Raw genomic sequence first — 69,840 nt, 5'->3', positions numbered from 1 at the left:
CTTGTTACTTGGGAGAACAGACCAACCTCCACCTCACTACAACCTCCTTTCAGGTAGTTGTCGAGAATGATAAGGCCACCCCGAACCTTCTCTTCTCCAGACAGTTCTCTTGGACTCCCTTCTCTTCTATGGCCCTATCCCATGGGATTCCTCTGAATTTTGAAGTGGCTGAAGTTAGATACTAGTGGCTCATTCTCATTAGAAAAGTGACACAAGATCAAGTCCTACTGATAAGGTAGTAAAACCTAAACCAAAGTATTGATATGTTTCAAAAAGCTACAATAAAATACACATTTTTTCCGTCACAATAACATTAATAGCTATTAGACTATTACACTAATAGTAGGGTAGTTATGTTCACCAGTTTTGCAAAATAAAACAGCTAAAACTTCTGTCAGGGAGAATCTAGTTATTCAGGGAGTTTATTACTGCCCCTTTTACATCTTTTTAAACAATAAATATCCTCTTTATGAGCCTCTCCACATCAACGATTCTAACACTACTGAAAGCTACTTAATTCTTTCTGTTCTGAAGAAGCAACCATAGAATTAAACTGTAAAGACCTAACTTTGCTGCAGAGCTAAGAAATTCAAACAAAGGGAAAGCCCCGAGCTACTTCAGTAGTTCACAAATTTATTTTCCATCTGTTGCATATTACATATGCAACTTGTATTGCAACAAAGAAAGTATATTTTTAATTGTGCTCTTTCTGGTGAGCATTGCCCTTTTGCTGGCTCAGGCACACAAGTAGTGGCTGATGTTAAAGTTCATGTTATTGAAAGAAAACAGCTAAGAGCTATATAGAAAGAGCAACTAAAAGGGATGGATACAGCAGCTCTGTCAAATGGAAAGCGCTTTAGGTTGCAACATATCTTTGTTAACAAAGTAGTGACAGGTATGAGAGAGGAAGTAGTAACCTGTTTTTCTTCAACTTCTTGAATGTCTCATGTTAGCCAGTAGTAGCATTACCCTTTTCTAAAAACAACTGTACTTACACTATTTATATTTTAAAGACTTTAATTATGTTGAATCTTAACCAGGCTGAAAACCTAGTGACTGAAGACTGGACCAAAATCTATTTAATTCAGGAGTGTCTTCCAACTTTTAATCTGGCACTTCTGTCCTTGAACTCTCTCTCATATGATTCATAAACTTTATAAAATAAAACTAGGAAGAAAGATACCTGTTGAAACAGTAACTGATTTTGCACAAGTCTTGCAGTCATGTCATTTTTGCCTCTTCTTTGTCTTTGAAAAACAATTAAGAAACCTCTAAGCTTATTTAATACACACTAAGGAAACAGATGCACAACTATAACATCTCTGTAGAGAACCACAATCAATGCCAATGGAAAATTCTATAAACACAGATATAGTGTGTTGCATTTCAAAAGCAGCTCACTGCCTTTTTATACTGGAATTAATATTGACCTGTGATGTTATTCCCTTTTGTCCTAATCTTGTTGCCTGCTTTTCAACCTAAGCTCCATACACATCTGTAAGAGATGCTGTATGGCACCGTAGGCAGTTAAGAGGCTTTTCCTCTGGATTGGTGTATTATTCCCCCTCATCCCCTTACCACAGTGATGCAATTCCTCCATCCAAAGGCTCTATGACAGTCCTCTGTAACACACCCAGTTTCCTCCCCTCATTTAATCCACTCCCACACTTCTGAGCTGCTAGATGGAAGAGAGACAGCACATGATGAAGCCTCTTCCTCAGCAGGGTCATGAGTATCTCCTCTACTCAACAACCACCTCAGACAACTGCCTGAGACTTTCACACCCTGTAAAATATAACTTAAATTAGCTGATGCTTTCCAAAATTATTAGATGGAAGGACTTAAAAATAAACAAGTGCCATGACCATTATGCAGAAAAAGATTAAACAAATCAGTGTTTTTACTGACTATGTGCAGAACCACATAAAGAGCTTTGGCTGCATTACCCCATTGGATGCATTTGCACAATTTACTGGTAATGCAATTATTGTTGGAATTTTATAGCATTTACTATCCAAAGTTTGTTCCATTTGGTTCGTTTACAAGAGGTAGTTTATACTGCTCGCACAACATACAGATAAGATATATTCTCTCTAAAGGACAGTACGCTAACATTATTTAAAAAAAAAATCCCAACATATTTAATGTAATTTAACATTTTAATTAAGGTTGCTAACATCTTTCAAAAACATACTGCTTGGCAAGATTAAACATGAGAGGAAAAGTAACTTTAAAAAAAAATAATAATGTAGCATTGGTATCTAATAAAACAATTGTTTTCAAACATAAAAAATTTCATCTCTTGATAACTGACTTTAGAGTTTATATTCTGAAATTCAGGATTACATAAACTTTTTGGCACACACTACCCTATTTAGTGTTCCAAAGAAACATAAAGCTCCATGATTTTGTGACTACAAAAGATGTGATGAAAACCTGAAGTACTTGCTTTTTACAACAAACGCTATACAGAGTAGGAGAGAAAGACAGGCAAGTCAAAGCAGTTTGTCTTATAAATTACCCTTTGCTACCAATGACAACTGATAGTAGCTACTTCCACAGATGTAAAGGAGAATGGATTTTTTTTTTAAACACCCACTTAAGAGTTTAATGCATAAAAAAAAAACAAACCCTCATCAAGTTGAGCAGTACTCTAAATAAAAAAAGTAACCAGAAAAATGGACGTGAATATCTTCATAATTTGGGTCAGAAATGTTCCTCCATTATAGACTCAATTTTATTACAGACTAGAAGGGATTATTTAGATTTTCAGAAAGAAAGCATGTGAGAATTTAAAAACTATATTTCAGCTCTGTAAAACTGTTTCAGGTTGGAAGACGGGATGAGGCTGTTTTGCTATTTAAGTGTACCTCCTGGTAACCAAGTAGCCTAAAATTGCAAAGTCTGTCCTCTCAAAGTGGTGCCCCAGTATTGCCAGAACCATTTAAAAACAACATTTAAACCTGAGAATTCTGGCACACTTCATAGAGTCCATATATTTTGCCAGGGATGGAAAGAAACAAGGCACTATCATCAGAAACTCTAAATTTAAACCAAGACACTTTCTCTGCTTCTCTCCCTAGTACAGGGAGATACAAAGAACAAAACGAGCTGTTCCACATGAAGCACAACTAAGGAGAACTTGCTTCATGCAGCTTTGCATCACTAACGTGAATATCGCCCTTTAACCCTCATCTATCATAGATATACTATATATAGACAAACAACATCTGACTCCCAATGCAGCGCTACAATGATATTGGTCAATTTTATGAAGTGAAGTTATGACTGATTTGATTCTAAGATAACGTGGCAGGGGAGGACTAATTAGGGCTTATACCACATTCAGCCAAGCCAGTCTTCATTAAGCTTTGCCTTAAAACTTCAGACTTGCACTCCTCTTGCCGATTCTGAACCTTCTCTACCAATATTTGGTACATCTGTGTTTCTTTCTGCAAGAAATCAAGCTAAGAAATCACATAGCACTCAAAGGCTTAAAAAAAATTAATCAATAGACAGGGAAATAGTACATAAAGTGAACTACAATAATCAGCAAGTTGAACATGCCAGCAATTTAACTCAGAGGCGATATATCAAATCCCCAATTCAAAAGAACAGGGTTCATGATGAAATGCTGTTAGAATTTAGCAAGTCATAAAATAAAGGTGGTATAATCAACAGTAACCTAGATCATTAAAGTAATATAATCAAAGTCTCATTCAAACCCTATTAATTTGAAACTTTACTTCACTAATATAAGCAAACCTAGATATTTTGTTGTTTCATGTGAATTTTATAAACTTCAATAACATTAAATATTTATCTGTCTATAACTGGCAGACTTAAAAGTTTTTCTTCCAAACCAGTTTAAATAATTTCCAACTAATAAAAAAGACTGGGGGGTGGGGGAAGCAGAAGTACTTGAAACAGAAGCAGTTAGTACTTGAAAACTTTCATGCTTTATCTAATGCCAGGGGCAGAAATCATATACTGCTAACTACAAATGGTTCAGACAAAATGAGTAAAACTCCACGAAACTTACATACTTATATTAACACCAAGTAAAGAAGAATGATAAAGTCAAGTATCATAATGCCATTCACTCTATTTAGTAAGTTGTTAGAATAGGGGAATTGGAGAAGTGTCTTCCACTCTTCAGCTGAAAAGCTCCAACCTTGCTGGGGAAGGAAGGGAAGACTGTAGAGATATTCCAACCACTACAGCCAATGAGCTGGCTTCATTTGGAGCATGGCTCAGATACCTCTATACAAATGCCCGTAGCATGGGGAACAAACAAGAGGAATTAGAGATGAGTGCACATCTAGGGGGGTATGATATAACAGGCATCACAGAAACATGGTGGGATGGCTCCTATGGCTGGAGTGTTGGAATGGAAGGTTACAGGCTTTTTAGAAAAGACAGGCCTGGCAGGTGGGGAGGGGGAGTTGCCCTTTATGTTAGAGATAGGCTGGAGAGTATGGAACTCTGTCTGGGGACAGGTGAGCAGTTAACAGAGAGTTTGTGGGTCAGGGTTAAAGGGAAAACAGCTATGGGAGACATTACTGTGGGGATCTGTTACAGACCGCCTGATCAAGGAGAACCTGCGGAAGAAGCACTCTATAGACAGATAGGAAAAGCCTCACGCTCACAGGACCTCGTTCTCATGGGGGATTGCAACCACCCTGATATCTGCTGGAGCGATGGTACGGCCTGGCCAAAAGCAATCCAGGAGGTTCCTCGATTGTGTGGAAGACAACTTCCTTCTGCAAGTAATAGAGGAGCCGACAAGGAGAGGTGCCATGACTGACATCGTGCTCTCCAAAAGGGAAGGGCGCATTGGAAATGCGATGCTCCAGGGCAGCCTTGGATGCAGCAATCACGAGATGGTGGAATTCGAGATCCTCAGGACAGTGAGAAGAGCATGCAGCAAGCTCACTGCCCTGGACTTCAAAAGAGCAGACTTTAGCCTCTTCAGGAACCTGCGTAATAAGGTCCCATGGGATACAGCCCTAGAGGGCAGGGGTCCCAAGACTCTTGGTTGATATTCAAGGATCTCCTGCTACAAGCTCAGGAGTGTTGCATCCCAACCAGAAGGAAGTGCAGCAAGAAGGTCAGGAGACCTCCTTAGATGGATAAGGAGCTGCTGAGAAAAACTCAAAGGAAAAAAAGAGACTGATAAAAGGTGGAAGCAAGGACAGGCAGTCTAAGAAGAAAACAGGGATGCTGTCTGGTGTTGTGGTTTAAACCCAGTCAGGTAATTCGTTCGCTCACTTCCCCCCTTTCTTGCCCTCCCCCTGCTCCCGGAGGGATGGAGAGGAGAATTGAAAAGAATGCAACTCCCACGGGTTGAGATAAGAACAGTTTAGTAACTAAGGTATAACACAAATCACTACTGCGACCACCAATGATAATAATGATAAAGGAAATAACAAGGGAAGAGAATACAACACCTCAGCACCAGCTGACCGATCACTCGCCCCCCAAGCCTGACCAAGCTCCGACCGATACCTCCTCCAACCCTGCAGTCTCCCAGCCCTTCCGGCTCACTCCCAGTTACATCCTGGGCATGACGTGCTGTGGTATGGAATACCTCTTTGGTCAGTTTGGGTCAGGTGTCCTGTCTCTGCTTCCTCCCGGCTTCCCCTCCTCCCTGGCAGAGCATGAGGCTCACAAAGTCCTTGGCCAAACCAAAACACCGCTATCAGCTCTGTTCCCGAGCTGAAAGTCAAAACACTGCACTGCACCAGCTACCAAGGAGGAGAAAAATGACTGCTACTGCTGAACCCAGGACATCTGGGAAGCTAGGGACCAAGTTAGGAAAGCCAAGGCCTAGTTAGAATTAAACTTGGCTAGGGATGTTAAGGATAACAGGAAGGGATTCTACAGGTACGTAGCAAATAAAAAACAGACTAGGGACAATGTAGGCTCCCTCTGGAAGATATTGGGAAAACTGTCTACACAGGATTTGGAGAAGGCTGAGGTTCTGAATGACTTCTTTGCCTCGGTCTTCACTGGCAAAGGCTCTGACTGCACCACCCAAGTCTTGGAAGGCAGACACAGGGACTGTGAGAATGAAGAACCTAGGCCCACTGTAGGAGAGGATCTGGTTTAAGATCGTCTTAAGAATCTGAATGCACACAAGTCCATGGGAGGTGATGAAATCTATCCGCGCGTCCTGAAGGAGCTCGCGAATGAAGTTGCTAAGCTACTAGCCATCATATTTGAAAAATCATGGCAGTCAGGTAAAGTTCCCAACGACTGGAAAAAGGAAATATAACCCCCATTTTCAAGAAGGGGAAAAGGGACGACCCAGGAAATTACAGACCAGTCAGTCTCACCTCTGTGCCTGGCAAAATCTTGGAGCAGATTCTCCTGGAAAGAATGCTAAGGCACATGAAAATCAACAAGGTGCTTGGTGACAGCCAGCATGGCTTCACTAAGGGGAAATCCTGCCTGACCAATTTGGTGTCCTTCTATGATGGGGCTACGGAACCGATGGACAGGGGTAGAGCAGTTGATGTCATCTACCTGGACTTGTGCAAAGCATTCGACACTATCCCACACGACATCCTTGTCTCTAAATTGGAGAGACCTCAATTTGATGGATGGACCACTCGGTGGATAAAGAACTGGCTGGATGGCCGCACGCAAAGAGTTGTGGTCAATGGCTCAATGTCAGGCTGGAGACCAGTAACAAGTAGTGTCGGGACCCGTCTTATTCAACATCTTTGTCGCCAACATGGACAGTGGCATTGAGTGCGCCCTCGGCAAGTTTGCCGATGACACCAAGCTGTGTGGTTCAATTGATACGCTGGAGGGAAGGAATGCCATCCAGAGGGACCTCGACATGCTTGTAAGGTGGGCTGATGCCAACCTTATGAAGTTTAACCATGACAAGTGCAAGGTCCTACACCTGGGTCAGAGCAATCCCAGGCACACCTACAGGCTGGGCAGAGAAGAGATTCAGAGCAGCCCAAGGAGAAGGACTTGGGGGTGCTGGTCGATGAGAAAATGAACATGAGCAGGCAGTGTGTGCTCGCATCACAGACAGCTCAGGATATGGTTGGCTACAGGTCGAAGGTGATCCTGCCCCTCTACTCTGCTCTTTTGAGACCTCACTTGGAGTATTATGTACAGGTCTGGTGTCCTCAACATAAAAAGGACATGGAGCTGTTGGAACAAGTCCAGAGGAGGGCCACGAGGATGATCAGGGGACTGGAGCACCTCCTGTATGAAGACAGGCTGAGAAAGTTGGGGCTGTTCAGCCTGAAGAAGAGAACACTGTGTGGAGACCTCATAGCAGCCTTCCAGTATCTGAAGGGGAGCTATAGGGATGCTCGAGATGGACTATTCATTAGGGACTGTAGTGACAGGACAATGGGTAACAGGTTAAAACATACACAAGGGAAACTTTGATTGGATATAAGGAAGAAATTCTTTCCTGTTAGGGTGGTGAGGCACTGGAATGGGTAGCCCAGGGAGGTTGTGAATCCTCCATCCCTGGCGGCGTTCTGGACCAGGTTGGACGAAGCCTTGGGTGTCATGTTTTAGCGGGAGGTGTCCCTGCCCATGGCATGGGGGTTGGAACTAGATGGTCTTAAGGTCCTTTCCAACCCTATCTATTCTATGATTTCAAAGAAAAAAGTAACATGCAAAACTAGTAGGTTGGTCTTTTCAAGTATCCACCTATAACCGCTAGATCAAATCAGGTTCTTCCTTTCAAGCACACCACTTCTTTAGGTTCTGCATTACACTTGCACAAAAACTTTAATGAAAACAATTCAACACTATAAATGTATGCTTCATATCATAGAATCATAGAATGGTTACAGTTGGAAAGAACCTTAAGATCGTTCCATTCCAACCCCCCGCCACGGCCACGGACATCTCACTCTAGAGCATGTCGCCCAAGGCTCTGTCCACCCTGGCCTTTAACACTGCCAGGGATGGAGAATTCACAGCTTCTTTGGGCAAGCTATTCTAGTGCCTCACCTAATAATCAACAGTAACCTAGATCATTAAAGTAATATAATCAAAGTCTCATTCAAACCCTATTAATTTGAAGCTTTACTTCATCTGGTATTTTTCCTATGCTTCTTCATAAACTTGTCAGTTCTGTTCCAGTTCTGTTTGAATGTCTGGAGCCACTTTGCTCAGAAACAACTCTATATACAGTCATAACTCTCTAAACTTCAGGAGACTTTGGTAAAGACCCACAGATTTCAGGGCTATTATATGTAAGTTCAGAAGAATAATAAACTCTGCTATTCTAGAATGTAATGTTTTGCAGCCATTTTAATCTTCATACCACAGTCTCTTTTAGACATCTCTTTGCTAGCCCAGTTATGCTGTTACCTTAGATAATGGAAAGTTAGCTGATTTCATGGATGAAATTACCTCCTCCTCCCTATCCTTTTTCTACTACATCTTAGGACCCTCTCCTCTTCAAGACTGTCTTTGAAAACAACGAAAAACTCTCAATGCCCCCTCTCCCCTGTTTATTTCCACCAGGTTTCTGTATAGAACATTTATCCCAGTCTTTCAACATTCAGTTCTGCAAGACATTCTAGTCCTGACTGAAAACTTGTTATAATAACCTTCTGTGGTTATACTTGCTGCCTGGCCCAGAATTATTGCTCCACCTTTCTCCTTTACATTGAATTTCCTGCAATATATATGTATATTAAAACAAAATTTTATTTGTCTTGGCAAAATAGAATATTTTTAAACAACTAGGTTTCCAAGTCTCATTGGAACTTGCTGCATTAGATGGGCAAAGCAATCACTCAATTGGAACATGGACACCCATTAATAGTCACAATTTAGATAACTGAAGAAATTATCTCAAGGTTCTCTTATGAAAGTATGAAACTTATTTTTATTTGTTCTATTTTCCTGACTTTGTTTAAAAGAACAAATGTCTTATAAATTTGTATTGTTTTCAGACACAGTTTTCATGTAAATCAAAAGAAATTGTTAGAATAACAGAAATTTATGATAGTTTTAGTGTTTACTTATTTTACAGAACATCTGTACAATAGTGTTTAACTTGCAAATGTATAATTTTGAGCTATTAAAAGTAGAATTTTGTACTTATAATGAAAATGCATTTCATTTCTAGCTTCTCGTAAAAGACATAAAAAGGATAGAGATGAAGCTTGGGAGTATGAAGAACATGACAGAAGAAGTTCTGGTGACCATAGGAGAAGTGGTTATTATCATGAAGGAAGGAGGACTTCTGGTAGTGGCCGTTACCGTAATCGTAGTCCCGAAAACTCTGATATGGATGATTATTTTCCTTCTCCTAGTCTCAGTGAGGGTAACTGATTGTTTTAAAATTTTTATTTTCTTCCATAATACTAGTGCATTTTTAAACACTATGTTAAACATTTTAAAATAAACATCTTTACATGCAGAATTGAATATAAGCTTAAGAAATATAAACAAACCTTTATTCTCTTAATTAGTGGCTAGAAAAATTAAGAAAAAAGAAAAACAAAAGAGGAGGAAAGCTTATGAACCTAAACTAACACCTGAAGGTAATTTTAGAAGATTTATTTTCTACAGTTTGTGTTTTCTGTTTTGTATATAAAATAATTATATACTGTGGGTTTTTTGCTTGCTGTTTTTTTTTTTTCTCTCCAGAAATGATGGATTCTTCAACTTTCAAAAGATTTACTGCTTCAATAGAGAATATTTTGGAAAGTTTAGAAGACATGGATTTAACAGCTTTTGGTAATATGTCAGAAATTTTCAAAATGCTTCCACCAATTAGAAACACAGGAAAGAAAAAATATTGCATCTCAGTATATTCAAACTTCCTCCTTTGTGATTTAGCTGCCTGTGATACATGCTACAGTATACTGCATTTATATGGCTTCCACCTTGAGTGGAGGCATTTACTTTCCAATTTCACTTGCTGCTACAAGAAGAAGATCCTTCTTCTTTGTCCCTGTAGAATCCAAAAGGGACATAAATCACAATGAGACAACTAATTCTCTGGAATGGATAGGATGCATCTTTGGGATATCATTAGGGTGTTATCTCCTGGCAGACATATCTTTGTGAGCAACACTAACGCAAGATGGTTCTCTTGCCAGTAATGTCTGAGGCACATAATTTTGCATCTGTTGTGGCCTTTGGCTCAACAGAGATTGATTATTCAATTCAGCAGCAATGATTATGCACTTATGGGTGAGGTACTGAATCACTGTATGCTCCTTATCCATTTCAGTGGAAAATAAACCAGTTTAGTATAAGTGTCTGAGGTAGTAGTTCAGGTTGACCAAGATGACTTTATATTGAAACGGTTAATGGAGAATTCATTAATTTTTTCCTACCATCTTTTTCACAAGATTAGAACAAGGGGAGGAGCATAGTAAACAAATCACTACAGTAATGGTGTCTACAACCTTAGATTAAAAAATTAAGTAATTGCTTCTTTCTATATGACTTGTAACATCATGGGGTTTCTTTGTAAGGGCAAATGTGATTATTCCAGGGTACTTAATTTCCTATGTGTTTTCATATATTGCCCTTCCCGAGATTTGAACTTTAGAATTAGGGCTGCAATCATTTAAGATTAGTTTTACTGAAATGAGGGTGATTGCACAAGAGCTGGACTTTGCTATATTAAAAATATTTTTAATTTATTACCTTCAGTCATATTTAACAAGTAGTCATTTTAACACAGCCAAAAGTTGTCATCATCAGTCTTCATTAGATGGAACTACTAGATGCCAGCTATTTGAAAAATCACTTCTTTTTCTTCAGTTGGCTTTTTCATATTGACTGGAAAATACAGGTTTCCTTCAAGTCTTATTTGAAATATGATTGTTAATGTTTAGTGTTGTTTGGGCTTTGTTTATTTGTTTGGTTTTTTTTAGGTGGTGATGATGAGATTCCGCAGGAATTGCTGCTGGGAAAGCATCAGCTTAGTGAGTTGGGTAGTGAATCTGCAAAAATCAAGGCAATGGGCATTATGGACAAGGTACATCTTCATAGTATTTAACTCTTTTCGAGCATTTAATTTTGTTAAACATACAAAAACTTGTGTTCCCTATAATATTACACCCTCATCAGGTGTGCATGTGACAGATATTGTGAAAAGTTGTGCTTCTTCTGACTTAGCTGAAGTGCTTAAAAAGTTACATCTTAACTGCTACTGTCTCTGAAGCTGAGATGTTTTTGTTGAATGGTCCTTCTCTGTTTTAGTGCTGACTCATAACACTATATGCCAATAGGTAACATGCCTGAGAAGTAAAATCCAAAATAATGAATTTACTTTCACAAAAGCACATCAACTTATAGTCTTTGCTCCTTACAGCTAGTGTTGAGCAATCACAGTAAAACAGAACCTGCTGGCAAAGTAAAAAAAAAAAATAATCACCCTTTCTGATATATGCTGTTAGCGCAATGTAAATCTATGATGTCCATCCAGTATCACACTGAATTGACTACTTCCTTCTTCTCTTTGAAGAGTCCTTTCAAACCTAGAAGATTTAATGGCTCAGGTGATAAGAAGATTAATTTATTGTAGCCTGCATAGTGTGGTTTCTTTGCCAAGCTCTTCCTGACTTCAGTTCAAGGGAACTTTCTGTCGGCACAAACTCTTGGTATCGCACCTCTAGAAACAATGTTCTTGATTTCCTTATCTTCCTAGAACTGTTGGCTTTGGGCAGTCTTGTGTTGAATTCTTACTCTGCCTGCTCCTGACCACTTACTATGTTTGTGAAATGTCTGTGAAGCCACTTATGCAAGTTACTCTGAAGGGGTTAATTCAAGATTTAGATATTCTTACTGGCCTTTTCTTTTATCTCCCTGCCTTCCTCTGTAGTGTGTTATCAGCCCGAGTGTTTATCTTTCCTTACAATTCTTGCCATTAACCTCTGTTTCCTGGGGTTTTTTACATACGTGAATGTATACATAAAATTAGAAATTTGCTGCTTCTAAAAGTGAGCACTAATAGTATCTGGATAAATGAAACTGACTCTTCTGGAGTTTAGCATATTCTACAGATTGCTTAATTATAATTCTGTAGAACATCATGTCATGGTTTAAGCACAGCTAGTAACTCGGAACCACGCAGCCACTCTCTCACTCCCCCCCTTCTTCCTCCCCCACTCCTGGAGGGATGGAGAGGAGAATCAAAAGAATGTAACTCCCATAGGCTGAGATAAGAACAGTCCAGTAACTAAGGTATAACACAAAACCACTACTGCTACCACCAATAATAATAATGATAAGGGAAATAACAAGGGGAGAGAATACAATTGTTTACCACCCGCCGACCGACACCCAGCCCGACCCGAGCAGTGATCTGGGCCTTCCAGGTAACTCCCCCCAGTTTATATATTGTGCATGACATGCAGTGGTATGGAATACCACTTCGGCTAGATTGGGTCAGGTGCTCTGTCTCTGCTTCCTCCCAGCTTCCAATGCCTCTCCTCCCTGGCAGAGCATGAGACTGAAAAGTCCTTGACCAGACTAAGCATTACTTAGAAACAACTAAAAACATTGGTGTGTTATCAGCACTGTTCTCAGACTAAAGTCGAAAACACAGCACTGCACCAGCTACTAAGAAGGAGAAAAGTGACACCTACTGCTGAACCCGTGACACATAATTAAGCGACTTTGAGGTTTTTTCAACATGCAAGTTTTTCAAAGTTAACGCAGTTGTTAAGAATGCATTTCCTTTTTATTAGCGCTCAAGTATCAGGAATTTTTTTTTCTGCTTTTCCATAGAATTTGGATTTTATCTTAATAAAGCTCTGCATGGTAAGATAGAATTTGTGATTGATACTTGGATTTCATAAATTTATGTTTCTAGAAGCAAAGGTGTATAACTATACAACATTAATTACAGATATTCAGTTTTAAATACATTTCTGTGGATTTTGCTACTTGAAATGCAGTTTGATTGCAGTCTTAGAAATATTTTGCTAGTTTAATTCTGTTATCAGCATTCTCAGTTATGTGTTCAGAAATCAGGCAAGTTGAGATCCAATCCTTATCTCTGATTTCTTACAATTTAATTTTGTCAGATTACATAACATGTTCTGTCCTTCATCTGTGGACTTTCTTTTTTCCTCAGCAATTTATAAGCCTTTATGTTACTACAGTTGTTTGATGTGTTTTATTACTTGTTTTAGCTCTCAACAGATAAAATAGTAAAAGTCCTGAATATTTTGGAGAAGAATATTCAAGATGGATCAAAGCTTTCTACATTACTAAACCATGTGAGTTTCAAATTACATCATTTCACACCATTGTGTAGAATAGTTTTCTTCACTTGAGTCCCATATAGTGATAGTTTCAAATCTTCTGTGTGTGTGAAAGGAATTTCTGATTTAATATATATGTGGTAAAGGGATTGCCCAATTTTAAGATTTGAAGTAAAATTCAACATATTCTTTCAGTGCTAAACATGTTCTACTATAGTACTGACAACTAACAGATGTATGTGAAGTTGTCTTTTGACTTAATTTTAAATACTGAAGTTTCATCCTGATTCATGGTAACTGGTGTAACTTGCGCCATTGGACATTTCTTTGCTACTTTTCTGTGTGTGCATTAAACATCCCTTACACAATGGAAGTCATATTATAGCTTTCATGTAAACTGTATCCTTCTCCTGAGCATGAAGAACTAGGAAAGTGCTTTATTTAGGTCTCCTCTTATGTTGCACAGTTGAAGCTATCAATGTAAGCAAAACTAACAGGAAGTTTAAGACTTTAGGTTTTTTTCTTATATACCTAAAACTACATGGGAATTTAGAAGTTGTTTGGGTATTTTTAATGAGGCTGAGATGTGATATTGCAAATTTTATATATCTGTTTATTTCCATGATTTGTAATCAAAACAATATTGTGGCAGTGATAGAGTTCTTAATTTTTATGGAAAGAACTCTTGATCTGCAGAAATAGAGAGTAATTATGTATACTGGAAAGGAGGAATTTGAACTTGAAAATAAAAACCAGAGACATGTCATTTGTGCCTAAATATTTTCATGTAGATAGTTTGTTGAGTTTTCAAAGTTTTAGTATATGGTTTTGAATGTCTTCAGCAGTATGAAGAATAAGTGAAAAGAAGGTGCTGGTTTACCTACTCTAATTGAATATGGTAGAGTCTTTATGCCAGTGTCTTTAAAGTGATATTTCTCTTTTAGCTTTTTGTAGTAAAACTCAATATTACTAAGCTGTTAATGAAATTGTCCAGTTATTACAATTCAGAGACGAAGCTTCAATTAAAAAGGAAGCAATCTTTAGCCATACAAGTTTTAGATTTATTTTAAAGCCTTTTAAACATGATTCAGGTCATTATGGCAAAGGAAGCCTCTGCTAAGGAGTAAACTTCTTTTACAGTGCAGTGGAAATATCCTACCTCCATGTCAGGATATTTTTCAGAGGCAGATTGCTCTTACAGATTCTTTTTATTTTCAAGATTAATAAGGGGAATAAATGGAAAAGATGTAAAACTACTTGGGTTTTTGTTTTGTTTTTTTTGGGGGGGGGGGGGGGGGGGGGGGGGGGGGGGGGGGGGGGGGGGGGGGGGGGGGGGGGTTGGGGTGATTTTGTATTGTCTCTTTAAGCCTCTTTTGTACAAGGAACAAATTATTTAAAGCCATTCTATGCAAGAAATTTACAGGGAACTCCTGATTTTCAGATTTATGTTGGTTTTTCAAATATATATATTTCATATATATAATGTACTGTGATATTTTTAGATTCTCTTACCCCAAAGGGAAAAAGTTGATAGGGTTTCACCAACCCCTCAGTTTTACAAGGAAAGCCAACAGTGTTGAACTTTGCTGTTATACAAACAGGAAAGAATCTCTTTTTTTTTTTTTCCTGTACCAGAGAAGTTATTAAAAATTCCCTTTGGTTTTGCTATTAATTATGTTATTGCAATATTTCAGTGGTGCTGGGTGTTTGAACATCATTAACTTCATGTACATTTGTTTTTATAATTGTGTAAACACAAATACAGAGATTCTATAACCTGTGCTAAATCTAAATGGCTATATTTGATAAGACATGTTTTAAACCCATTGATAATAGATGAGTTGGTCTGTGGAGAAAGTTGTATTCTTATGAGTTTTTTGTGACTTAACAGTCTTTTTGTGTAAGAATTCCCTGTAGTGGCAAAAACTAGAGTGATCAAAGCAGCAACTGGTGTTCATAGGCCACTGAAGAAAACACTAGAAGAAAGAGTTTAGATTTTGATTAAGGTACATCATTCTTGAGCAGAAAATGTGTGTCGCGGAATGGGTGGTTGCCTTAGGCCAGTGGACGTATGTTAGGGGGCTTGCACCTTCTTATCCAAATTTGTCCTGCATGCCAATACTGTCACATTACAAGGTGTTTTTTTTCCTCAAACCCTTTATATTTGACCAGCCTGCAAGTTTCCCCAAAAGGATGAGACCCTTATGCCCAACCAGCCTGTCTGCATACTGGGCAGCCTATTGAATCGGGGACTGGTTGAACTAACCTATTCATGAACCCCCACTGACAGTGTCACTGAGTCAAATCCCTTATTTCAAATGTTCAAGTCTCCGGAGACTTACACAAAACGGGCTTCAGCTGAAGATTTTAATTTTACAAAATACGAATTTGTAAGAGGATAAGGTTCAGAGATTGCCAGTGATAGGGACTGTCTGCAAAACCAAGGTTTAAGTGATACACAGCCAGACTATAATCACTAATAACAGCTGGCATTAATCAATTTAGTGCATATAAGATCAAGCTCTCACCCAATAGACATTCTTATAGGGGAAAAGATGGGTTCAGACCATCAACTGATCCCAGGAGTTATGAAGGAGTCTGCCCTGCTTTGCCTTTCCTAATTTCACATATTTAAACAATTTGATTCAGTTTAGTAACTTCCTATAACCATCCCACCATGTACAGAGTGGTCAGTAAATTTGCATAAGTTTACATCATAGAATCATAGAATAGTTATTTTCATCAAAAGGACACCCATGTTTTGCTGATGCATGAAGCCATATATTGATGATATCCATGTGCTCCCAGGATGTACCAAGATTCAAGGATAGTCTTTCCTGATTAGAGATTCATTGCCCCTGTTTCTTAATCTGCCTACAGAAGGGCAAAGCCTCCTCTCCCACTATCAGTTCTTTGTTTGTCAGTGTTGTTCATCCTGACCTTGTAGGAGGCCCTTGGATCTGTCCAGGATTCTCCATAGTAACACTAGTTTCATTTTTTTAACTCTATGCCTATGGAGCTTGAGTGATTCTAGTCATACACACTTTGTTACTGATAGGTGTAAAATTCTCTCACTTTTACAAATAGGCTTTTACAAATGTAAATCCAGTTTCCTTGTCTGTCAGCTGCTCAGTGGTTTATCAGTACATGGTGCCTTCAAGTTCCTGCTCCTGCCGGGAATATAGCAGAGCCTGGCCATGGGGCCTTTGCTCTGCTCCACCCTCTGTTCAGTTTCTCTTATCACATGCCAAGGCTGCAGGGTTGTCTGGTGAACTATAATCAGTTAGATTCCGTGCATGCCAACCGAATCCCATCCTGGAAGTAGCAGCTGCATTTTGCCATAAGGTTTCTTTAGTGTTATATATATAGTGTTATAGTATTTCTTTAGTTTACAGCTCAATGTCCAGTTAGAAACCAGTAATGAGTGGTGTCCCTCAGGGATCAGCGTTGGGACTGATTTTGTTCAACATCTTTGTCAGAGACATAGACAGTGGGATTGAGTGCGCGCTCAGCAAGCTTCCCGATGACACCAAACTGTGTGGTGCACTTGGAATGCTGGAGGGAAGGGATGCCATCCAGAGGGACCTTGACACACCTGTGAGGTGGGCCAATGCCAGCCTCATGAAGTTCAACAATGTGAAGTGCAAGGTCCTACACCTGGGTTGGGGCAATCCCAGGCACAGCTACAGGTTGGTCAGAGAAGAGATTCAGAGTAGCCTGGTGGAGAAGGACTTGGCAATGTTGGCTCATGGGAAACTGAACATGAGCTGGCTTCAGTGTGTGCTCGCAGCCCAGTAAGCCAACTGTATCCTGGGCTGCATCAAAAGGAGCGTGACCAGAAGGTTGAAGGAGGTGATCCTGCCCCTCTACTCTGCTGTCATAGACCTCACTTGGAGTACTGTGTACAGTTCTGGTGTCCTCAACATAAAAAGGACATGGAGCTGTTTGGACAGGCCCAGAGGAGGGCCACGAGGATGATCAGGGGACTGGAGCACCTTTTGAATGAAGATAGGCTGATAAAGCTGGGGCTGTTCAGCCTGGAGAAGAGAAGGCTGCATGGAGACCTCTGAGCAGTCTTCCAATATCTGAAGGGAGCTTTAAGGATGCTGGGGAGGGACTCCTCATTAGGGACTGTAGTGACAGGACAAGGGGTAACAGGTTCAAGCTTAAACAGGGGAAGTTTAGGTTAGATATAAGGAGGAAGTTCTTTACTGTGAAGGTGGAGAGGCAGTAGAATGGGTTGTCCAAGAAAGTTGTGAATGTTTCATCCCTGGCAGTGTTCAAGGCCAAGTTGGACAGAGCCTTGGGTGGCATGGTTTAGTGTGAGGTGTCCCTGCCCATGGCAGGGGGGTTGGAACTAGATGATCTTAAGGTCCTTTCCAACCCTAACTATTCTATGATTCTATAATATAACTTTGAGGGACTGGGGGGAGGTTGTCTCTAATTTCCCCCATTTTCCCACAGTGTGGCAGTCCTCCTTCATAATGATTCCTGATAATGCGCAGAAAGCTTCTTTGTGTTTTACAAAAAAAATACAGTAATATATTGAAGACTTGTAACTTAAGGTTACAAACAAGTTGCTAGGAGATTTCTAAAGCAAACTAATTTTTTTTAATCTTAAAGGAAATACCACATTTTGTATGTGTATGTAAGTGTATTAGAATAATGCTAGTTTTTACTTGGTAAGGATAAAAATTGGACTTTTTGTTAACAATATCTTGGTTCTTATTGCCTGTTACAGAACAATGACACTGAAGATGAGGAGAGATTATGGAGAGATCTTATTATGGAGAGAGTGACAAAATCAGCTGATGCTTGTCTTACTGCTATCAATATTATGACATCACCAAATATGCCTAAAGCTGTTTATATTGAGGATGTAATAGAAAGAGTTATTCAATACACAAAATTTCATTTGCAGAACACTCTCTATCCTCAATACGATCCTGTGTATAGAGTGGATCCTCATGGTGGTTAGTATGCTAAATGTTTTGCATTTAGTGTGTTGTTCTCATATACATACCTTCAGATGTGGGTATCCAACTTCAAGCATGGTTTTAAAAATCCTAGATTCAGAATTCAGAGCAATTATAAAAACATGAAATTTTTGCTTTCCAGTTGATTCTACCAAATAGTTTTTCTTCTCTAAGCAATTGCATTTACAAATCTGTTGTCATAGAGTTGTTTTGGGGACGTTTTTTTGAGGAAGATCATCATCTTTCTAATATTCAATGTGAAAAACTGAAAAAATAATAAAGATATTTTTTATTGTCTAGGTTGTGTTTTAAGTTCAAAAGCAAAACGTGCCAAGTGTTCCACCCACAAGCAAAGAGTTATAGTGATGTTGTATAACAAAGTTTGTGACATTGTCAGCAGTTTGTCAGAGTTGCTAGAGATACAGCTTCTTACTGATACAACTATTCTTCAGGTACGTTTTATCAAACTTCTGTCTGAGAATTCTTGTTTTCCTCTTCTCAGAGATTGTAAAGTGTGATTGTCTCAATGACATGAAGTATGAAATCAGTACAAACTTTTGAATTATTAACATCAGTAGCCAGTTTTATTGTGTTGTATGTAATCGGCAGAAGAACATTTAATGTTCAAATCTTTAATGGCTTTTATTGTACACTTAAGAAGTTTGACCTGATTGTATTCAGATCTCCTTTAATAACTTTATTTGCAAATAATGTGAAGTAATACATGTTGCTGAATATCTTACCTGCTGACTGAATAACTTACTTGTAAAGCTGCATAAATATCAGTTTGTTAGTCATATATACTTACAATAGCTTATTTCCTTTGATAGGTATCATCTATGGGAATAACACCTTTCTTTGTAGAAAATGTCAGTGAACTACAGTTATGTGCCATAAAATTAGTGACTGCAGTAAGTAATTTTTAATTTGTATTTTCATGTTCCTGTACTTCTGAGAGTTGTTAGGGCATTTACATAGGCAGTGGTTTTGCTAATAGAGGATTGGAGTTCAGAACTAATTTTATTCTTGCATGTTTGGTATCAGAATCTTGGAACAGTGTTAGATCTACCTCAGCTCCTCCTATTTGAAGAGAAATAGCCTGCTTAAGCCAAGGAATTTACTTAATTATAGATATGTTATTTAGAGTGTATAAACAAACCCCTTCCTTGTACCTGTCCTTTCTTGTCTTAAGGAAAACCATATTGTTAAGATTTCTTATTTCCTTTGTTAAGATCTGAATTTATGCAATGGAACAAGCTATAGAACTAGTAGGATACTTCTATATAATAGAGTAAATCTTTTTCCTCAGAAGAGGTGGCTATGTGAGGAATTCATGGGGCGGATAAAATAATCTTTCAGGAAAACCACAGTGCAGCACAGATATGCTTGTTCAAGTGGAAGTTTTCCATCTTTCTAAAGATGATGTACTCCAGTATTTATAAAAGTAATTCTGATTAAACAAAAGAAGAGGCAGACTCTACAGTCCTGACCCCATAAATTGAAAGAATATTTCATGTCAGGCAAACATTAAATCTTAGGATATGAAGTAAAACTGGTTTCTCAAATGTGCTCTAAACCCATGTATGTGTTCATGTTAATTTATGTTACCATAGTTTTGCTCTATATTGCAGTCTGAAAGCTTAGCATTATACTGTGTGACTTTCCTATACAGTGTATTGTACCACTGGCAGAAATTTTAAAAACAAAGTTTTTTTTTTATACATTTCTGTTACTTAAAGGTTTTTTTACAAATCTGTATTTGAAAAAGGTTTTTCATTTTTTTAAAGAAACTCTTGCTTTGTAAAAGCAAAACAAAGCATTAAAACCGAGGTATGCATTAAATATAATTTATTTAAATGTAATGTAAAGTATATATTTCTATATATAATTTTTAACAATATTTAACAAGTGACATTTTATGTAACAATTAGTAATTTTTTAATAATACTGTAACTGTTAAATAGGTGTTCTCCAGGTATGAAAAACATAGACAGTTAATCCTAGAAGAAATTTTTACTTCCCTTGCGAGACTACCAACTAGCAAGAGGAGTTTGAGAAACTTCAGGTAATTTCTGACGTAGATTGATAATATGTAGGCAGTAGCATTTATAGTTTTGTAGATGTAAGATTTTAGGCTTCAGTATCAACTTGTTCTTTAAAACTTTGTGACTCCACAAGCTGTGCTTGGTTAAAGGTTGATATTTCAAAAGTGCAAGGTCCTACACCTGGATTGGAGCAATCCCAGGCACAGCTACAGGTTGGGCAGAGAAGAGATTCAGAGCAGCCCTGTGGAGAAGGACTTGGGGGTGTTCGTCAATGACAAACTGAATATGAGCTGGCAGTGTGCGCTTGCAGCCCAGAAAGCCAACCGTATCCTGGGCTGCATCAAAAGGAGCGTGACCAGAAGGTCAAGGGAGGTGATCCTGCCCCTCTATTCTGCTCTCGTAGACCTCACTTGGAGTATTGTGTGCAGTTCTGGTGTCCTCAACATAAAAAGGACATGGAACTGTTGGAGCAAGTCCAGAGGAGGCCATGAGGATGATCAGGGGACTGGAGCACCTCCCGTATGTAGACAGGCTGAGAAAGTTGGGGCTGTTCAACCTGGAGAAGAGAAGCCTGAGTGGAGACCTCATAGCAGCCTTCTGGTATCTGAAGGGGGCCTATAAGGTTGCTGGGAAGGGACTCTTCATTAGGGACTGTAGTGATAGGACAAGGGGTAAGGGTTCAAACTTAAACAGGGGAAGTTTAGACTGGATATAAGGAGGAAGTTCTTTCCTGTAAGGGTGGTGAGGTACTGGAATGGGTTACCTGGTTAAGTTGTCAATGCTCCATCCCTGGCAGTGTTCAAGGCCAGGTTGGACAGAGCCTTGGGTGACATGATCTAGTGTGTGGTGTCCCTGCCCATGGCAGGGGGGTTGGAACTAGATGATCTTAAGGTTATCTCCTTTCCAACCCTAAATATTCAATGATTCTATGATTCAAAACCTCTGCAGTAAGAGCAACTGTATTTTGTAATAATCACCGTTTCTTATGATATATTTATCTGCTTACAAATATAATGAAATATATTATACTTTGTAAATAAAAGTAATGTTAGCATGTGTTCAAAGGTTTATTGTTGGAAAATTCTTTGATTCTGGTTATGTGGATTTTACATAATTTCTTTATTGGTAAAGCTTAATTGGAAAATTCTAGCTGAATTTCTTTGAGGTTACACTCAGACCACACTTTGCAAGTGTTGTGGTTTAAGCCCAGCACCACGCAGCTGCTCACTCACTCTCCCCCTTCCCCCACTGTGGGTAGGATGATATGGAGAATTGAAAGAATGTAAATCCTACAGGTTGAGATAAGAACAGTTTAATAATTGAAGTACAATATAATACTACCAATAATAATAATGATAAGGGAAATAACGAGAAGAGAATATAAAATGAAAAGGGGAAAGAAAAAAAACCAAAACAATAACAAGCAGTGATGCACATTACAATTGCTCACCACCTGCCAACCAATACCCAGCCAGACCTGAGCAGCAACTGGTCCCTTCCAGGTGACTCCCTCCCGTTTCTATACTGGGCATGACGTGCTGTGGTATGGAATGCCCCTTTGGCTAGTTTGGGTCAGGTGTCCTGTCTCTGCTTCCTTCTGGCTTCTTGTGCCCCTCCTCACTGGCAGAGCATGAGACTGATAAGTCCTTGATCAGGGTAAGTGCTACTTGGCAAGAACTAAAACACTGGTGTGTTATCAGCATTATTCTCAAACTAAAGCCAAAACACAGCACTCCAGCAGTTAGTAGAAAGGAGAAAAATAACTGTTGCAGCTGAACCCAGGACAGTATCCACCCCTTATTCCATACCATTCAAATCATGCTCACATTTTTCAATATACCATCACTTTTTGTCTTTATACACACACACACACACGCACACAAACACACAGAGCTATCATTCCTTAGTTCATGGGCCTTCCCTGTAAAGTTCGTTGAGTTCATTCAGTCCATGATGTCAGGCTTCATCTGTTGTGACAGTCTTTCAGGGCAGTATAGACGGTATGTAGTGCTGGATTGTTGACTGCTGATGACACTGCTAAACTCATCTGGTTTTGTCAAAGTTCATTATTGTTGTGGTGGTGATCGGAGGGAAGGCAGGTTCAGTCAATGGTGACCTGAGGACAGTTCTGGGAGACTTCCTCTGCTGCTGCTGGTGGTTTTCCCATGACTTTATCCTTTGCTGATGATCATGACAGCACATATCTTCTGTTTAAAGTCTGGACTGGCAGAGATGGGCATTTAGCTGCTATAGAAGTGTTATATTGCAGGCAAGAGCTTATAATTGAATCCATCAGCTTTTTTCACCCAAAATTAAATCTCTTTGAGGTACACACTGGGCTTCCCCATCTTCCCTCATTACCCACCAATTACATATAGGTCCTTGAGCAAAAGCAGTCCCATGAGTGAGTTTGCCTTTACCTGAAGCAGGAATAACGCAGACTGTCTTCCCCAGCAGATTATTTATGTGCACCACAGGAACTTTATCCTTCTCTACAGTGTGGGCTGGGCCAGCCCTGCTGGCAGATCCTCTGGTGTTGACCAACCAGGTGGCTTTTGATAAATATGTATCCCAGTGTTTGAAAGTCTCACCACCCATTGCTCTCATTGTAGTTTTTAACAGCTCACTGTGTCATTTGATTTTCCCAGAGGCTGGTGCATGATAGGAGATGTGATATACCCACTCAGTGCCATGTTCTTTGGCCCAAGTGTCTATAAGGTTGTTCCAGAAACGAGTCCCATTACCTGACTCAATTCCCTCTGGAGTGCTGTGTTGCCACGAGATTTGTTTCTCAAGGCCCAGAATAGTGTTCCGGGCAGTGGCGTGGGGCACAGCGTATGTTTCCAGCCATCTCGTGGTTGCTTCCACCATGGTAAGCCCATGGCGCTTGCCTTGGCAGGTCAGTGGGAGTGTGATATTTTCAATCTGCCAGGCCTCCACATATTTGTACTTCAGCCATTATCCTCCATACCAGAAAGGCTTTAACGTTTGGCTTGCTTAATTGCAGCATGTTTCTCAGTTTTGAATAACTTGGGCAATAGTGTCCATTGTTAAGTCCCCCCCTCAATCATGGGCCCATCTATCTGTATGTTCCATCTCTGCCCTGATGGCCTGAGGTGTCATAGGCCCACCTGACTAAAAATAATTCACCCTTATGTTGCCAATCTAAGTCCATCTGACCCACTTCAATCTTAGCAGCTTTATCCACTTGTTGGTTGTTCTGGTGTTGTCTGAGGGGATTCCATACAGCTGCCTTCCATCTCAGATGCTTTTCCACAATATGGCAGGACCCATTGTAAACATGGCATATTGCTTTTCACTTTCTGACAGTTCATTATATGTTGGGGCCTCTTCATCATGCATCACCTCCTTCTCTGGTGACATTCCAAAATCCTTGCTGTCTGGCCAGTCCATGATGACTTCTGGATGACTTCTGGATGACTTCTGGATGACTGGGAATTCCTATTTGAGCTAGTTGTGTAATTAGTGCAGCCCACTTACTCCATGTAGCATTGGTTGCTTGATGTGTGGAGGAGACCCTGTCTTTGTACATCCAGCCCAGCATGGGCAACCAGGGTGCCAGGAGGAGCTGTGCTTCAGTGTCAGTCACTTCTGAAGTAGCTCGAACCCCTTCATAGGCTGCTGGTATCTCTTTTTCTGTTGGAGTATAGCCGGCCTCGGATCTTCTGTATCCCTGATGCCTCGAGTCTCCCTCAAGTCTCCCCTGGAGCTTTCTGCCAGAGGCTCCAGGTAGGATCTTTCTCTCCAGCTGTGGTGTAAAGCACATTTTTCACATATGGCCCAGTCCGGACTGGTCCAAGGGCTACTGCATGAACTATCTCTTGTTAAATTTGTTCAAAGGCTTGTTGTTGCTCAGGGCCCCATATAAATCATTCTTCCAGGTAACATGATTGAAAGGGCTTACAATCAGACTGTAATTTGGGATGTGCATTCTCCAGAACCCCATAACACCCAAGAAAGCTTGTGGTTCTTTCTTATTAGTTGGTGGAGACATTGCTGTTATCTTGTTGATCACATCTGTGGGGATCTAGTGACGTCCTTCTTGCCATTTTATTGCCAGAAGTTGAATCTCCTCTGCAGGTCCCTTGACCTTACTCTGTTTTATGGCAAAACCAGCTTGCAGAAGGACACCTTGCCGTGGTGTCTGTTGCTTTGCCATCAGATCCAGAGACATCCTTTTCCACTCGATGGTACTGGGTAACATTGAGCAGGGCTCGGTAGGCATAGTCCAAGCCCCAGAATGTTACAGTTATTTGTACTCTGGTATTGCCAGGGTGACAGCCCACCTTGTCTGAATGTTTTACTAGTTTTTCTTGATTTTGCACTTGTTCAGGGATGAAGTCCCAACCCCGGAGGTGCCCACTGACCTAGGTACTTGTCCATATTATCCCCCACACCGTGCCACTCGTGGCTGTCCAACCTTGCTGAAGATCTCCTTCTGGTGTTCTTAGATAATTGTTTAACCTTAAACCATGTGCAGCAACATGCTGGTTCCCAGCAGAAAGACCAGGTTGGTTTCAAGGGCATTCAAATGGTATTCACAATCTTTAAAATTCTTTAATGCTGCTGTCAATAGCCTCATGGGAGAGCACAAGGTGTGAGGCAGTGTCTCCTCCATAGCTTGGCCTTCTGAGGGGGAAAAAAAAGAAGTGTAATTATTAATAATTCCCATTACATGGCTCCCAAAGTGTAGAGGTGATGGTCACGCTGAGAACACATACCAGGTTAGTTTCATGATCAATAGTTCTGTTGTATCACAAGCCATTACCATAAAGTACAGCGAAACAAGAACCTTAGCCCAGGCCCCCAGCAAATACTGGCTTCAAGTAAGGTGTGACATAATGAAACTCTGAGAACAAGCGCAACAACTCTGAGAGCAAATAAATCATCACTGTGGCGAGTGACTAATAATCCAAATCAGTGAATACTCATCGCAAATACGATTAGACACACTCAACCATTCGAGTCCCACATTGGGGACCACAAAGAAGTGTTATGGTTTACATCCAGCCGGTAACTCAGAACAATGCAGCCACTCGCTCCCCCCCTTCTTCTCCCCTCCGGGCAGGATGGGGGGGGATAATTGAGAGAATGTAAATCCCATTGTTTACAATCTAATATTCCTTTGAATGAGTTTCATTTAGAAACCATACAGTTCACTTTAGCTGTCTTTTAAGCCCTTAAGCTGGATTTCAGTGCATCTTCTGAATAATAGTATGGGTTCAGGTTCAGGTTCAGTTTGAGAGAGAATCTTACCTGAAATGGTTTCAGTTAAAATTGAGGTTGGGCACTTTAAATGATTCTAAACCATTTGTTGTTGGCATTCATTTTGTCCTTTCTTGCATACATTTTTTTCCCTGTGACAGACAAATTGTCAATAAAATAAGTTGTCCAATCCTGAGTGAATGAATAGAAAATATCCAGGAAAAGAAATTCACTGTAACTTTAAAGTCAAATTCAGCAACCTTAATATTAATATGTGTGCTTATACCTAGTATTTCCTGTTGGTTTAGTTACAGACATCAGAGATCAGTCAAATATGAAGGTGGTAGGCATAGGAGCATAAATGGTAGATACCCTTTTTGGATTGGGACTGTTGGTGGAAGGAGTACACTATCTCAAGGCCACAATAACTGCACTATTTATGTCTGGAGTCCTAGCTCTGATCTGTTGAAAGACATTCCCTATGTGTGCTACAGTCATGAAGGGTACAGCTTACCTAAAATTTGATATGAAAAATTTTTCTCTTTACAAGTAATCAAGAATAGCTTCATAAATATAATAATTTGCATCTGGTTTGTGCCCAGTTATTATTTTGATAATTAGGGGAGAATGATGTCAGAGATTTTCACCTTTTCATATTGATATGGGTAGCATCAAGTGGTGTTGGTGTACATATGGGTAGTAAGCACCATACTATTTGTCAGGTTAAATCACTTGGAAGTGGAGAAATGTGAGGTGTAGTGTATTTGTACTGGTTATACTAACTTATAAGATATTGACATTATACATAATAAATCTATTATTAAGTGCTTTATGATGTAGTTCTTTGATTTCTTAAATATTTCTGTAGATTTTCCAGCTGCTGAACTTCATGGGTATTCTGATCGTGCATCTGTGAGCTGTTTCAGTTCAGCTCTTTGGCTGGAGAATAGTGCTTGTTTTGTTTGTTAGACCAAATCTTTCACTGCATAAGATATAAGCAAATGACTAGATAAATTTCTAGAACACAAATTTCTGTCTGTGGTAATAGTTTTAGAAAGATGTTGCTTAGGACCAAAAGTTTGTTTTTTTTTTTTTTTTTTTTTTTTTGTTTTTTTGTTTTGTTTTGTTTTTTTTTGTTTTGGTTTTGTTTAGTTTTAGTGTAAATGCTCTTTTCTTATTAACAGATTAAACAGCAGTGACACTTATGGAGAACCTATGTATATTCAGATGGTAACGGCACTAGTTCTGCAGCTTATTCAGTGTGTGGTGCATTTGCCATCAACAGAAAAAGATTCTAATTCAGAGGAGGAATCAAACAAAAAAGTAAGGTGTTGGTTGGTTGGTTGGTTGGTTTTTTTAAGAGCCATTATTTTTGTGTGTGTGTGCAGGGAATACTTTATAGGTATAATATTTTATGGTTGTGCTCAAGTAATTACGCATCATAATTTTATGTCTGCTGGAATTATCCGATGAATGAGAAATGCTGATCTGGAAGTCATATTTCTGTGTATGTTAAAATATTAGACAAATAAATCTTGTTATTTTTAGGTGGATCAAGATGTGCTTATTACTAACTCATATGAAACAGCTATGAGAACAGCACAAAACTTCCTTTCTATTTTCCTTAAGAAGTAAGTACTGTTGTATTCTTTATTGTATCGATGAAACCAACTCCAAATAAAATCTGTCACACGTTAAGACAAACCAAGCCACTTCACAATGCTAAATGCCTACTAATAAAGTTACTTGTAACAACAGATATTTAGATCCCTAAGAGAGCTACCTGTATGGATAAAAATGTTTATGGAACAGAAATTTTGCAGGGATTTCTTTACACATTTAATAATCTGTCTGATAGTTTATGTAGGATCCTTTTATAAGGGGTCTTTTACTCATCTGATGCATGGAATAGAAGGCTGAGTAAATATTTTAAGTGATGAAATCGGATACTTTCTGAATGACAAAGATCTAAAACTCCTAAGATTACTTTAGATAAACTTAGGAATGTCAATAGCTCAACAGGGGAAAAAAACTGTACCTGAATGACAAAGGGATTTATAACAAAAAGTCTTGAGGTTTTTATCATGTTAATTTCTACTGTTATGCCAAAAGGCTATTTATGAGCCATCTAGCTCCATCTAGTTATCTCTGCATACTTCTGGTATATAAGTGAAACACTACCAGGTATGTTATCTTTTGATTTTTGATTTTTATTTTTTACATTCCGATTTTAACTTTTGTGGAGCATAATACTGAGTTTTCTCATAATTGTGTGATAAGTCAGACCAGGTTTAAGGACATAACACCTCCTAAATACCCCACTCTAGCTTTAGCTTTAGAATTTTACCTACTTTGTCCATCCAAATTAATGCAGACTTTAACTCAAAACAATAAAAAAAAATAAAGCTTAAGAACAAAATTCTAGTATTCTGGATTAGCTGCTTTGCTTGCAGTACAACTTGGAGTGATAACCATTTAAACTATTTGTCTGTAAAGGGATAAAAGGAATTTTTCTGCTAATTGGATTTTTTTTTTAAAATTGCATACAATTAGTTTTCTGGTTAAACATAGGTTTACTTCTATTTGCATCAAAAGATAAGCTTAAATGTCTCTTAAATTCACTTAAAATGCATTTTCTTTTGAACAGGTGTGGCAGTAAACAAGGGGAAGAAGATTACAGACCACTTTTTGAGAACTTCATTCAAGATCTTCTTTCCACAGTCAATAAACCAGAATGGCCAGCTGCAGAGTTGCTACTTAGTTTATTAGGAAGGCTACTGGTAAGGGTTTCTTATTTTTTAACTATTATATTAATTTAGTTTTTATTACAATGCAACTTGCTTATTTCAGCTCAGACTGTTACAGGAATGCTTTCTGATTGCAGCACTTAGGGATTTTCTTACATATATCACTATTATGTAATGCATAAAAAAATAAAATTTAGGTCAGAAGATCATTGATATGAAACTTGGTAAAGGTCATATGTATACAGTTTCTCATGGAAGTCCACATTGAAAAATGCCATTGTATAGCATCTTATAAGTGTAGATATTCCTTGGGAATAAAGTCAGACTGCAATTATTCATGTTAAATACTCGGGACAATTCCTTTAGCACAGAACCTTCAAACAGTTAAGTAGTTTTTTAACAATAGTAGTATATTTACTTATGGAATATAATGTTTTACAGAATGTGAATATTTTCATTTATGTGTTTTTTGAGAGTTGTTCTTCAATATTCTGATGCAATTAACACAGTAATTTGACCTGTTTCTTGGAAAAATATTTTATGGTCCTGTTCCTGGTAAAATGTAATTTTCTTTATACTTACGTACATAATGAGGAAGTTGCATTATTGTCTTTAAGATCTGTACTATTGCAAATGATATCTGCTCTACTAGATGTCCAGTTTATTTTCTAAAAACGTGTATTTAAAAAAAAAATGAAAGGGCATCTTTGTAGAGGGAGACCCGATAAAGGAAAAAATATAGTGTAAAATAAGGAGTGTATCTGTGATGTAATAGTAAATTACAGAATTTTATGCAGTATGGAAGTTATGTGGAATTTTTAGAGAAGGCCAAGCAATGTCTTTTGAGAAGAATCTCAGTTGCATAAATAGATAGTTTTTTTCTAACAATTTATTCTGTTTTTCTTAGGTTCACCAGTTCAGTAACAAATCTACAGAAATGGCATTAAGAGTTGCATCACTTGACTATCTTGGAACTGTAGCTGCAAGACTCAGGAAAGATGCAGTCACTAGCAAAATGGATCAAGGATCTATAGCCAGAATCCTCAAACAGGTGTGTGAGAGATTCCATGTCAGCTGGATTGAAATTTATTCATTTAAAAATTTGAACATTTTGAAGATGTGTGAAAAACTGGCATTGTGGAGAATGAGTTTTCATTGTTGTTCAGAGTTCTGAATCAAATATGCTCAATTTATAAGTATCATATTTGTTAATTCATTACTTTCTCATGCCATCTCCCTAGTGATCATGTTAAGTGGTTAATTACAATGGTAAAACCAGTTTTCTTGTGACAATATAGAGGACATAATGGAAGGACAGTTGGTTTCTACCTTAAGAGGCCTTAAAAATATATGTGTGTGTATGTATGCATTTGCTATTGCAAAGTGGTAATTGAGCTTATGGCACTCATACACAGGCTTTAAAGAGTTAAGCTGTTAGTCCTGTAAGGTTAGCTTTTATGTGATGTAGATGGTATTGGTTGGGGTTTGGGGAGAGGTTGGTTGTTTGGGGGTATTTTTGTCTGGTTTTGTTTTGGTTTTTTGCTTGTGGCTTGGTTCAGTCTATTGATTTTTAGTGTTGTGGTGGTTTTGTTTATTTATTTACTAGATTTGTATATATCTTTCATTAGAGAATGCATATTTTCATTTTTTCTAATGCTGTTTATCAAAATGTCTCCAGATGTGCAAGGGTGGCAGCAATTAACAGAGCAGTGTAGGCATTTGGGCTCTGTAGTACATCGTATGATGAGAAAATCTTGGGTCTTATTTGTCCTTTTAAAAATATGGACTTGCACATTTCTTATGGATGCTATATGTTTCTTTCTGATCTACTAGTTGTTCTCAGCATGATTAGATCCATGACTTAATATAATTTATACTTGTATGTGCTAAGGGGTTATTGTTCTCCTCTGTTGTCAGTGATTTTGACAATTCTACATTAGACTTCACAGGGAAATATTTTAGAAAAATAATTTCCTCTTATTTCCAGCAGTTATATAACAGTATTGAAAAGTATTCTAAAAATATACATACCTGAATGGTGACCTGAAGTTTTCTGTTTGTTTGGGTTTTTTTTTTACAGGATCATGCAGTCACTAGGCATTGGCATCTGCAGAAAATAAAATTGTTGTGTGCGATTGAGTGCTAAAAACATTTTTTTCAGTTACTCAGGAAGCTTAACATCAATGATGGTAGATAGCACCATCCATACTTTGTGGAAGGTGCGTACTATACAGTACCATCAGTCAGAGTAAAGTGTGTTGCTTATAAATGATTTGTAACATAAGAACAAGTAAGTACTTGGAAATGTGTAGGTGACATTTAAGCTTCAATTTGTTTTTCAACTGACAGGAAAATAAGATCCATTGATAGACATTCAGCTTTAGTCATTAGAAAGATCTTAAATTATTGTTTTCATTCAGAAATGAGCTTATACCTCTACAGATTTTTCTTTCCTGCTGAATTGAATACTTAGACACTGTTGGATATTTCCTTCTACCCTCTGATACCATTGCCATGATATTCCCCAATGATTAATGAGTGCTTATAACTGCCTGCTGCGGTTTGGCCTCATGAACCATAGAATTAGATTTAGGAGAAATTCTATTCTGTTTTGACATTTTTAAACAGTAGATTTTTTTTCATAGCAATTGGTCATAGATTGTCAAATTGATTTGAACACTTGTGCATGCTTTTCATTAGCTTATCTCTTGATACACTGAAGTTCTGGACTTCTGACTGTACCTTTTTCTAGTTGCTGATGTTTGAAAGCTATATTATGTGCTGCATTTGTGACAAGATTCTCAATCTGTGCTGTTCATACAGAAGATGGTTGCAATTTACAAGTCATATTGCCAAAGAAGAAAAATGGTTTGTAGCTGAAGAAGTTTAAGCCAGGAATTATTCTTCTACTTTTATTATCGATATGTTTCAGGCTTCACAGTTTCTTTTTGTTTGTTCCAGACATTTTACTTGTTTGAAAATACCTAGGCAGTTAGAGGTTCATCAAGCAACTTTTTTTTTCAGACTTTTATCCACAGAATTTAACACTGGTTAAAGGCCAGGCTTTCAAATCAGAATTTCAACCTATATTAGAGTGCCCAATATATATATATGTATATATATATGTAAAGAAATCATATTAGTATTATGTCCACTGTAGACATGTTTTGAATTCTTGAATTCATTTTTGAAAAAAAACCCACATTTTTTTTCTGCTGTAGCATCAGCAATTGCAAGGACCTGTGTATCTCAGTATTGTACTAGGGGGAAAAATGTGTGGTTTATGTTTTGGGCTTATGCTGCCTTGTAGATGTCAAGAAAATTAGTTTCTGATTCATTAACAAGTTAATTGATACTGCTTTATTCTCTATAGCCACTATATGGGGAGAAGTACATTGTCTGACAGTCATTTACAAAATCGTTCAATTTGCATAGGCTAGAACTATTTAAGAGGTTCTGATTTTAGCATTCATACAGTTTAGATATTCACAAATGTGATAGAGTCTCCAGTGCTAGTTCTCAGGTTAATATTTCATATGTAATCCTTTCTGTGCATCTTAGAAGTGCTTCACAGGAAAATTAATATTACCCTATTCTGTAGATAGGCTTTATGCACTAGGTGGCATTTTTATAAAATGGATGATTGTTCTCAAGTTTTTTGACTGTTAGAAACTTAGTTGAGTCTCAGAGAGCATGATTCTTTAGTGCTAGAGCTCAAGGGTGTTTGGTAACAACCTCTATAAGATTGAGCATACTTGCTGCACTTTGTATGGATGCTTTATCCCTGATAGAATCATAGAATGGTTAGGGTTGGAAAGGAGATAACCTTAAGATCATCTAGTTCCAACCCCCCTGCCATGGGCAGGGACACCTCACACTAAACCATGCCAACAAAGGCAATGTCCAGCCTGGCTTTGAACACCGCCAGGGATGGAGCATTCACAACTTCCCTGGGCAACCCATTCCAGTACCTCACCACCCTAACAGGAAAGAATTTCTTCCTTATATCCAATCTAAATTTCCCCTGTTTAAGTTTGCACCCATTACCCCTTGTCCTGTCACTACAGTCCCTAATGAAGAGTCCATCCACAGCATCCCTATAGCCCCACTTCAGATACTGGAAGGCTGCTCTGAGGTCTCCACGCAGCCTTCTCTTCTCCAGGCTGAACAGCCCCAACTTTCTCAGCCTGTCTACATACGGGAGGTGCTCCAGTCCCCTGATCGTCCTCATGGCCCTCCTCTGGACTTGTTCCAACAGTTCCATGTCCTTTTTATGTTGAGGACACCAGAACTGCACACAGTACTCCAAGTGAGGTCTCATGAGATTTATATCAAATATTTTTAATATTTTTACCCATATGTTTTTTACTGTTGTCTGTATTTTATATTTATTTTCATCTGACTTCTTTTCCTTTTGTCCCTTGTTCACCTGAGTAGTCAGTTTCAGTATTTAATATTGGTGAGAGAGCTTTTATAGGTTAAACCTTGTGTCAGTCTACTATGTATGATTTTTTTGTCACTGACACAATCTTCACAGGAGATCATGGAATGAAAATTTATCAAATCAGACAGTCTTTTTTTAAACCATTTTTATTCTGCTGTTAATCTTTTTTAGACTTCGGAGCTACCATCTATTTTGGTTTAGTCTGTATAAAGTTTAGAAGTAATTGCTTAACAAATTATTAGTTGTATGCTAATTGCAGAATGTTAACTTCAGTGTATTTTATATGTGGACATGCAGATTTTCAGATGATAATTACCACTGCAATATTCTATTTTATAACTTTTTCTATTTCTGATAGGTTTCAGGAGGAGGAGATGAAATTCAACACCTGCAAAAGGCTTTGCTAGATTATCTGGATGAGAACACAGAAACTGATGCATCATTAGTGGTAAATTTCAGCTTTCTCAAGTCAAGTGTAAATAAAAATAATTTCAATAACATGTACTTCATGAAATTAATTTTTGTCATACATATTAGTGCTTCAATTAAATTGTCATCCTAACATATACTGTTCACTGTGTTTTCCAAAATATGGTTGATGCATTAATATCTTTTGGCTTTGTTTTCTGTGTATCCTGCTATATTTCTCCAGTTTTCTCGGAAGTTTTATATAGCACAGTGGTTCCGTGATACAACTATGGAGACAGAGAAAGCAATTAAATCTCAGAAGGATGAGGATTCATCTGAAGGAAGTCATCATGCAAAAGATGTTGAGACCACAGGACAGATTATGCATAGAGCAGAAAGTCGCAAAATGTTTCTTCGCAGCATCATTAAAACTGCTCCATCTCAGTTCAGTATATTTAAGTACGTTTCAGCACTACTGATTTCTTTATTAACCATGCATTTAACATTTTTATTTTTTTTATAAACATGTCTTAATTAAAACATTGGTTTTGTTCCAGGATGAATTCTGATACTGTGGACTATGAAGATGCATGTTTGGTCGTTCGGTACTTGGCCTCTATGAGGCCATTTGCCCAGAGCTTCGATATTTATTTGACACAAGTAAGCTGTGCTGGAAGTCTTAATACAGTGAAACACAGTTGGTTTCTGGTTTAAAACACTTTTTGCAATATTTGTTCATTGTTGAGCATGGGTATTTAACAGCCTATGATAACACCATGTGCTTTCATATTCTGTATTGATGGCATAAGTGCTTATATTTCTTTTTCTTTCATATTGTGTCATATTGTACATACATTATTTTATTTGTCCATGTATGTATATGGCAAAATCATTATCTTAGATGTACACAGTAAAAGGATAATTGCAAAATGTTGAAATATTTTTTTACAGTTTCTGTAGGATGCTTGTTTGGTGATATTAACTCATTAAATTGATCTTAATTTGATTTGGAAATACAAGCCAACTTGGTCAGTTACTTGCAGTGCATGTTACTGTCACTTTGGAAGCTGCTGTTTGACCAGCATGGTTTCTTTCCTTTTTTCTAGGACAAGAGCACTAACATGTCATAGTTCCTTATTATTTAGTTAAAATTGTTAATTATTTAGTTAATTTTGTGCTGAATCTAACTCTCCTGTTGAAAGAACCATGGTGAAAGTCCCAACTGAATGGCAAAAATAGAGTTTAAAATGAAGTCTTAAAGTGAATATATGGACCCTGTGTAAATGCTGTTTGGACCAGTCTTAGAGATGTAACAAATCCTAGTAAATATCCATGCGCAGTTATCAGTGCCATGGAACACCATTTGCATGCACCTTTTTACTATCTGAGAAGATACATAGAATTTTTAGTAGACAGATATTATTTTAGTGAAATCATATGAATGTTATTCTGCTGCATTTTTGACTGTTAAACATTGTTTGCTACCTTCCCAAAGCAATTGAATCTTTGGTTTTGTTCTCTTATTAGATTCTGCGTGTACTTGGTGAAAATGCAATTGCTGTTCGAACAAAAGCCATGAAGTGCTTGTCTGAAGTTGTTGCTGTAGACCCCAGTATTCTAGCCAGGGTAAAAAAAATGAAATATGCATCATGTACATGCATTCTTCTGTCACACTTGAAATAAATATAGTTTCTTATTTTGGATTTGTGTTTTATTTGTTCTTTTTAGCTGGATATGCAACGAGGTGTTCATGGACGGTTAATGGATAATTCCACCAGTGTACGAGAAGCAGCTGTGGAGCTGCTTGGCCGATTTGTGCTCTGTCATCCTCAGCTTGCTGAACAGTATTACGACATGCTGATCGAAAGAATATTGGTACAGTGACTTGTGATATTTATGATAAAATAAGTGTCATTGGAAAATTAGTTTTCAACTGAGTTTATATGATTAATAATATAGAATAATGATCCCAAGAGTAAATATTATCTTATTAAATATTATTTTAATGGGGAGTATTGTTCTTTTAAGACCAACCTTGCAAAATGCATCACTTGTTTTCATTGATGCTTTGTTAAATAAAAGGTAAGCATACATAGAGAGTTGTACCACATCAGAACCAGGATTATATTCCTTTTGGTTCTTTTATTAAGGCACAAATTAGGTGAAATGAGGAATTTTGCCACATCTCTGAAGTCTGAGATATGGGTTATTGAGGGCAGTTCAGTAGTGTGGGTGATGAAGAAAGTTCTACAACACAGTAATCTGAAGTTGCCATTTGCAATCCAAAAGAAAAGAAAAGAAAAGAAAAACGAAAAGAAAAAAGACAAGACCAACCTGGCTGTTTGGGTTTTTTTCTTTTTCCTATGTGATGTTTTAGTGTTTTAAAAGGCTTCTTATTAGACTTTTTGTCTAATGGTTTGTCTAAATGGTTTTTGACTGGATATTCAGGTAAAATACAACGTAACTATAAGATAACACTAGCTTTTAGCATTCATTTCAGGTTTTTAGTGAAATGCTACTCATTTGCTATAGTTAGATGATAAAACATGTTTGCAAAGGGTTTTGGAGATGTGCATATGAGCATGCATAAAGCCGTTCATCCTAACATTCAGATTAAACAGGTTTTGAATAAAGTAATATGAAATGCAGCTCCTCATCCTTCTCCTTAGATGAAGCGTAGGAAACTGGAAAATATTTGCTGCACATATCTTTTCCATAATCTTTATCCATAAGCTTTTTGAGTATTACAATCCAGATCCACAAAGGGTCTTGTGTGTTCCAATAAAGTAACTAAAGCATCATCACATCTAGCTTATAAGCTCTTGAGTTAAGAAGTGGAAGCATACATTTGTAACATCATGAGCTCTTAAATGGGAGGGTATATAAATGGAGGAAGTGTTTCAGTGTTCTGGGGACACAGCCAGAACCATTAGAACTGTTGCAAATACAGTGGTGCAAGTTATGCTGACCTTTTATATAAATGCATTCAAGAATATTTTAGCTGCCTCTCCTAAATAAGTTTTGCAGCTTGGGTGAGCTTCAAATATTAATTCATAAAATACATACGTTAATTAATGTCTGATTTGTTTTCAAGAGCATAATGCTTTTCTCCTCACAGGATACTGGTATCAGTGTCAGAAAAAGAGTCATAAAGATACTTAGGGATATCTGCATTGAACAACCAACATTTCCCAAAATTACAGAGATGTGTGTGAAAATGATTCGAAGAGTCAATGATGAAGAAGGAATTAAGGTAGAATGAAACATATCCTCATATCCTTCAAGATTTTAATCATCATAATGTGTTTCTATATTTTTATTTTTTAAAAAATAACTAAAAAGTATTTAATTGCTCCTTTGTAATTTTTATAATTTTTATTCACTTCTAATTTTTGAGAGCAAATATCTTAGCTTTCTACATTGCTGTATGACTTGGTTTTCTATTTTCAAGTTCTTGCTGGCAGTCAAAAGATTTTAAAAATTTATTGACTAGAATTTGTTTTTGTTTTCTTTTCTTTTCTTTCAAGTGGTGTCTCTGGTATTTCTCTTTCCTAACAAGCAAAATTGGCATATAAAACTCCTTTCTGCAAGCAAAATAAACTTTTAAGTCAAAATTAAGTATTTAGTGTTAGTATACGCCAGATTTGTAAATTCTGCAGGTAAAATTTATATTCATCTGTACTTATTTTACATTAATTCTGAATGTTTAATGAATTATTCCCCCTAAAATGTTACTTATTTGATCATATTCTACTCTTTGTGCAGTGTATTGGCAGAAGGGCATAAAACTATGATTATGTGTTGAATCATAAACCCGACACTGATGGATTTTGTTTGATTTGGCCAAAATAATGTTCAAATTGCTGGGTAATTAAGAATACACCTGTAATAATTTTGTATCATGCTTCCAGTGGGATTTGAAATCTGCAGCTTTAAAGCTGCAGCATGTATTTTTACACTTGAGATATGTTAATGCCAAGTGGCTTTCAGAGAAGACTATTTGTTAACCAAGTAGATGAACAGCAAGATCCAAGATGCTGCTAGGAAAGGAAGATGACCTTGTTCTCTCTCCTCCTTTCCCTTGCCTTTCCAACAACCTCAGAAAGATGAGGCAGAATCTGCAATGTATTGGTTTTATGTCTCCATAGATGAGGAACGCGTCTAACAACCATATGCTTTATAAGTAATTTGCGAATAATAGTTCACTTTCATTTTATTCCATATTTTTCTCCATCCAAAAACATTGGACAGGAACTGACTTCCTATGTTTTGTTAGGGACACTTGGCTTCTCTCTCTTCCCCACCTTTTCATAGCTGTTCTGAAAATGCCAAAGTAATCTACAGTTGCTGCTAATTCTGCTGTAGAAATTGTAATCTTGTGTTCTGTTGTCAGCCTCTCAGGGTACTATGTTTTCCTGAGGAATGCAAATTAGTGCGGGAAAGTAGTAACTCCGTTTTTTGTAGCCTCATTTCCCAGTCAGTGATCATTTTAGTGAAGGCTGCTTAGATGCCAGTATAACTGCTGTAGTATTAGTAGATCAGGGTCTGTCTCAACAGTCTCTACAATACTGAAGTTGAATAATTCCTTATGAAGTTACACATATCATCAACAAATCTATAGTATGGATGTATTAGAAATGCTACCTATGTGCCATGATAAGTTTGTTAATTTTTGCTAATTTTTTTTCCCCCAGAAATTAGTAAATGAGACATTCCAGAAGCTCTGGTTTACTCCAACTCCACACCATGACAAAGAAGCAATGACCAGGAAAATACTCAACATCACTGATGTGGTATGTTAAACAAATTTTAATTAGGTTGCATGCAAAATTTGATTGTTTTTAGTATCTTTGAAATATTGTCTGTAGTCTTTTAGAAGAATCCTGCTTCACTTAGACATACACAAGTCTATAGGGCTGGATGGGCTCCACCCAAGAGTGCTGAAGGAGCTGGCAGAGGAGCTCACCAAGACACTTTCCATCATCTGTCAGCAGTCCTGGTCTAGTGAGCAGGTCCCAGAGGATTGGCGGTTGGCCATAATGATGCCTCTGTACAAAAAGGGCAGGAAGGAAAACCACAGAAACTACTGGCTTGTCAGCCTGACATCAGTGCTGGGGAAGGTCATGGAGCAGATCATCCTGAGTGAGATCACACAGCATGTGCAGGAAAATGAGAGGGATCAGGCCTAGTCAGCATGGGTTCATGAAGGGCAGGTCCTGATTAAGCAACCTGATCTCCTTCTATAAGGTGATCCACCTGGTTGATGAGGGAAAGGCTGTGGATATTGTCTATTTGGACTTAAGTAAAGCATTTAACACTGTTTCCCACAGCATTCTCCTGGAGAAACTGGTTGCTTATGGCCTATATAGGTGTATTCTTCACTGGGTTAAAAGCTGGCTGGATGGCCAAGCCCAAAGAGTGGTGGTGAATGGTGTCACGTCTAGTTGGCAACCGGTCACTAGTGGTGTCCCTCAGGGCTTGGTATTAGGGCCAGTGTTGTTTAATATCTTCATTGATCTGCATAATTTTGTCTACTTTTACAGACCAGCAAATTACATAGCATGTCACAAAAATGTCTGGTTCAATGTCTGTTTCAAGTAAAATGCTTATAGATTTGTAGTGAAATTATATTGTGTAAAACCACTATGCTGAGAAGGTATTTTAATATAAATTACGGCAAGATGTCAAAATCAAATAGAAGTACTTACTTCAGTACTCTAAATTATGGGTTTAAATTCCATCTGCCTTTTCAGTATGTTTACTAAATGGTAGTATAGTGCCCATTTTTCCAGTCTGAGAAGTCAGTTGATTTTACTTCAGCTTAATTCTCAATTCTCCTGCCAATTCTATTTTGGAGTACCTATGAGCTGTTCCTGACACATGATACCAGTGAAGGCCATATAAAAATATATAAATATATATATTTATATATTTTAAATACATTTATATAAAAATATGCATATGCTTATACACACATTTAATATGTCAGGCTTTAATTTGTGCTTTAATCTGTACAAAATGTTGTTCTACAAAACCAATATTTGGTGTACCTTAGAGCCAGCAGTCTCCAGTAAATTGTGTAGGCCTTGTATTGGATACAAATTCTGGGATCACTACAATGGTGAGAACTATTTTTCACGTGCATAAGGCAGTTTCTAATCTCCAAATATGTTGTACTTAATTTATATGAAAATATATTTATGTATGTTTACTGATCTTTTCAGATGACATCTGTATTGAAGTAATTTTTCTTCATATGCCTTTTTTTAACCAGTTTAATCTCAAAACTACTTTTAGGTTGCAGCTTGTAGAGATACAGGGTATGATTGGTTTGAACAGCTTCTTCAAAATGTAAGTAATGCATTCTGAATGCATGTCACAGTTGTAATTTTTAACATGTCTTTTGGTACAAAAACACATTGAAGGGAGACTACAAGAGCATTCCTTTACAGTAGACAAATTCAGTTAATGTGCCTTTAAATATCTGACCTTTTTAAAAATTTTCATTGGTGTAATTTCTTTGTCTCCAACATTAGTTTCTTTCTTTCCATATGGTCTGTTTTAAGAATACTTCACATTTTGTTTTGGGGAGGGTTTTTTTTTTCATTTCATGGTCTCTTCAATAATGAGTGACAACATGAAGTCCACAGCTAAGATACTTAATTGTGAAATGAGGCCCCTAGTATAATGTAATTTTTTTTTTAATGGCAGATATTTGTATTTTCACATCCAGTATATTTATTACACAGTTTATAGAAGCAGTGAATCTCCAGAGTATAGCTTACTTCTACATTAAGTGTGACCAGCAGGTCAAAGGAGATGATCCTGCCCCTCTACTCTGCTCTCGGGAGACCATACTTGGAGTACTGTGTACAGTTCTAGTGTCCTCAGCATAAAAAGGGCATGGAACTCTTGGAACAGGTCCAGAGGAGGGCGACGAGGATGATCAGGGGACTGGAGCACCTCCTGTATGAAGACAGGCTGAGGAAGTTGGGGCTGTTCAGCCTGGAGAAGAGAAGGACTCATAGCCGCTTCCAGTATCTGAAAGGGGCCTATAGGGATGCTGGGGAGGGACTCTTCATTAGGGACTGTAGTGACAGGACAAGGGGTAATGGGTTAAAACTTAAACAGGGGAAGTTTAGGTTAGACATAAGGAAGAAATCCTTTACTGTGAGGGTGGTGAGGCACTGGAATGGGTTGCCCAAGTAAGTTGTGAATGCTCCATCCCTGGTGGTGTTCAAGGCCAAGTTGGACAGAGCCTTGGGTGGTATGGTTTAGTGTGTGGTGTCCCTGCCCATGGCAGGGGGATTGAAACTTGATGATCTTAAGGTCCTTTCCAACCCTAACTATTCTATGATTATATGATTCTACATTATATTTTACTCTGATTTTTCTAACAAAAGATCTTGCTTCATTTATATAGCTTAGCCTGTGTTATCTTTCCCCTTTACCACTTGCATGCGCAAGTAGTATTAACTTGTGACCACTTGCATTAACAACACCATACATGGGGGAATTAAAGATCTCCAAAAATTTTACTTTAGCCTGGTAGTGCCTTGAAAATAGGTAACCAAGTAAACCAAAGTGTCTCTTAATGCCTGCATTGAAGAAAAAACTATACTACAGGATCAATTGAATTATCTGGTTAAAATGTTCATTTTGGTTTGATTTTTTTTTAATCTTTTATGGAGAAGTTAAATGCTTTTGTACTGCAAAATCCTTGTATATCTGTAGTAATTGTTATAAACCCAGCATATATCCAATGCTAATGAATGCACCCTTAATACTAAATAATTTTTTGTTTCATCTGCTATAGCTGTTGAAGTCAGAAGAGGATGCCTCATATAAACCTGTGAAGAAAGCCTGTACTCAACTTGTTGACAATTTGGTTGAGCACATTCTTAAATATGAGGAAACCTTATCAGGTAATACTGTTTGCAACCCAGTAGCTCCTTTGTATATATATATGGTACTGTAACAGTGGTGGTTCAAATTATTACTGTAAAAAGTTACTGTTACAGAATTCCTATTATGAAACAGGTGGTAATGAATTATTGCATTTAAGTTAATCATGAACTTTTGAGCATTGTATAATAATAAAGTTTTCTTAATTTTCTCTAGCTAACCACAATAGCAGAAATACTTTTAAAATAATTTTTCAAACTTTTAGATCACTAAAATCATAACAAATGTGTAAAGCTTAATTTGCATTACTGTGTTCTACAGTTGTAAGACGAATCATTGGCTGGGCCAGTTTTCCATGTACAGCAAGTAGTTTAAAAACTAGTAATGTCTTTGAATCATCTTCGCTTCTTATTTCATGTATTTTGTGATCACATATAAATGTTAACACATGTTCTCATCTCTAATAAGAATATTCTGTATTGATATTGGAGAAGGCTGAGGTTCTCAATGACTTCTTTGCCTCAGTCTTCACTAGCAAGTGCTCTACCCACACTGCTCAAGTCTTGCAAGGGAGATGCAGGCACTGCGAGAATGAAGACCTTAGGCCTACTGTACAAGAGGATTAGGTTTGAGATCATCTAAGGAACCTGAACGTGCACAAGTCCATGGGACCTGATAAAATCCATCCACGGGTCCTGAAGAAGCTGGTGAATGAAGTTGCTAAGCCATTGGCCATCATATTTGAAAAATCATGGCAGTCAGGTGAAGTTCCTAAAGACTGGAAAAAGGGTAATATAACCCCCATTTTCAAGAAGGGGAAAATGGAAGACCCGGGAAACTACAGGCCAGTCAGTCTCACCTCTGTGCCTGGCAAAATCTTGGAGCAGATTCTCCTGGAAGGCATGCTAAGGCACATGAAAAACAACAAGGTGGTTGCTGAATGCCAACATGGCTTCACTAAGGGCAAATCCTGCCTGACCAATTTGGTCGCCTTCTATGATGGGGCTAGAGAACTGATGGACGGGGCAGAGCAGTTGATGTTATCTACCTGGACTTGTCCAAAGTATTCAACACTGTCCCACGCAACATCCTTGTCTCTAAATTGGAGAGACTGGAGCACCTTTTGAATGAAGATAGGCTGAGAAAGGTGGGGCTGTTCAGCCTGGAGAAGAGAAGCCTGAGTGGAGACCTCGTAGCAGCCTTCCAGTATCTGAACGGGCTTATAAGGATGCTGGGGAGGGACTCTTCATTAAGAACTGTAGTGGTAGGACAAGGGCTAATGTGTTAAAACTTAAACAGGGGAAGTTTAGATTGGATATAAGGAAGAAGTTCTTTCCTGTAAAGGTGGTGAGGCACTGGAATGGGTTGCCCAGGGCAGTTGTGAATGCTCCATCCCTGGCGGTGTTCAAGGCCAAGCTGGACAAGGCCTTGGGTGACATGGTTTAGTGTGAGGTGTCCCTGTCATAGAATCATGGAATCATAGAATAGTAAGGGCTGGAAAGGACCTTAAGATCATCTAGTTCCAACCCCCCTGCCATGGGCAGGGGCACCTCACACTAAACCATATCACCCAAGGCCTCGTCCATGGCAGGGGGGTTGGAACTTGAGGAACTTAAGGTTCTTTTCCAACTCTAACTATTCTATGATTGTATGATTCCATGATCCTGCTCCTCTGCTCTGCTCTTGTGATACCCCACCTGGAGTTCTGTGTACAGTTTTGGTGTTTTCAGCATAAGAAGGATATGGAGCTGTTGGAGCAAGTCCAGAAGAGGGTCACAAAGATGATAAGGGAGCTGGAGCACCTCCTGTATGAAGATATACTGAGAAAGTTTGGGCTGTTCAGCCTGGAGTAGCTGCATGGAGACCTCATAGCAGCCTTCCAATATCTGAAGGGGGCCTACAAGTGTGCTGGAGAGGGACTCTTCATTAGGGACTGTCGTGATAGGACAAGGGGTAATGGGTTTAAACTTAAACAGGGGAAGTTCAGGTTATATATAAAGAAGAAATTCTTTGCTGTGAGGGTGGTGAGGCACTTGAACAGGTTGCCCAAAGTAGTTGGGGATGCTCTATCCCTGCAGTGTTCAAGGCCAGGTTGGACAGAGCCTTGGGCAACACGGTCTAGCGTGAATTGTCCCTGCCCATGGCAAGGGGTTGGAACTGGATGATCTTAAGGTCCTTTCCAACCCTGACCATTCCATGATTCTATGATCTTGAAAGATATGTTATGAAAGAGATATTAATATGATGTTTTGGACATTTTTTTTCATTGTTCAAACATTATGTATTTTGCAACTTTTTTTCAGATTCTGACAGCAAAGGTGTGAATTCCGGTCGCTTGGTTGCGTGCATAACCACTTTGTTCTTATTTAGCAAAATCAGGCCCCAACTAATGGTCAAACATGCCATGACCATGCAGCCATACCTGACCACTAAATGTAGTGTAAGTAAAGCAAAATCACTCTTCCCCCCTGATAATGATGCATGGAAATTAATGTCTGTCTTATATGCCTGATGAAATTGAAGGTAGGAAAAAAGAAATAAAAAATTTGTTTCCATTTCATGACTGTCGTACTTTCCAAAGATATTAGGTCATTTTGATGATCTCTAGCTTTTAAGATGTTGTTCCTCACCCTCTACCTCCACATTTTACAGCCAGATGAAAATGAAACCTGTTCTGCCTCTTTCCCTTGAGGAACTCAGTTTTTCACCTGTTATAATTTCTTAAAATATTTTTGGTTTATAGTCAGTCTTAAAAGTAATTAAGATTTAACATATGAATCTTAAGACTAAAGGTATGGTTCCATAGGATAGAGTGATCTAACATATAGCAAATATATAAGAAGGAAAATGTCCTGCTCTATCATCTTCAGCTCTTCACCTCTCCCTACCTTAGCTCTGGTGTTTTTGTATTCCCCTGTAAGACAGTTTAACTCACAAAAATTGTCTAGTGCTATAATGCTGAACCCTCCTCTCTGGTAAAATGTCTTCCCTTCTCTGAAACATTGTATTGCTTTCTGCCAATTTGATTAGTACAGTTGGCTCAGTGAAGGTTGTGATGAACACCTGATCTGTCAGAAGGAGCAGGGCAGGATCATGCAGCCATGGCTCAGAGAAAAGCTTGGCTGTGTGGGTGGCAGCAATCTATTACATTAGTTCAATTGGCCAGGGAAGGGCAGGTTTGAGGAAACTTATCATCTTAGCTTGTATGTGTAGCCTAGCATTGTACAGGTTCAGCCCTGGAACATTCTCTAGGCACACCTACAACCGATATTTAGAGCTGCTTCTGATCAAACAGTGTAGAAAAGGTTTATCTGATTATTTACTTGCTGCAACATCTCTTTAGTGCATTACATAAGTTTTATACAGATTGAGATGAATTGTAGAATTACCACTGTCAGCTCAGATATGTTAAATAGCTTGAGAATAGCATTTGGGAATTCTCCTATCGTGATTAGTGAGTTTGATTTATCATAAATTTCCAGCGGGATGTATATTTAATATATAAATGTTTTCCATAGATTCCTCACAATACATATACCGTCATGATAATGCAAACCAGTAATCATTTTAATTGTCATTTCTATATTTGTATGCATTATTATCTATTTTTTTGAGCTAAATTCAGCCATAGCGCAACTTCATTTGTTGCTGCTAACTATTACAAGGTGTTGTGTGTTCTCTAGTGTGCGTGGGTCAGGAAAAGTTCCCAGATTTGTTGTAGGACTCCAAAAAATTATTGGGACCAAAAGTTTTCAGGTCTGTCACAGTCTTGATGAGAGGTGAAGTTCTGCTTCTACAGATTTTATTTTTTTTTTCTCCCCCAGAAGTTCTGTAGAAGAACTTGCTTTCAAAATAATATGCAGTTTAAAAGCAGATGTAAACTATATCAATATTTTTAAATCTTTACCAAATATCTTATATAAGGTACATAATTGTATGATACTAATATGCAATTTTATTATGTGTGTATATAATATGTAATTAATGTATATGTATTACATTACACATATTAATGATACTTAGCTTATAGGTAACACAACCAGAAATATTATATGCTATAAATACTGTCGTTTCAGACCCAGAATGATTTCATGGTGATCTGCAATGTTGCAAAAATCTTAGAACTTGTAGTGCCACTAATGGAGCACCCAAGTGAGACCTTTCTTGCCACTATTGAGGAAGACCTCATGAAACTTATCATCAAATATGGCATGACAGTAAGCTTTTAATTGCTACTATTCAGTTGATTCTACTTCACATTGTGAAATACATGGCTTTGATTTAAAGTCTGTCTTCATTATCAAGATAACTTTTGAGCCACAAAAAATCAATGTTCTTGTCTTACTGATGTTTGTAAGTGTTGTTGCTATATTTTAACAATTTTCAGTTTGGTCATGTTTTCAGAGCAGTCTAGGGGATGGACATTGCATCTGTTAGATTGTTAGTTTTAGTTCTACATAGCTTTCTCCTACATAACTTCATAAAAATCTCAATTTTAACTTCTAAACATTTAGCTCATTTGTTCTTTCTTGCTCCTAGGTTGTTCAGCATTGTGTGAGCTGTCTTGGGGCTGTTGTGAATAAAGTCACCCAGAACTATAAATTTGTGTGGGCCTGTTTTAATAGATACTATGGTAAGTAAAATCGTATCATGTAATGGTCAGTCTTCAGTTTTGTTTACAAGTCTTGTCTTAGGGATGCACCATGATTAAATACTGTGATCAAAACTTTTATCTTACTGTAGGTGCACTTTCAAAATTAAAAAGTCAACACCAAGAAGACCCCAATAGTACAATATTTACTACCAATAAACCAGCACTCCTTAGATCACTTTTCACTGTTGGAGCATTGTGTCGGCATTTTGATTTTGATCAGGAAGATTTTAAGGGCAACAGTAAGGTAAAATAATTTGTATTTACTCTCCACATATTATGAATATTGAATGCTCCATTTCAGTTTGAAAGCACAGTATTTCTAGTCCCTCAAAGCTATGTATTTTTTCATAATGCATACAGTATAGCTTTTTGGTTTGTAAATACATGGTTTTGCAAAGGTCATGCAGTAAGATTGTGTTTCTCCTTTTTTATATTTATTATTTTTATAAGAGATAAAAATCTTCTGATTCATCTTCAAATAGCTATTATATTTGTTTTAATTTCCTCAGGTTAATATTAAGGATAAAGTACTTGAGCTACTGATGTATTTTACAAAGCATTCAGATGAAGAAGTACAGACAAAAGCCATTATTGGCCTTGGTAAGAAATATTAATAGTTTTTATTATTCTGCTATAGTAAAAATCCATGCATTTCAGCAGGAATTAATTTATTTATGTAGTGGCAGTGGAATTTATTTAAAAACAGAGTTCACTGCATGTTTTATTTGAGAACTGGCTATAGAAAAGTACTCAAAGTGATACTTCAAAATTGTATACTTCTGCAGCCGAGTGGATGCTTTTGACAGTGAATGCATTTTTGATGTGTGACCAAGTCTTAAAAAACATCAGGTTTCCAAAGTAATGGAGATGCTATTTTTTTCCCCACATGCACGTATGTTGTATCTCCAAATTTTGTTTTTCAGTCCACAAGGAATGATTAAAGAATAACTAGAAATGCTGGATAAACTTTGATCATTTTAAGTGTCAAGGGAACCTTGCCAGTTTATACGAACTGGGGGATTTCACGAGGCATTGAGATGATGTCATAGTTTAAATATTACAGCTTCTATGAGGATTTTGGCAGTATTTCAGTTTTAAATAGATTCTTTATCTGAAGGCAATAGTATGGTCTCTCAGTGACTTGCATTAGTGCATGAACTGCCATTGAGTGGTTTGTATCATGTTCATCCTCTGCTCAAGGACCAGAACTCTGCATGTGAGATAATCTTGTTTGGGCAGATAGGCCTTGGTTTCTGGAAGAGTTCAGTTCATGGTTATGGTTTAGTCTAAAGAAAATCGTCTCCCATGTGTGTGAGCTTGCACTGTGTGGTTTAACTATGGACAAGTATTTGCCTCCTTATGCTGCTGTTTAGGTGTTTTTTTAGATATCCTGCTTCGGCTCAGTCTGAGGAAGACTCTGAGGATAAGGACTAGGATCAAATCTTGATTTGATATTCTGAGGAAACAATTTCATACAGTTGAGTGGGATTAATAGCTTTAGAGTTGCCTCTGTTGCAGAAGCAATGCTATGGTGTTCTGACTTGTCTTTCTAGGAATTGTATCAGTAGGCATTCTTCAGATTTATGTTTTTTTCCTTTTCTGCCTGTAAGCATGTCAGTCTTTAATTAAACCTCAGAAAACTGTTTTCAGTGATATCTTAATCTCATCTAAGTACTGGTTCCATTTTGAGGGTAGCTGTTGGATGTACAGAGATATGGTAGGCAATGCAAAATTCTCTTACAGGCTGGTAATTGAGCCAAGTTGTGAAATCCATTCAACATTTGTGTGCAGCAACAAGGTGAAAATGACTAACAATCTAATTTAACATTTATATACAGTGAAGGCATCACATGAAGAGTGTGTACTTTCCTATCGGTAATTATTTGTGTGTCCTTTCAATAAGGACACTCAACAGTTTTAGCCTTTGATTTTGGGATGTGTCACTGCTGTTGAGAGATTAAGTTTAATCATAGAATCATAGAATAGTTAGGGTTGGAAAGGACCTTAAGATCATCTAGTTCCAACCTTCCTGCCATGGGCAGGGACACCTCACACTAAACCATGTCACCCAAGGTTCTGTCCAACCTAGCCTTCATCTCCTGTGACAGATTCTTATGCCAAGTAAGATATCTTCCCCACTTACAGGGGATGGAACAATAAGAATTTCCTAAAGAATGCTGGTGGTTTAAGACACACTTAAGTAAGCAAATGTAGGAAAGAGTGAGTTATGGATTGTTACACATATATGCAAATGCTTTTCTTTTAATGTTTAAAATTTACCTTAAAAAATGGGTTAGGCTTTCTCAGAAGTGGTCAAGTTATAAATATCAATACACCTGTATAGAGTGCACAATTATACTCCAAACCACATCATTCCTTTTATTTTTTTTTTTACCACTTCTTTCCCTTCTATCTCCCCTTCATTCTCTCCTCTTTCTGTTTTGAGATCGAAACAAGATCTTAAACACACTGAGGTCTTGCCCTAGACTTGACTCAGACTTTACCTACACTGTCTTTTCTGTGTGCACAGAGCCAATGTTAAAACCTGACTCAGTCTTCCCTTTGTTACAGCCACTTTTATAGATCACTTTTGCATAATTTTATTTTCTTTCATTTTCCCCCCATTCTTCTTTCATATGTTTTCTGTTTGTTCGTTCAGAATCTTAGTTTCTGTGGTCGTGAAAAATACGCTTAATGTCTGCTTTTCTCATAGTTTTAAAAAATTAATCAAGTAGTTAAACATAGTTAAATTTGGGAAGTTATGTTCCCATTGCTAGTTTTTTTTCTGATACTCTGTAAGAGTTTGTCGGCAGCACTTCTAAATCTACCTATGTGATCTAAAATGATATATACTGTCACTAATTTAGATCAAAATTTTTATGAAATAAAGATTTCCCTGACTAGTAATAACAAGTTCTTTGTCAATGATAAAGCTGCAGCTAAAAGCAGTTCTATAGTGTGTATCTTTACAGTGATGTCGTCTTGGGAATGCTTCTGATAGTTTTCAAGAGAAGAGCTTAATAGGTATATGAATAATGACAGTGAGAGGTATAAATTTTATTTTACTGTGTTTGCTATGTTTTGGGGTATTTTTCTTTTAAGAACTTATTTTTTAAATAATCATGATATCTATCAGCTTTTCCACATTTGTTCTGCCTTCATATGAGTAACTCTTCACAGTTTCAGCAGAATGTTTTTCTCCAAATGTATTAGAAAAACGATGGGTAATTTTTTAGCAACGTTCCTTCCTTACTCTTGGGAGACCTCCTAGCCATTCAGATGCAAAACAGTACACTGGATATGCTTCCAAATCTGTATAACTCTTCTTTTAGTGCAACTGCCCTAGGTTGATACCCCGTCTTGATCAGACTGAGTCATGGCTAATAGAACTGTCATGGCTAATAGAACTCCTTATAAGCTTAGAATGGTCTCCATATGAAAAAGCAATACTGTTTGTACTAGAAAGAGCTATGCTGTTGGGAGGAGCTAAATTTCATTCTTCTATTTTGAAGAAAGACTTAAAAAAGCAGAAATTTCTAGATAACGATGTGGAATATTTCCTCTTTTCTTCCATCCTTAGGGTTCGCATTTATACAACACCCAAGTTTAATGTTTGAACAGGAAGTGAAGACTCTGTACAACAGCATTCTTTCAGATAAGAACTGTTCAGTAAACTTAAAAATCCAGGTGTTAAAAAACCTTCAGACCTACTTGCAGGAGGAGGATACACGTATGCAGCAAGCAGACAGAGACTGTAAGTGTTGATTTCTGTGCTAATGAGGCATGCAAAACCTAACTTTCTTGCATACAATTACTGTATGCGTAAACTGAGTCACTTAAGATTGCTATCTAATCAATAATATTGTACACAAAGCATCTTATAATAATATTTTAAGAATCATTATGTGCATAGGTATTTTGAGAAGTGTAACTTATTATTTACTTACAAGGTGTATAAATCCTGAAAGCAATCCGGAATGCATAATTACTGTAATGATAGTATTAATACTTTTTAACAAAATCTTCTCTAAGGTTACTTTGCATATACAAAATAAGAACTTTTTAAAATGAAAACTATTGAGGAACAAGATTTTAAAGTCACGTCTATTTCTTTGAAGACTATTTGCCATCAGACTGTTCTGTGTTTCATGAGATCATAAACCCATTCTAAGATAGCTGAAATGTATATGTATTGTAAAGCTTAAAGAACAGTACGCATCAAGCAATATCATAGTAAATGATTATACTGTGGTGAATGTGCTATTATTTTTGTCCTTTTTACAGGGAAAAAAGTAGCAAAGCAGGAAGACCTGAAAGAAATGGGTGATGTTTCCTCAGGGATGAGTAGTTCCATCATGCAGCTATACCTCAAACAGGTCCTTGAGGCTTTCTTTCATACCCAGTCCAGTGTACGCCACTTTGCTCTCAATGTAATTGCGCTAACGTTAAACCAGGGTCTCATCCATCCTGTTCAGGTATGGTAGGCTCTTATGATGTGTTTTTTTGTTATTCAGGTTTTCACAAGTTTTTACACTTGCTAGATACATTTCTAGTTTTTTCTCTTCCATCTATGTTACAGTGATTTCTTATTGTAGGAAGGGGCCTTTACAGAAAGCATGTTTTGGAATCTGTTTTATGTTATTTAGCCAGTGAGATCCCAAATACTGTATACAATCAAGATGTAAAAGCCCAGCCAGTGCCTAAAGAGCACTTGCAAGTGTACTTTGGAGGATATTTCTGTTACAAATTTCAGGTGTATGCCAAGCTGTTTTCTTTCTTTGAATCTTTATCCTAAAAAATGCATCAGCTTCCCTCCACTGCAATCCCCATGTTCTTCAAACACTATGGAATTCCAGAGTCAATGTCAGAACTTGAGTTATCATCTCCATTATTCATAACATTTTTGTAATTATTTGCTTATACTACAGCCATTATATATGTTCAGTCATAAGTGATGTTTGGTTTTGTTGGGGGTTTTTTGTTCTTTTGGTTTGGGTTTGTTTGGTTGGTTTTAATGGCAAACTTCTGAGTTTGAGGGAAATGGAAATACCACCTGAAACCTCACAACTTCTAACAACTTCTGTCATTTATCATGTCTGGTCTCTTGTGTATTTTGTACTATTTGCTTGTAAAAAGTAGTCAGGTAGTAAGTTGCATAGAGTTTCTTATTCTAATTTTTGCAGTAGTAAGAATATAACAAGAACAATGGTATAATAGAAGAACAAAGAGTGAATAACTATTTCATTTGATTTTCAAGTGTGTGCCATACTTGATTGCTATGGGCACAGATCCAGAGCCCTCTATGAGAAACAAAGCTGACCAGCAGTTGATAGAAATAGACAAAAAATATGCTGGGTTCATTCATGTAAGTAATTCTAATTTTATCATTTTACAAAATACTGTTACGTTGTCTGGGAACTAGATGATCTTAAGGTCCTTTCCAACCCTAACTATTCTATGATTCTATAGGATTATAAAAGGTGGAAGCAAGGACAGGCGGCCTGGGAAGAGTACAGGCATGTTGTCCGGGAAGCTAGGGACCAGGTTAGGAAAGCTAAGGCCCAGTTAGAATTAAACTTGGCTATGGATGTTAAGGATAACAGGAAGGGATTCTACAGGTACGTAGCAAATAAAAAACAGACTAGGGACTGATGCCAACCTCATGAAGTTTAACCATGACAAATGCAAGGTCATACAGCTGGGTCGGAGCAATCCCAGGCACAGCTACAGGTTGGGCAAAGAAGAGATTCAGAGCAGCCCTGTGGAGAAGGACTTGGGGATGCTGGTCGATGAGAAAATGAACATGAGCAGGCAGTGTGTGCTTGCAGCCCAGAAAGCCAACCGTATCCTGGGCTGCGTCAAAAGGAGCATGACCAGCAGGTCGAAGGAGGTGATCCTGCCCCTCTACTCTGCTCTTGTGAGACCTCACCTGAAGTATTGTGTACAGTTCTGGTGTCGTCAACATAAAAAGGGCATGGAACTGTTGGAACAGGTCCAGAGGAAGGCCACAAGGATGATCAGGGGACTGGAGCACCTTTTGAATGATGATAGGCTGAGAAAGTTGGGGCTGTTCAGCCTGGAGAAGGCTGCATGGAGACCTCATAGCAGCCTTCCAGTATCTGAAGGGTGCCTATAGGGATGCTGGGGAGGGACTCTTTGTTAGGGACTGCAGTGGCTGGACAAGGGGTAACGGGTTAAAACTTAAACAGGGGAAGTTTAGATTGGATATAAGGAGGAAATTCTTTCCTGTTAGGGTGGTGGGGCACTGTAATGGGTTGCCCAGGGAGGTTGTGAATGCTCCATCCCTGGCAGTGTTCAAGGCCAGGTTGGACGAAGCCTTGGGTGATATGGTTTAGTGTGAGGTGTCCCTGCCCATGGCAGGGGGTTTGGAACTAGATGACCTTAAGGTCCTTTCCACCCCTAACTATTCTATGATTCTAATAAGTCTCAGCTGCAGAAAAAGAATATGAAGTAAGAAACAAAGAATAACTATAAGCAGTAGTAAAGAAATTCTCTACTCTTACCCCTGTTTGGAGATTTCTGTTCCTAGAAATAGAAAGGATATCATAATTTGAAGCATCTCTTCCAGTATAAAAATTCATTTAATTTGTAATTCACAGTGTTTTCCTCACTGAATAATACATAATAGCATTTATTTGATAAGCGATAAGGACAGCTTTTTCATAGTGTTTAGCAATGATTTTCCTGTATCAGTAGACTAGGGAAGAGAACACCTAAGTATTGGTCCTTAATGTATATGTATTAGAATGTTAAAGCATCAAGGGCTTATAAATGGTAATTTAAGCAGAAGGAGCATAGGAAGATGTTTATATCTGAGGGACCTTGCTGAAAGTAAAGACTGAGGATTGTGGCATAGTGCTATTAGTTCTCCTTAAGATATGAAATAGAGCTGCAGCACCATTTCCTTGTTTCAGAAGGCCCCAGTCTTGTGTGTGTACTACATTATGGGACTTTCAAATATGATTGTATTCCACTGAAATTGGAGCATTGCACTGTTCATGGCATCCAAACAGATACCTAATTCAGTAGGTGAGGATGAGCAGATGAAATTTGCTACGTAGGCAGCTGGGATTTAAGACAACATATAGATGAAGAGACAACTATGCTGAACAGAAGCAGAGGGGGGATATAAGGAGAGTTGGATATGCAGCCTAGATAGACATTGTTCTGAAACTAGAGCAGGAGCCTTGAATTAAGTAAAATCAGCTTGAAATTACAGAATGTATGCAAAAAAAAACAACCCACCAAACCTAATTTTCTTTTTGGCAGTCCTATTGTACCAATAAGGACTCAATTACTGGTTTCACTACAAGTGACATCAAGCATGCACATTTGGTAAAATATTCTGTTCATGTATGAAAGCATTCTAGTATTATTGAATCATAGAAAATTGAAATTTGCTTAAATTGGACTACCTGGCTGCAGTGGGTAAACAGATTGGCTGCTTGTTTCTAACATAGAATTTATGGTGAATGACGTTCACAAGACATTTTGATCTCTGCAATAATTCTGTTTTAATTTGTTTGCCAACTCAAAAGGTAGTAGCTCACCACAGTGCATGTTTGAAAGTTAAACTTCAGATGAGCATCCACTTAAAATGAAATAAGCTCAAAAAATGAGCTAGCATTTTCTGTTGACAGGCATTTGCTTAATTTTCAGTTTTACTGCTTGAAAGCAATTTTTAAAATAAAAATAAATACTTTTCAGATGAAAGCAGTGGCTGGTATGAAGATGTCTTACCAGGTACAACAGGCAATCAATACCTGCCCAAAGGATCCTGTAAGAGGTTTTAGACAGGACGAATCATCCAATGCTTTGTGTTCACACCTATACTCCATGATCCGAGGCAACCGTCAACACAGACGAGCATTTCTAATTTCTTTACTCAACCTCTTTGATGACACTGCAGTAAGCATCACATTTCACTTAAAAAGAAAATAAAATATAGCATGCATTTTTAGGACATTGGTAATTTTATTTTTTTACAGTACTTTATTTTGCTTTGTAATATAAGGTATTTACCTATATAATAGACTGCATTTGTTAGTTTCACGTCATTCTGTACCTTTATGTACTCAGTTTAGATTAATCAGAAATAATGTATCTTTCAGGTATGACTAAATTTTGCATATATATATATATATACTCTTTAGAGTGGGTTTGGGGGGTATGTAGAATAAAATTTGTGATCATGTTTTTACTCTAGACTGTTAGGAACACAGGATAAATGTATAAATCTAAGTTATTTTTATGTATATTTATATGTACTTTTTTAAACTTCCAGAAAACAGAGGTGAATATGCTCTTGTACATAGCAGACAATCTAGCCTGTTTTCCTTATCAAACACAAGAAGAACCACTGTTTATAATGCATCATATAGACATAACTCTATCAGTTTCTGGTAGCAACCTACTACAGTCATTTAAAGAGGTATGTGCAGTTATATTTTAGTATACCTATTATGGTGGCAACATCAGCCAATTTTGAGTCAGTTTTTCAGTGAATACAGTACTATTATTACTATACGGACCAGAAGCGATACTTTGTAACCAGTAGTTAAAAAACAAACAACCTGTTCTGTTCGGTATTAAAACTACTACCACCAATAATAATAATGATAAGGGAAATAACAAGGGGAGAGAATATAAAACTAAAAGGGGGAAAGGAAAAGAAAACAATAAACACAAGTGATGCACAATATAATTGCTCACCACCCACCAACTGATACCCAGCCTGACCCAAGCAGCGATCTGGGCCTTCCAGGTAACTCCCCCCCGTTTCTATACTGGGCATGACATGGTGTGGTATGGAGCACCCCTTTGGTTACTTTGGGTCAGGGGTCCTGTCTCTGCTTCCTCCTGACTTCCCATGCCCCTCCTCACTGGCAGAGCACGAGAGACTGAAAAGTCCTTGACCGGACTAAGCATTACTTAGCAACAACTAAAAACATTGGTGTGTTACCAGCATTGTTCTCAGACTGAAGTCAAAAACACAGCACTGCACCAGCTACTAAGAAGGAGAAAAATAACTGCTACAGCTGAACCCAGGACAATCTGATAGACACTAGTTGCAAGCTTTCCTACGTTGCTGCTTGTGTTATTAAAAATGACATATTTTGAGATCTTAATATTAAATCTATATCATTCCCTAATATTGCTGAATTAATTTGATTTAATATTAATTGCATGCATCTGGGAAGTAAATAAACCCAGAATAATCATGAAATAGTGGTTTATTGTGGTTGTTTGTGTAATTTTAATAATAAAATCCAGTTTGCTGATTCTTTTGCTGTCAAGTACCTGATGGCAGTTGCATGTGTGTCACCTAGGAGATTTTAAATGCATTGTTTATTGAAAGAAAAGAGTGAAAAGAGCATGCAATATGTCTTTTCTTAAGGTAGAATATAAGAACCTGAATAATGGTATAGTTTCTGTTGTCATGGCAATATACAACCACATAAGAAAAAGGCCTCTATTACTTAAAGACTTCAGTCTCATAATTTCCTGGACAATTTTAACAGTAGAAGGTCCAAACTGTCAGGAAACAAGCCCATTTCTAGAATTTCCAATCTGACTAGTAAGTACAAGTCAGACTTGATACCTGGAAATTACACTGCTTTGAATTCTCACCTTGCCAAAGTTGATTTTTAACCTGCTAGAAAGAGACAGTACATTCTTTAGATGGGGGACCAGTGTGTAACACCAGCGCATAGAGGATGACATCCTACTTGGGACATTTTAAGTGCTGTGTTATAAAAAAACCCAAAACATACTGTGTGCAGTAATAATGCAAATATGAAATTCTGTAGGTCTACAGTTAGTAGGACTATTTATTAGTAATACTGTACCTGACAACTTGGGGGTTTCTCTGGGCAGCACTTTAATTAGTGTCATAGAATTTTAACAGAGGCAAGGATTAAAACCAGAATGGTCTAGTCTGTACCAAAGTACATATGGAAATATATGTAACATGCAAAAATTATATAATATATATAATTCTTCCTGATATATTGTATTTGGTTTTCTACTGCATTTTACTGTCTCCACTAACAAACTTGAGCAGTATAACATGCCAGTGCAGTACTTATTGCTTCAGTTCCTTCTGCAATCACCTTGAAAAACAATGTAGACTTTGGATCAATTTTCCAGGGTTACAGTTCAGCATCTTCTTTCCATAATTTTAAACTTTGAAGTTATGAATTAATAATATTGTTCAGGGAATTCTTCCTAATTTAAACCAATAATGATTTTGGAAAGATTTTTTAGAAATGTACATGATGCTATTTACCTTAATTTTGGAATTTGTGTTAACTTCTCTGTCTCACAGTCTATGGTAAAAGACAAAAAAAAGGAAATAAAGCCTTCATCAGACGAGGAGACTGAGAGTGACAGTAACAGTGGTAGTGAGAGTGAAAGTGAGGAGGAACCTTCTAAGCCTCGGAGGTTACGGAAACGAGTACACTCTGATTCAGATTCTGATGAAGAAAATGATATAAATGCTGTGATGAAATGTTTACCAGAAAATTCAGCTCCTTTAATTGAATTTGCAAATGTCTCCCAAGGCATATTATTACTTTTGATGCTGAAACAGCATTTGAAGAACCTGTGTGGATTTTCTGATAGGTAAGGATATTTAGGTAATAGGATATCTTGTTATCTAGTGAGTTCTCCATAAGGATTAAGTTTGGAAAGTTGGTTTGTTTTGCTTGGGGGTTTTGTTGGGGTTTTGTTTGTTTTAAGTTGATTGTAAATAATTGTTTAAGTAATAGATTTGTGTAAGAAAAAACATAAATTTAATAGGTTGAATGTATTGAAAAAGCTTAGAGAAAGCAATGATTTAATTTCTTAACAGGATATCTATTGTATATGAAATGATTAAAATATAAGTACTTATATTGAAGATTTTAAAAGCTTTTCCTTGAAATTGCTTTGTACTTTCTGTAAAAGCTCTTCCCTTTTGTTTTCTTTAAACAGTAAAATTCAGAAATATTCTCCATCTGAATCTGCAAAAGTTTATGATAAAGCAATAAACAGGAAGACAGGAGTTCATTTCCATCCAAAACAAACTCTGGATTTTCTGCAGAGTGATATGGCTAATTCCAAGATCACTGAAGAAGTGAAGAGGAGTATAGTAAAACAGTACTTAGATGTAAGTAGAGTTGCTTTGCAGAAAATCTGAAATCCTTTCAAACTGTGTGACACAGTATAAACTGCAAAGTAGATGCTGATGTATTGGATGAGCATTTCAATATGTTAAATTCCTGGTAATCTTATGTGATATACTGATAACTCACCATTTCCTTTCAGGATGTTTAGCAGGATTATCTTTCAGTTTTCTAATAAATTTATAAGACACAATAAAAATTAATTTTAACTAAAGGATATTCATCTTTACAGAATATTTTCTAATTTCTGGTATACAACTTTTATACCTCTACCATATACCTTGTTCACCTTATCCCTGACTAGATCTAATGTATGTAACCTTTTGTTATATTATTATTGTTGTTGTTATTATTATCCCCCAATTCATTAAAATATTAACTAGAGAAAACTTGAAAGTTTTGAAAAACATGAAGAAAGCTTTTACATATCTACTAGAAAATGAAAGTAAGAAGTCTGTAGAATGAAACACAAGCTGTTGAAGTTTGAAGTCTGCCATTTGTTTTACTGTTTCTTTATCTTTTCATTTGTTTTTTATTTAATGTAGTGTGATATGAATGTTTATTTTTAAAGTTAGAATATGGACTGATCTGTTTGGTTTTGTTGTTTGTTTTGTTGTGGGGGTTTTATTGTTTTCTTTGTTGGGTTTTTTTGTTGTTTGGGTTGGTTTGGTTTCTGGTTTTTGTTTGGGTTTCTTTTTGTTTTTTGTTTGTTTTTTGTTTTTTTAATAGTTCAAGCTCCTTATGGAACATTTGGATCCTGATGAAGAGGAAGAAGATGGAGAGGTGTCAGCTAGCACAAATGCTCGGAACAAAGCCATTACCTCACTGCTTGGAGGAGGCAGCCCTAAAAACAATGCAGCTGAGACAGAGGATGATGAAAGTGATGGGGAGGATAGAGGAGGAGGCACTTCAGGGGTGAGGCGGAGGAGGAGGAGTCAACGTATTTCACAGCGTATTACGTAAAATGATTTTTATGTGCTTATAAATGTCAGTCTATTATATCAAATGTACACCAAGTAATGTAATCCACATGAAAGTATTTTGTAGATAGAGATTCTCTACTTAACTGTTTATACAACTTTTGTAGAAAGTTTAACAGAAAAGACAATAAAAAAATACCCTAGTAAATGAGATTTATCCCATACAAAAATTTATTAATTTTCATTGGAATGTACTGTGTGTTATCCTTTTTATTGTTGCTAAGTTTTTATGTAGCTTTATGATTTGTGTGTATATATAATTTTATATATCAATAAGAGATAAATACACGGGTACAAATTAAGAGTATGTGGTTTTACAAGTATATGTTAACCCCTTGGCGCTGGCGGTCGCGGTGCGTCTCATTGCCGGCAATGGAATGTGTGCTGGGAAATCCCAACTCCCGGCGTCAAGGGATTAAAAGCAATAAAAGCAATAATTTCACTAAAGTTCTTTTGTGTAACACTTGGTCTTTTTTCCCCCCTAATGTTTTAGTCATTGAGAAGGTCAAAACGAAATTCAGACTCTACAGAGTTGGCAGCACAGATGAATGAAAGTGTTGATGTCATGGATGTCATCGCTATTTGCTGTCCAAAGTACAAAGACCGACCGCAAATTGCAAGAGTAGTACAGAAAACCAGCAATGGCTTCAGTGTTCAGTGGATGGCAGGCTCCTACAGTGGCTCCTGGACTGAAGCTAAGCGCCGTGATGGCCGCAAACTGGTGCCTTGGGTAGACACTATTAAAGAATCAGACATTATTTACAAAAAAATTTCTCTAACGAGTACTAATAAGTTGACTACTAAAGTTGTGCAGACTTTGCGATTGCTGTATGCTGCCAAGGATGGAACTTCCAGCTAATGAATTTGTACATGCAGCCAAATTTACAGGAATTGAAATAACAGAAAAACTTGAAATATCAAATTTATGGAAAGAAAAACAAAAAAAACCAAACAAATCAGTTAAATGAAGAGTAAGAATGGAACCTGGGATGCAGGAAAAAAGAAGGAAATGTTTGGTAAACATTTATGCGGGAGCTTGCTTCGCTGTTGTGCAGCAGAAACTTCTCAGTTCATTTTTGCTCCCACTGTATTATAGTTTAAGAGAAAAAAAGTTTATATCTTGAAAAGAAAAAACCACCCACCATCTTTCTGTTTAAAAAAAACAACAAGTGAATGTTGGAAATTAGTCTGTTAATGTTCTTAATAAAGTGTTCTTGGAATTTAACCTAGCAGCGGATGGCTTTCTTTAGCTTAGCCCAGTTTCCAGGGAAGCATTGTTTTTCCAGGCTGTAAAATGGCAGAATCTCCTGGATATGTAATTTATTCTGTTAAAGAAGAAATGAAAAAAAAGCATGCAGTATTTATGGCCTATCTGCAGGAGGAGTTTTTGTAAATGTAGATTTTGATGTATTAGGTCACCCTGAAATAATACAAGAAAAGGGATCCCCAGCAAATCTGGTGGAACAAATACTGCAATAAATTTTTTTACTGCTCTTTGTTACTTGTCTGTTTCCATTTGAATTTCTTATTGTAAAGATCTGTTTGAATCCATTTATATTATTTTGCAGTCTTTTATGTACAATTTACTATAGCATTGGTTTTCAAAACAAGACAAAATATTGTTTATACAGTTTGTGTAGGCTGACTTCTGAATAATTGCGATCTTAATTTTTTATCCCTTAAAGGGTGTAAACACAAGTTAACTCTAAGGTTTTATTGTATCCTGCAATATTTAGTATTGACTATATGATTTAGCACTGTGCCAAACACATTTTCAGAAGTACATTTTGATATAAAAAGAAACTATAGTTTATATCTTGTATGTTTCAATTTCTTTCTAATGCTGTCCAAATGGTAATTTATGATAGTTTAAATTTGGGGAAAACTGGGCTAACTTGCTATGTATTCATTTCTCTGGCTTAATATAGAAAGGTTTGTGTCAAGAGGAGCTAGCTACCAGTATCTGAGAAGTGAATGGGTATGAGTCTGGGTAATTACACTACATTCCTTCACAAATGAATTTTAAAAAAGTTTGTATATTAGCCTATTTTTTTTACTAATTGAAAGATGTTTTCACATTTTGTAAATTGAAAAAATGCTATTGAAAACTTTCATTTGTTTTGACTATGTTCCCACAAGCCTTTCATACAGCTCACCTTCCTAGAGAGTAACAAAAGCAGCAGAATTCCAAACAGAAAAAGATCTAAAACTACTAAACTTTTTAGGGAAGTATTAAACCCTGCTGTGTTTACAAATATGTTTATCTAGAACAGGTGTTTCTCAATAAGTAAATCTCATGTTTATTTTCTTTTCCAAATTTAATTTATGGTAGGAGGCTGTTTTTATGAAAAAAGCTTGCAGAATTCTAATGCGTTATTCAGTTTGTGAGGAATAGTAACAGGATTCCAAAATAGTCTCATGTACAGAAAAAAAAACAAAACATTAAACTGAATTGATTAATAACTCCTCAGAATCTATATAGTAATTGTTCCCATGGGAAATGCCTTTTTGCTGTTTCACCACTTCAGTTTTTCTAAACAGAAATATTTATTCACCTTTTTGTTTTCACTATCTATGGTGTTTTCTTCACTGCACAAAAAGACCGTTCTCATTATAAGATAGGTATTGTTAAAGTAGGGAGGAGTAGAAAAAGGAGAAGTCATCCCTGCAGCTCTGGAAGCAGGACATTTTTGTAGCAAACAATGAAATACTGTATTTTTCTCAGAGCCAGGAGCAGCTTTTATAGTGGGAATTTCATACTTTGCAAATAGAGGGGTTGTATGACATGTCACACATTACTAGTGTAACTCCTGAATTGTCAAAACCAAGAATTTCATACAAATGCAGTCTAAAATGAATTTGCCACTGGTCTGTTAACTATTTCTGATGTTATTTATGTGCTAAATCATTTCCTTGTTCATAAACAATTTTTTTTTCCTGGTCATGTGGCTTTTGCAATACCAAAGAGGGATTTTTATTTCAATTTCTTTGGTATTTATTAGAATAAAATTATCAGAAAGAAACTATAAACAGTAGAAACCTGAAGCCTAAAGTTGTTTTAGTTGAGAGGATTTAGACCATTACTATATTGTGTATGTCAAAGGGCATACATGCTCCTTGATGGGTTCTGTTAGCCATAATATAGACTTATAAAATTAATTCTAGATTATTCAATAAATTGAATAAAATTCTCACTAGTTGAGTTAAATTTTCACCTTCTGTACTGCACAGAGTACTATCTAGTTTTGTTTTACCTATCACAAACATTCAGTTTACTCACTGTGAAAGAAAAGATAGCAGAGTTAATTTTGGGGAACCTAATTCCTGTTAGCTGTGTATAACATGGGCTGATGATTTTCAGAAATATGAAATAATAAAAATCTGAAAGCCCAAGGCTACAGCTGAATTATCTTCAGTGCTCAGTCTCTGAGTAGCAGCTAAGGGTTTACCAACATGAACCACATTATCTTAGTACCTGCTGTTGCAAATAAGGGTTGATGTTTTTCTGGGGTATTTTTTACATTCAAAAAGTTTTTTGGTTTTGGTTTTTGTTGTTTAGTTGTTTTTTTTTTTAAGTGTTATACTGCAGTAATTGATACAGTAAAAGAATTTTACTCCTTTATGTTGACATAGCTTCGTAGTATTGTTTTCACTATGGCTATAGATTTTTTACACACAGAACTATATTCTGTGATTATTGAATTTTCTTATTCTTACTGTTTTCTCCCTTTGAGTACAAGTTTTGTACATGGAAACTTGTTACAGTAGCTCACCTAACCCCTATCTAACAAAGGGATACTGTCAGGCTTTTAGAATTAACACTAACCATATTGTACTCTTTAAGAAAACACAGACACTTCCACAATCTAAATAAATAAGGATTAAATTATTATTTTTAATCTTCCACTTCGGTACTGCAAAATTGCAGAATAATTCTTGAGTTTTTTCATCATCTGCAGCTATAAAAGATCACAATAGTTTTTGACAAAACTTTAATCACAAATAATTTTTTTAATTATTCAGTAATGCCCTTAAATTAATAACTAACATGTATAAAGGTAGGCATGGGCAATATTCAGCATAAGTATTTTAGTGAGGTGTGGCCATTCAAATGCTATTTAAAATTTAAGACAAACTGTAGCCTTTGTTTTGCTGTTGTAGTGTCACTAGTGAGAATATTGTTGCTGTGAAATAATTGGATTGTGCTAAACATTAAATACCTTGTGGCACTGAAAAAGTTCTTAAATGTATTTGTGGCTCATGACTAAAAAAAATTGTAAATGAGTCTGACTCACCTGGTGCTAGTTAAACAGAAGGATGTTCTGCGTAAATGCAGGTGTTAATAATGTTCCAGGGTAAGGAATGTATAACTTCAATTGATTTTTACTGTAAAGATAATACATTTTAATACTGAGCCCCATATAGATATTAATGGAGTTGAACTCAAATATTCACCTAATGCTTTTGTTATGCACCTGATGCTCCTAAGTCTCATGCACTAGAAATAGCAAGAGCCCAAGACACAAATTTGCTTCCACTCACCAAAGAGCCACACTTGTGATTTAACCCCAGCTGGCAACTAAGCCCCACCTAGCTGCTTGCTCACTCCCCCCACAATGGGACAGGGAAAAGAATCAGAAGAGTAAAAGTGAGAAAACTCATGGGTTGAGATAAAGACAGTTTAATAGGCAAAGCAAAAGCCTTGCACACAAGCAAAACAAAACAAGGAATTCATTCACCATCTCCCATCAGCAAGCAGCTGTTCAGCCATCTCTAGGAAAGTAGGGCTTCGTCACACATAAGTTACTTGGGAAGACAAATGCCATTGCTCCAAATGTGTTGTGTCATCATTCCCCCTATCTTCCTTCTTCCCCCGGTTTTATATTGCTGAGCATGATGTCACATACAATGGAATATCCCTTGGGTCAGTTGGGGTCAGCTGTCCTAGCTGTGCCCCCTCCCAACTCCTTGTGTACCCCCAGCCTACTTGCTGGTGGGGTGGTATAAGAGCCAGACTCTGTGTTAGCACTGCTCAGCAATAACAAAAACATCCCTGTGTTATTAACACTATTTCCAGCACAAATCCAAATCATAGCCCCATACTAGCTGCTATGAAGAAAATTAACTCTAGCCCAACCAAATCCAGCACACAGCATAATCATGACAGCATTTTCATATCCCTCAGAGAATGTTATCTTATCATTAAAGTTCTGAGTTGTAATAGGTGAGTTCTTAATAATTAGTGAGGTTTTAGATTTCATTTTTCCTTGACTAAATATTAAAGTGTTACTGTTATACACAATTTCATAGTATTTTCATGTTTCATTTATTTAAAATAAATGTCATAAGAGTTCACTTTAGACCCATCCAAAGTAAAGCTTACAAGTTTTTATCCTAGAATGTGCATACACTTTTTTGATCCCTTTCTCATTGTGCTCATAATGCTCAACTTACACCTGGGGCATCAACAAGGCATCCATTATTTAATTAGTCTGAGAGAATTCCTGCCAGTCTGTGTTCAACCCATCAGACATAGCTATGTAGTTTCTAGTTTCTACATCATTCAAATGCAGTTTCCCACCTAATTTTTTATTTCTCTGTATTAGAAAGGAATAATTGTTATTGGCATGCATGTAACTGCATGCACAACTTGTAGCTACCAAACGTCTTCTTCAAAAAGTTCTTAACCTGAGGGTTGGTTTAGGGGGAAGTGAGGGAGTGGGAGGGGTGAGTTTATCCTCTGTGGAAAAGCAGTAGCTTGGGCAACCAACCAGTAGTGTAATTAATGATTGTACAAGTGTGTGGCATGCATATCGGCAATTATTTGTCCAGGCAAGGGAGTCTACAACATTGGAGTTGTGAAAGTATGTTACCAAATAACTGACTGTCCCAGTATATAATGACAGATGGTGGCAAGTATTTATCAGTATTTCAGTGACTATTTAAAAAAAAAAAAATGTTTTGACTTTAAAAGAGCTTTTTCTTCATAACTGTACTTATTGAAGCTGTGTTGAAAGGCACATATTTTTGTTTTGAAAACAAGTATCCTAGTTCCACAAAGCTAGTATGGAGATTTAGCCGATATCCACTCCCACTTCCCCAGGGGATTGACTATTAAACAGGGTACTACTGTATTTGTAATGTAGCCTCTGTCTTTTTGAAGCTGTAGTTATGAGCACTAAAACATGTGCACCTCTTCGAATGCTAGGTTTGAATGCAAAACACACGTACACGGCCTTTTTTTGTCAATCAGCTCATTCTCAAAGCGCTTCCTCCTTACCCTTCCCCCAAAATAGCTTCAGAATTTGTTTTACCTATCCCTTATTTGCAATACTCTTTCCAATTATAAAGGACAACAAAATTTCCTGGAAACAACCCAGTCTGTCATTACAGTTAATTTAGTTTTGAGAAAACATACAGATGGCTCTTTCTTATTTTGACAAGCAGACTGAAGACTTGCACTTTCTTTGGACCACAGCCTTCTTTCTATCACTTGTTTAGTTCTCTTGTTACAGTTCATGCTTGTACAGAAATATTACAGAACCCGAATCACACATAAATTGCTATAATCCAGAAATACATGCGGAGAGGAGAAAAATGGATTTGTGCATCCTCTTAGACCAAATGTGACCTGTGAGCACAGGCAAACAAAGTGAAATTCCTTGAGAAAAAAAATAGTTTCAAATTTATGAGTTTTTCTTTAATTCTGAATAGTTCTGTGTGAAGGTGGATTTTCAAATACAAGGTCAGCCTCAAATATCTCCTGTCTGATGCATTCCTGCAGTTCTGAACAATACTGCTTAATCTACATACAAATCTTCAGGTCAGAGCCATGTAACACTAAGTTCTCTATGATTTGGAGCACTCCTCATGAATTCTTTTTATTTGCTATCCAAAAGTAATGATTTGAAAAAAAAATATCACATAGTGGTATTTTCTAAAAATCATAGAATCATAGAATAGTTAGGGTTGGAAAGGACCTTAAGATCATCTAGTTCCAACCCCCCTGACATGGACAGGGACACCTCACACTAAACCATCTCACCCAAGGCTTCATCCAACCTGGTCTTGAACACTCCCAAGGATGGAGCATTCACAAATTCCTTGGGCAACCCATTCCAGTGCCTCACTACCCTCACAGTAAAGAACTTCCTCCTTATATCAAACCTAAACTTCCCCTGTTTAAGTTTGAACCCATTACCCCTAGTCTTAGCACTACAGTCCCTTCCTGTTCAGCCCATAGAAGAGAAGGCTGCGTGGAGGCATCATAGCAGCCTTCCAGTATCTGAAGGGGGCCTATAGGGATGCTGGGGAGGGACTCTTCATTAGGGACTGTAGTGACTGGACAAGGGGTGATGGGTTAAAACTTAAACAGGGAAAGTTTAGGTTGGATATAAGGGGGAAATCCTTTCCTGTTAGGGTGGTGAGTCACTGGAATAGGCTGCCCAGGGAAGTTGTGAATGCTCCATCCCTGGCAGTGTTCAAGACCAGGTTGGACGAAGCCTTGGGTGAGATGGTTTAGTGTGAGGTGTCCCTTCCCATGGCAGGGGTGTTGGAACTAGATGATCTTAAGGTCCTTTCCAACCCTAACCGTCTATGATTCTGTGATTCTATGAAATTAAAAATAATAGCACCTTTCCTGACCAAGCAAAACCAGGGCTTGGCCAGAGCCCCGAACACGGTTTGTAGGGTTTCCTAAAATACTTTGCAGACAATTGCACAATATCCTTGAAATCGTAACCATTGTGGTGTTAAAACAGTTAACATAAGTGTTTTGTTGAGTCTTTATATGAAGTTTATATATTTAAAGACATCAGTGTCCTGGTTTCAGCAGTAGCAGTCATATTTTCTCCTTCTAAGTAGCTGGTGCTGTGTTTTTGACTTTCAGCCTGGGAACAATGCTGATTCCACTGACGGTTTTAGCTGTTGCTAAGTAATGCTTGCTCTGATCAGGGACTTTCTGAGTCTCATGTCATGGAAGTGAGCAAGCAGCTGCGTCGTTTTGAGTTCCTGGCTGGGCTTCAACCATGACTTGGCTTACTTGATTGCAGTGCATGTGTTAAGTGCTCCATCCCTGGAAGCGTTCACGGACAGGCTGGACAGAGCACTGGGAGATATGGTCTAATGCGAGGCATTCCTGCCCATGGGGGTTAGATCTGGATTATCTTAAGGTCCTTTCCAACCCTAACCATTATATGATTGTATGAATCTATGTTTCACATTCATGAATAACCTAAGTGATGGTGTCCATGGTGAGACAAGGGGGCACAAAATCACAAAATGGAATATAGAAACCTTTAGAATTAGTTTTAAGTAACGTTACGTTTGATGGCTTTGTAACAGTAGCAATGGAAAATTACTAAGGTCCATGATACATAGAGAAAAAAAAAATAGAGTACAGCTAGAGAACATACTGAGAATTCTCACAAGATAAATCGTTAGAGTTGTGACAAAGTTTAAGAAAAACAGTCTAGAAGAACAGGACACAGGGATAAGGAGTATCTGGGAACCGCAGGTGTCCAGGATGGGCTACAGTTAAACTAACTGATAATTAGGAGGATAGGAGGATTATTATGCCTCTGGTGCTAACAAACCAATGAAGCTGGTATAAGCATCTACTGCTCGTGCTTCAAAGGCTTCCAGAAGTGATGAAGATTGTTGGAAGAAGTAAACAACCCTCAGAGACCACCACCACAATTCTGTACTCATGCGGGGAACTTTCTTGAAAATAATGTAATCCAAATGTAGCCTCATGAATATTTACGTATGCCCAGTGGCTATAAAAGGATGGCTTGTGTGGCAATTGGGCGAAACACGTTAGGAGGAGCTATCCCACATGTCTCCCGGCTCCTCAATAAAGAATACCTGCTTGTCAGCTTGAAAACTTTGTTGGCAAGTTTGTTCCTGGAGTTTTCTCTGAATCAGTGGTCAAGCCCACCCCTCAGTCATGAGCCCATCTATATGTTGCATCTCTGCCTTGATGGCCTGAGATGTCATGTGCCCACAGGGCTAAAAATAATTCACCCTTATGTTGCCAGTTAAGTCCATCTTATCCACTTCAACCTTAACATCTTTATGCCCCTCTTGGTTGTTTAGGTGTTCCTCAGTCCCCAACTCTATGTACAGGGACATCTATGTGGCTCACTTTCATGTCCAGGTTCTGAGATAGGGCAGCGATATCTTCCACAGTGCAGCTGCCCAGATGGGTTTATCTCTATGCTGCCAGTATAGAGACAAAGTAATGGCCATTTTTCTTGCTCAGCAATGTCCAATGTTAGCTGAATGGCTTTCACCTCTGCAAAGTGACTCGACTCACCCTCTTCTTCAGCAGTTTCTACAACTTGTCTTAGGAGACTCTATACAGCTGCCTTCCATCTCTGATGCTTTCCCACAGTAAGGCAGGACCCATCAGTAAACAAGGCAGTTGTTTAGTTAGTGGAGACATTGCTGTTATCTTGTTGACCACATCTGTAGGGATCTGGCAACGTCCATCTTATCATTGTATTCCCAAAAACAGGATCTCCTGTGCAGGTCCCTTGACCTCACTCTGGTTTATGGCAAAACCGGCCTTCAGAAAGATTTGGATTATTTTCCTCCCTTCCTCAAAGACTTCTTCCACTGTATTGCCACACACAATAATGTCATCGATGTATTGCAAGCGTTCTGGAACTTGCCCCTTTTCCAGTGCAGTCTGGATCAGTCCATGGCAGATGGTAGGGCTGTGTTTCCACCCCTGGGGCAGTCGATTCCAAGTGTACAATATGCCCCTCCAAGTAAAAGCAAACTGTGGCCTGCACTCTGCTTCCTAAGGAATTGAGAAAAATTCATTGGCAGTATCAGATGTGGCATAGCGCTTGGCTGCCTTTGACTCCAGTTCATATTGAAGTCCTAGCATGCCTGGTACAGCACCACTCAATGGTGGCCAGAGTAGTCTGCTGTTATGAAAGATATTAAAGATATACTTTATAGATATTATAGATAGTCTACTGCCTCCCCTCTCCATTAGACTTTTTTACTGGCCACACGGGGCTATTAAGGGGTGAGTGGGTCCTGCTGATCACTCCTTGGCTCTCCAGTCTACGGATCAGCCTATGGATGAGTCTTGGTTGATGCGATATTAACGCCGGCGCACTGTTGTGGTAGCAATTGGCATTTGCTGTTGTTTCACCATCAGCAACCCAACAACAGAAGGATCCCCTGAGAGACCAGGCAAGGTGGACAGCTGCTTAATTTTTTCCACCTCCAAAGCAGCAATACCAAAAGCCCATTGGTACCCTTTCGGATCTTTAATGTACCCTCACCTGAGATAGTCTATGCCAAGGATGCGTGGACCCTCTGGACAATAGAATCATAGAATACTTCAGGTTGGAAAGGACCTTAAGATCATCTAGTTCCAACCCCCCTGACATGGACAGGGACACCTCACACTAAACCATCTCACCCAAGGCTTCGTCCAACCTGGTCTTGAACACTCCCAAGGATGGAGCATTCACAACTTCCTTGGGCAACCCATTCCAGTGCCTCACTACCCTCACAGTAAAGAACTTCCTCCTTATATCAAACCTAAACTTCCCCTGTTTAAGTTTGAACCCATTACCCCTAGTCTTAGCGCTAAAGTCCCTAACCCTAACCCTAACCCTAATGAGTCCCTTCCCAGCATCCTTGTAGGCCCCCTTCAGATACTGGAAGGCTGCAGTGAGGTCTCCACACAGTTTCTCTTCTCCAGGCTGAACAGCCCCAAACTTTCTCAGTCTGTCTTCATACAAGAGGTGCTCCAGCCCCCTTATCATCCTTGTGGCCCTTCTCTGGACTTGCTCCAACAGTTCCATGTCCTTTTTATGTTGAGGACACCAGAACTGTACACTGTACTCCAAGTGAGGTCTCACGAGAATATAGTAGTGGGTCAGGATCACCTCTTTCGACCTGCTGGTCCTGCTCCTTTTGATGCAGCCCATGATACAGTTGGCTTTTTGGACTGCGAGCGCACACAGCCGTCTCATGTTAATTTTCTTATCAGAAACAGGCTGTTTCTGCCACTCCTTCCCAGTTAAGCTGATTTCAGCCTCCAGCACAGTCGCGTCTTGGTATGCTCCTGTCACTCCAGAAATACAAATGAGTTCCACCCCTTGATAGTTTGATGGTATCAGGATACACTGTGCACCGATATATACCAGAGACTTATACTCCTGTGGGACTGATGTGCCAGGCCATCTGACCCACACAGTCCAGTAAACTTGATTGTCCCTATCCTCCACCTTGCTGGAGGCAGGGCCCCTCTAATAGTTATCATAAGATTCTCCAGTTACGTCTTGTAGAAAGGGATTACAATTCCTTATCACAGGTGGTGGAGTAAAATCAGCTCTTCCACTCCATCTGGGAAGCTGCTCACCAAAGACTGGAGCAGCAACTTTCTTGGGAGGATCATCCTTGACCATTGTTTTCCTCTTCAATTCACGCGCCTGTTCCTCCAGAACTGAGGTAGGTTTTCCATCCCACTTTCTCATGTCTTCTCTGTGATCCCACATATAAAACCATAGGCTGGCCCGTGTCGTGTGCCTCCTATATCTTCTCTCTTGGGCAATAGGGTGCCTTTTGTTAATAGCTGAGATGGGGGTTGGTACACATGGGGAGCTTGATAGATTGGTTCTATTGTCTTTCAATTGTTTGAACTCCTGGGACAGTTTTTTTTGCAGCTGAAATGATGGAAGGGGTTGAGATTGTCTTTGAACTCTCGGAGTTGACAACTCACTTCATCCACTGTTGGTGGTGCTGCCTCACTCCAGGTCATTGATGCCAATTAGTGGGCATATGATGATGGTGCACCCCATGTAACTTTCTGCCACATGGGTCATGTACATTCAACTTCATCTGGATCCACGGATGCAAAAGTAACTGTTACAGCTGAACCCAGGACAACTGTCAAAAACATATTCCAGGTTTTTCTACTATTAAAGGGACTTTTTCTTATCCACCAATACAATTGCTCCAAAATTTCACACTAAACCCAGTGAATCCCCTACTGGGTTTTATGCTGGACAACCTGTAT

General features: G+C 37.8%; 1 protein-coding gene across 1 annotated transcript; it reads left to right on the top strand.

Moving 5' to 3' along the window:
- Nucleotides 1-9,102: 9,102 nt before the first annotated feature.
- LOC130598206 (nipped-B-like protein) lies at nucleotides 9,103-59,607 on the top strand (the record flags this gene model as incomplete). Its single annotated transcript, XM_057407421.1, has 36 exons — nucleotides 9,103-9,319; nucleotides 9,468-9,539; nucleotides 9,646-9,735; nucleotides 10,887-10,990; nucleotides 13,152-13,238; nucleotides 17,965-18,196; nucleotides 18,500-18,651; nucleotides 19,030-19,110; nucleotides 20,164-20,264; nucleotides 26,655-26,793; nucleotides 27,019-27,101; nucleotides 28,118-28,250; nucleotides 29,125-29,268; nucleotides 33,020-33,109; nucleotides 33,314-33,528; nucleotides 33,627-33,729; nucleotides 34,597-34,695; nucleotides 34,798-34,944; nucleotides 36,188-36,322; nucleotides 37,764-37,862; nucleotides 39,367-39,420; nucleotides 40,886-40,994; nucleotides 43,278-43,414; nucleotides 45,051-45,191; nucleotides 45,514-45,607; nucleotides 45,718-45,872; nucleotides 46,138-46,228; nucleotides 49,209-49,382; nucleotides 49,913-50,103; nucleotides 50,886-50,993; nucleotides 53,357-53,557; nucleotides 53,934-54,080; nucleotides 55,977-56,272; nucleotides 56,624-56,798; nucleotides 57,544-57,729; nucleotides 58,288-59,607. Coding segments are annotated over 36 exons (5,148 nt in total), but the record flags the coding sequence as incomplete, so codon positions are not given.
- Nucleotides 59,608-69,840: the final 10,233 nt, after the last annotated feature.

This window comes from Pezoporus wallicus, unplaced genomic scaffold (assembly GCF_028554395.1).
Source record: "Pezoporus wallicus isolate ANWC-B61680 ecotype Strahan unplaced genomic scaffold, APGP_CSIRO_Pwel_v1 contig_13743, whole genome shotgun sequence".
NCBI lineage: Eukaryota > Metazoa > Chordata > Aves > Psittaciformes > Psittacidae > Pezoporus > Pezoporus wallicus.
Note: the sequence above shows the minus strand (reverse complement) of the source record. Positions and strands in the feature narration are given on the sequence as shown.